At 51.3% G+C, this 70,887-nt stretch overlaps 2 protein-coding genes across 2 annotated transcripts; both read right to left on the reverse strand.

Annotated features, from left to right (window-relative positions):
• Positions 1-16,812: 16,812 nt before the first annotated feature.
• Positions 16,813-29,699, reverse strand: LOC135875193 (uncharacterized). Its single transcript, XM_065400187.1, has 9 exons — positions 29,615-29,699; positions 28,897-29,197; positions 23,684-23,844; positions 22,732-23,032; positions 21,910-22,070; positions 21,155-21,455; positions 17,912-18,072; positions 17,230-17,530; positions 16,813-16,972 (listed from the first exon to the last, which is right to left on the reverse strand). The coding sequence occupies exons 1-9, from the start codon at positions 29,697-29,699 to the stop codon at positions 16,813-16,815; spliced, it is 1,932 nt and encodes a 643-aa protein (XP_065256259.1).
• Positions 29,700-54,288: 24,589 nt separating this feature from the next.
• Positions 54,289-60,861, reverse strand: LOC135873611 (fucolectin-like). The gene is made up of 3 exons (XM_065398244.1): positions 60,777-60,861; positions 60,051-60,336; positions 54,289-54,448 (listed from the first exon to the last, which is right to left on the reverse strand). Exons 1-3 carry the CDS (start codon positions 60,859-60,861, stop codon positions 54,289-54,291), a joined length of 531 nt encoding a protein of 176 aa, XP_065254316.1.
• Between the last annotated feature and the right edge of the window lie 10,026 nt (positions 60,862-70,887).

Consider the following 70,887-nt stretch of genomic DNA (forward strand, 5'->3'; position numbering starts at 1 on the left):
CAGAATGGAGAGGGGTAACTAGTGGTGTTCCCCAAGGGTCAGTCCTAGGACCTATCCTATTCAACTTATTCATAAAAGATCTGGAGAAAGGGATAAAAAGTGAGGTTGCAAAGTTTGCAGATGATACTAAACTGCTCAAGATAGTTCAGACCAAAGCTCACTGTGAAGAACTTAAAAAAGGTCTCACAAAACTAAGGGTATGTCTACACTACGAGGGTAGTTCGATTTCTCTTAAATCGAATTTGTGGAATCGATATTGCAAAGTCGAACGTGTGTGTCCACACTAAGGACAGTAATTCGACTTTGTGAGTCCACACTAACGGGGAAAGCATCGACATTGGAAGCGGTGCACTGTGGGCAGCTATCCCACAGTTCCCGCAGTCCCCGCTGCCCATTGGAATTCTGGGTCGAGCCCCCAATGCCTTCTGGGTAAAAAAAAAGGGTCGAGGGTGCTTTTGGGTAATTGTCGTCATCCGTCCGTCACTACCGCCCTCCCTGAAAGCGCCGGCGGGAAATCAGTTCGCGCACTTTTCCGGTCAGTGACAGCGCGGACGCCACAGCACTGCGAGCATGGATCCCGCTGCGACCATCGCTGCAGTTGTGGCCGTTGTCAACACCTCGCAGCTTATCATCCACCTTTCCCAGAGGCAGATGCAGATGAACCAGGCGAGGAGGCTACGGCACCGCGGTGAGGGCCTGAAGTCTGAGACTGGCACAGACCTGTCACAAAGCACGGGACCCAGCGCCGAGGACATCACGGTGACAATGGGTCATGTGGATGTTGTGGAACGGCGATTCTGGGCACGGGAAACAAGCACGGACTGGTGGGACCGCATAGTGCTGCAGGTCTGGGATGAATCCCAGTGGCTGCGAAACTTTCGCATGCGGAAGGGGACTTTCATGGAACTTTGTGAGTTGCTGTCCCCTGCCCTGAAGCGCAATGACACCTGGATGCGAGCAGCCCTGACTGTCCAGAAGCGAGTGGCCATAGCCCTCTGGAAGCTTGCAACGCCAGACAGCTACCGGTCTGTCGCGAACCACTTTGGCGTGGGCAAATCTACCGTGGGGGTTGTTGTGATGCAAGTAGCCAACGCAATCGTTAAGGTACTGCTCTCAAAGGTAGTGACCCTGGGAAACGTGGAGGTCATCATAGATGGCTTCGCCGCGATGGGATTCCCAAACTGCGGTGGGGCTATAGATGGAACTCACATCCCTATCCTGGGACCGGACCACCAGGCCAGCCAGTACATCAACCGAAAGGGCTACTTTTCAATGGTGCTGCAAGCACTGGTGGACCACAGGGGACGTTTTACCAACATCAACGTCGGATGGCCGGGCAAGGTTCATGACGCTCGCGTCTTCAGGAACTCTGGTCTGTTTAGACGGCTGCAGGAAGGTATTTACTTCCCGGACCACAAAATAACTCTTGGGGATGTGGAGATGCCTACAGTGATCCTTGGGGACCCAGCCTACCCGCTAATGCCCTGGCTCATGAAGCCCTACACTGGCGCCCTGGACACTGAAAAAGAGCTGTTCAACTACCGCCTGAGCAAGTGCAGAATGGTTGTGGAGTGTGCTTTTGGCCGTCTCAAGGGGAGATGGAGAAGCTTACTGACTCGCTGTGATCTCAGCGAAACCAATATCCCCATTGTTATAGCAGCTTGCTGTGTGCTCCACAATCTCTGTGAGAGCAAGGGGGAGACCTTTATGGCGGGGTGGGAGGTTGAGGCAAATAGCCTGGCATCTGATTACGCCCAGCCAGACAGCCGGGCAATTAGAAGAGCCCAGCGGGACGCGCTGTGCATCCGGGAGGCTTTGACAGCTAGGTTCCACAGTGAGCAGGGTAACCAGTGACTTTTAAGTTTCTGTACAGAGAAGCTGAACCTGCCCCCGTTTCTTTACCCAGTTACTGTTGACTATCCTCTCCAGTTACAGACCCCCTCCACCCCCTTCCAAAAAAATAAAATCAGTTTTATTTTGTTAATGAACACCGTTGTCTTTATTACTGTTTTCGCGGGAATGTTTTAAACCTGGGACGCAGACTGTGGTGGGGAGCGGGTGTAGTGTACTGATGCAAATGATCCTTCTAAACTCCAGGAATGACAGGATTCGCAGTGGCGGACTGGTTGTTTCAACGGAGCCTGCCAGCCCTCCGGAGCGGGACTGCGTGTATGTGGGGGCTATGTGACTTTATGGCAGGGGGAGGAGGGTTACAGATCCCCTGCTGCATGGCTCTGTGATCTAGGACAAGGACCGCTGCATAAGATCTGTAACTGCCCTCCCCCACCACAAAGTCACAGAGCAACCCACCCCCCCACGCACAGAACATGAAAACCACCTCCCAGACTGACCAGGGTAACTACTCACTGCACTGTGTGTGTGCCCTGCTGCTGGACCTGCCCCCGCCTGTGTACCCTGCTAAAGGTGACTGTCCTGTCCAATTACCAAGCCCCTTCCCCCCCTTCAGACAGACTGTCCCACAAAAGAACATGATTGAAACACTAATGAACAGAAACGTGTTTTTTATTAACAACCACACATGAAACTGGGGGGTGAAACTTGGATGGGGGCTTGGGTGAGGCGGGCAGGAAAGGACTTTTCAAATTTTGGGGAATGACAGCCTTCTGGTGCTTGAGCAGTCTGCAGGGGTCGAGTGAGAGTTTTCACGGACTCTGCCGCCCCTCCTTCTTTGGACTTTGGGCGAGGGGGGTATGGGACTTGGTGGCGGGGGAGTGCGGTTGCTGATAGACTGCAGCAGGGCTCTGTCCTCCTGCCTCCGTTCCTGCAGAACATCAACAAGGCGCCGGAGCGTGTCCGTTTGCTCCCTCAGAAGTCCAAGCAGCGTTTGAGTCGCCTGCTGGTCTTCCTGCCGCCACCTCTCCTCACGTTCCATGTGTGTCCGGTGCATTTGGGACAAATTCTCCCTCCAATGGTTCTGCTGTGCTGCCTGGGCTCGGGAGCAGCCCATTAGTTCTGAGAACATGTCCTCTCGCGTCTTCTTCTTCCTCCGCCTAATGTGCGTTAGCCTCTGGGAGTGTGATGCCAGGCTGGGTTGGGAGACAGTCGCAGATGTGGCTGTGGGAATGAGGGAAAGGTAGTGAATTCCTCCGAAACATAAATGTAGTTGTGAACAAAGAACATAGTCTTTCTCTGTGAACAAGACCATGCACCGCACCTATCACATGCGCACTCAGGACAAGGTCGAATTTTCGGACCTCGCCTTCAGTGCCTGGGGTTTTGCACTGCAGATCTGGGAAGCGGGGCAGGACACCGTAATCTCTGTAGCAGGCAAAGATGGTAAGCCGTAGACTTGTGGCTGCTTAAAACTTTAATAGTACCACTGGCCTCCTTTCACATTGAAAGCAATGCCAGTCTCTGCTGCCAGCAATCGGCCAAGCATGAACTCTGGCCCTGTCCCACCCCCTCGCGTATGTCCCAGGGAAAGATCCCTGTATGCTGCCCCTCTCCCGCATCCACCGCGTGGCTGCAAACCAGCGGTTACAGTTCTGTAAAGGAACTTGCAAGCAGTCCCAATACTAACAGTCCCCTACCTAATTCAAAGCAGGTCATCATGAGCGACATAACTATCCTGAGGATCTCGGACACCGAGAAGGAAAGGATGTTTCGAGAAAGCCTGCAAAGACCAGGGCCCTATGCCGCCATGCTGTGCAAGGCAATGATACCGGAGTACTTGCTTGTCTCCTGGCGCGGGAATGTCTCCTACTTCGGAGGACCCAGTAAGGCCGCTCTCCCCAGGAACCTGATGAACAGGCTTTCCCATTACCTGCAGGAGAGCTTTGTTGAGATGTCAGTGGAGGACTATTGCTCTATCCCCGGACATATAGACCGGATTTTCATATAGCTGCAGTTGCAGGGACTATAGAGTGGAGCAGCTTGGGCAGCAGAATCATGCACAACCGGACACTGTTTGATTTTTTTTAAATAGTTGGAACTGATTACTTAAGCGCCCAGGGTAAAGAAATCATGAAGCACACCTTGTTCTTATTGTTAATATTCCAGTTTTGTAAAAAATAAATGTTTAGATGTTTAAAGCACTTACCGCTTGATCCTTCCCCTGAATCTGTGTCCGGGTTACATGCTGGGGAGGGTTGGTAGGGGATCTCTGTAAGGGTGATGAAGAGCTCCTGGCTGTCGGGGAAATCAGCTTGGTAAGCGCTGTCGACTGCCTCATCCTCCTCATCTCCTTCCTCATCTTCCCCGTCCGCTAACATGTCCGAGGAACCGGCCGTGGACAATATCCCATCCTCAGAGTCCACGGTCAGTGGTGGGGTAGTGGTGGCAGCCGCACCTAGGATGGAATGCAGTGCCTCGTAGAAACGGGATGTGTGGGGCTGGGATCCGGAGCGTCCGTTTGCCTCTTTGGTCTTCTGGTAGCCTTGTCTCAGGTCCTTGATTTTCACGCGGCACTGCGTTGCATCCCGGCTGTATCCTCTCTCTGCCATGGCTTTAGAGATCTTCTCATAGATCTTTGCGTTCCGTCTTTTGGAGCGCAGCTCGGAAAGCACGGACTCATCGCCCCACACAGCGATGAGATCCAAGACTTCCCGATCAGTCCATGTTGGGGCCCTCTTTCTATTCTGGGATTGCACGGCCATCTCGGCTGGAGAGCTCTGCATCGTTGCCAGTGCTGCTGAGCTCGCCACGCTGTCCAAACAGGAAATGAGATTCAAACTGCCCAGACAGGAAAAGGAATTCAAATTTTCCCGGGGCTTTTCCTGTGTGGCTGGTCAGAGCATCCGAGCTCGGACTGCTGTCCAGAGCGTCAACAGAGTGGTGCACTGTGGGATAGCTCCCGGAGCTATTAGCGTCGATTTCCATCCACACCAAGCCTAATTCGATATGGCCATGTCGAATTTAGCGCTACTCCCCTCGTTGGGGAGTAGTACAGAAGTCGAATTTAAGAGACCTCTATGTCGAACTAAATAGCCTCGTGGTGTGGACGGGTGCAGGGTTAATTCGATGTAACGGCGCTAAATTCGACATAAACGCCTAGTGTAGACCAGGCCTAAGTGATTGGGCAACAAAATGGCAAATGAAATTTAATGTAGATAAATGTAAAGTAATGCACATTGGGAAAAATAACTCCAACTATACATACAATATGATGGGGGCTAATTTAGCTACAACGAATCAGGAAAAAGATCTTGGAGTCATTGTGGATAGTTCTCTGAAGACGTCCACGCAGTGTGCAGTGGCAGTCAAAAAAGCAAACCAGATGTTAGGAATCATTTAAAAAGGGATAGAGAATAAGACGGAGAATATATTATTGCCCTTATATAAATCGATGGTACGCCCATTCTTGAATACTGCGTACAGATGTGGTCTCATCTCAAAAAAGATATACTGGCACTAGAAAAGGTTCAAAGAAGGGCAACTAAAATGATTAGGGGTTTGGAACGGGTCCCATATGAGGAGAGATTAAAGAGGCTAGGACTTTTCAGCTTGGAAAAGAGGAGACTAAGGGGGGATATGATAGAGGTATATAAAATCATGATTGGTGTGGAGAAAGTAGATAAGGAAAAGTTATTTACTTGTTCCCATAATACAATAACTAGGGGCCACCAAATGAAATTAATGGGCAGCAGGTTTAAAACAAATACAAGGAAGTTCTTCTTCACACAGCGCAGTCAACTTGTGTTGTGAAGGCTAGGACTATAACAGGGTTTAAAAGAGAACTGGATAAATTCATGGAGGTTAAGTCCATTAATGGCTATTAGCCAGGATGGGTAAGGAATGGTGTCCCTAGCCTTTGTTTGTCAGAGGGTGGAGATGGATGGCAGGAGAGAGATCACTTGATCATTACCTGTTAGGTTCACTCCCTCTGGGGCACCTGGCATTGGCCACTGTCGGTAGACGGGATACTGGGCTAGATGGACCTTTGGTCTGACCCAGTACAGCCGTTCTTATTTCATAGATTCTAAGACTGGAAGGGACCTCGAGAGGTCATCGAGTCCAGTCCCCTGCCCTTATGTTCAACCTACCCTCACATAGGCCATAGAATCTCACCCAAAAGCTGGATTAAAGCCAATCTTTTTGAAAGATTACTAACCTCATCTTCAAGACTCTAAGTGAGGGTAAGTCTATCACCTCCCCTGCTGCTGCTGCTGTCATGTGCATTGCATCATCTCTTGCCAGGAAGTCTTCAGTCTGTGTTGTCTCTCGCCCCAGAGTGTCCAGCAAAGAGAAACAAAGGCCCTGAGCAAAATCTCAGCTACTGGGAAATAAGCTTTTCCCCTCTCTCTCTCTCTGAGCTTTTCTGGGAGCCCACTAGCCCCCAAAATCGAAGTTCATAGGAGTTATGGTGACTTCCCAAGTGTCACTAGTGGAACTGTGGGTATGTAGCCTATGCAAATGAAGCTCCATATGGCAGCACTTTTCCCTTTTCACCAACAGAGGGAGTAGAGAGCTCGTTCCACTCTGGAACTTCTGGCCATAGGACTCACTTCCTCCTGCCAGCTAAGAATGTCATCCCGGCAAGTCACATTCACCTTATTCCCCCCACCTTTTTATGATGTCTTAGGATTCCTACTAGAGCCACCATAAACCAGTGGACTATATGTGCCGCTCCTTCACTGCTGACCCCTGGCTCGTTGTAAGTGAAGTGCTAACCAGCTGGAAGACCCTATCACATGCATTTAGTGTAGACAGGGCCTGTATTTGTTCAATTGCTCTCTGGCCTAGAGCTTGTGATGGCGTCCCTCAGGGCCACTCAGCTATTGACACCCTCTTTGTCCTGTCCCAGTGACAAAGGTTCCAGGGAACCTGGAAAACCTTCCTCAGGTAATTCTAAGTTATCCAACAAAGGAGCATCGTCAGAGCCTCCCCTTCTTCAAAGAGATCTGAAATTGTTTGCAGGCCTGACTCTGCTCATAGCTAGCTTTGTTGGAGAGGTTGGCAAGTGATCATAGGGCATAATCCCTTGGGAAGAGCAGCAGGAGCTGGGCTTTCCTTACCTCGCTCAGGTTTTGGCAACTAAGACTGGCAGCAGGGATATGTATTTGGGGTCCGGTAGTGCTGAAGCCCCCAGTCTAATTCCAAGACACACCCTGCCCATGGTATATCTCCATAATTTAATTTATTAGACTGGCCATACTAGGGTGACCAGATGTCCTGATTTTATAGGGACAGTCCCGATTTTGGGGTCTCTTTCTTATATAGGCACCTATTACCCCACACCCCCGTCCCGATTTTTCACACTTGCTGTCTGGTCACCCTAGGTCAGATCAAAGGTCCATCAAGCCCAGTATCCTGTCTACTGACAGTGGCCAATGCCAGGTGCCCCAGAGGGAATGAACAGACAGGTTATCATCAAGTGATCCATGCCCTGTCACCCCATCCCAGCTTCTGGCAAACAGAGGCTAGAGACACCATTCCTGCCCATCCTGGCTAATAGCCATTGATGGAGCTATCCTCCATGAATCTATCTAGCTCCCTTTTGAACCCCAGTGAGTCAATACATGTAGTATCCCTCTTGACAAACAAGTAAACCCACTCAAGACCCCACCCAGAATGCTGTGGAAATGAAACACAACCTCCCTCAGTGCCCTGAACATACAGAACTTCGCCACTTACAGCTGCCTGAGACTTTGTGCAAACAAAGAACTCTTTATCAGGGGAAGGAGAACAGTCCAATGTGAAATAACAGTCACAGGATAGATACACAAATAAAGAGTAAAATGCTTGCCCTGCTCTCCTTTGGTAGTCGTTCATCTAACTCCCTTCCCACATGCCCGTGAGAAGGTCTCCCAGGTGAGAGCCCCTTGGCCACACCACCTTGCTCATCCACCAAGCCCTGCTCATGGTTGGCATCAGGGAGTTGCAGTCATCCAAATGTCTGTTTGCAGCCCTGTCTCCAGTCCCAAGGCAGCTGCTTGTCCAGAGGCGCCACCATCTAACCCAGCTTAGTGATTCAGCTTTATTAAGATGCTGGCTGGGTAGGGAGGGCCTCACCAGAGTCCACCCGCTTCTCTGCAGCGGCTGTGCTCTGTGTTCTTTCTTGCCACAAAGTCCCCGCAACAGCTATTGCAACAAACTCCTCCCTCTTTGTTATCTCTCATCACAAAATCTCCAGAGACAGGAAGAAAAGAGCACATGGGACTTTTCAGCAGAATCCCAGCTGCTTGTAATTGAGCTTATTCCCCCTTGTGAGCCTCTCCGGGGGGGGGGGGGCTTACAAACCCCCAAAATCCAAATTCCTAGATAGTTATGGTGACCACCCAAGAGCCACTAGAAGGATTGTGGGTAGGTTTCATATACAAACAACAGAGGGACTAGAGAGCTCTTCCCCTCAGGAGCTCCTGGCCGTAGGGTTTACATGGAGAGGGGATGTGGCCAGTTGGGATACGAGTCGCTGTCTTTTCAGTCTAGTAGTGAAATGTCTCTTGTGGTTTCAGGTTTGTTCACTGTTCAGTGATGCTTTATGGGTTTGTTCCCAACTCAGAGTCCAGAAAACACCTTAGAACATCCCAGATGGTGCTAAACTGCTTTTGGCTCCAGCTCTGACCTGAGAATTAGAGGTGGGCGATTTATTTTTTCAGCTAATAGTAAATTCACTGAAACATGCATTTTGCGGTGAGCCAGAACTAGTCACAAATTTGACATGAATTCACCAAATAGGTTTTTTTGCGGAAAAAAGAAGTTGGTACTGAGGCACCAGTCACAAAATGGAGGAGCTGGGGAAGCACTGGGGAAGTTCTAGAAGACTGGAAGAAAGCTAATGTTGTGCCAGTTTTTTAAAACAGTAAACATGATGACCAGCGTAATTATAGGCCTGTCATCGATGCTGGGCAAGATAATGGAGCACCTGATTAGTCTAAAAAATGTAACTGTAAGTGGGGAATTGTTATTGAGTGGCTCTGTTTCCAGCAGGGTTCCTCAACAATGGTTCTTGGCCCAATGCTATTTAGCATTTTTATCAGTGACCAGGAAGAAAACATAAGATCATGACTGAAGTTTGCAGATGACAAAAACTGGGGGAGAGGTAAATAATGAAGAGGACAGGTCACTGATTCAGAGGGTTCTAGACTGCTTGGCAAACTGGGTGCAAGCAAATAATTTGTGTTTCATTACAGGTACTCCTGGGGGAATTCTGCACCAAAATATTAAAAATTCTGTGCACATTATTTTAAAATTCTGCAAAATTCTGCATATTTTATTTGTCAAAATGATACAGTATTATCACACCGGTTTCAATTATTTTGGTAATTTATTTCAAAATATCTGTCAGAATTATGTCTGTAACAATACAGACAACAAAAAAAGATTCAGGAAATGTTTTTTGAGAAATAGATTCCTTACTATGCATATTAATACAGAACTTTGAGTAATAATTCATTTAAACTACAATACATAAATATATGTCCCGCACCCCTCAGAAGCAGCGCAAAGGCTTTGGGGTGTCAGGAGTATTGGAGTGTGGAGATCAATGGAAGGAGGAGGCACAAGTCAGAGCCCTAGGGGGGCTCATGTTAGGGCCCTAGTGGGGCTCTGGGTGATCACTACTTCCCACCACCCAACACAGATGTAATGAGGTTGAGTAGTGTCCGCAAAAGAGAAACTAAACAACTAATTATTCCTCAAGAAAGGTTTTTAATGACTTACGACTATAAAGGCAACATAGACAGAATAAGAAAAACAGAATTAAAGACCAGCACTGAGTGAGGATTAATACAAATGGCAAGTTATACTGGAGACAAGCACAAGTACAAGTAATATTATGCATTAACTACCTATTTCTATAAGTGCACATATAAAGGGTAAATAATATTGAAAATAGTTACAAGCACATGCAACGCCACTATTACTGATTGCCTAGCAACTTTACATGTACTGCAACCACACCCAACAAATACAATTTTATATGCAATACTAATACATTGATTAACTATATTTTACTAACCTTAACCTACCTATAACCTTATATAACAACTTATAAACTTTTATTGACTTTTCTGATAAACTTGATGGTAACTTATACTGAAGACAGGCACAGCGACTTGCAAAGCCATTATGATTTATAAACTACTAACTTCACCAGCACTGTACCTGCTTCCAGCAAGGCACAAAACATATACAGTTACTATATATTGATTAACTATTGACTACTGCTATTTTTAAACAACTTAAACAATTTACTAATATAATTAAACTATAGTATTAATACAGACTTAAGATTAACTAGCTCAAGAACAACCAGACCTCTTCAGTCCAAAACCTTACCCTGCATTCTTCCAAAGATACATTACCTTCAGTTGACCATTTCCTGCACTGGCCAGGCACAGATAGTCAGTGAAGCGCAAGTCCCTTTGGTTCAGGGGGTGTATGTGAGCCTGACAAAGAGTGATCTCTTCTAGGTCAACACACACACACACACACACAAATACTTGCATCTTTACACCTATTTTATACGGTATTTGCTGGCCGTGTTTCAAAATAGGTCAACCAGTCAAGGTGGCCAAATGTTCTACGGTGGTATTTGCGGTTGTCTTGATCTTATGAACTGTGCGCCTGTGCTCAGCTCATCTCTTCTCTATGCGGCTAATTGTGGTCAATTTGCTAGACTCAAAAATGCTCGAGTCAGCTTAAAGAGGTATTTGGTTACAGAGCATATTAACCACAAGTCTGTATCTATCTTTACAGAGTTTCCTTTTTAATCTATAAAGCTTCCTAGATAGATTATGCTTATGCTTGCAGGATTCAGCTGTACCCGCTTCTTACAACTTCTGGAAGGTTGAGGCCTAACAGTACTTGACAAGACTTATGCACATTAATCACATGTAGGAGCTGAGGGAGAGGGAAGTAATTGCTGGAAAAGAACCTGGGTGTGAATCTGGAGGGTAGTTGGGTGTGGGTAGGAGAAGTATGGAACATTTTGGGGGAGGATGGGGAGGGATTGTTAGAGAGCCTCCCCCATGCAGACCCTGGCTGATCCCTAGCCACTCTCATTCAGTCAGGCACATCTGCCCCTCGCCCCATGGGTCCCTGCACCCCTGTCCCCTATCCCATGTGTCCCTGCACCCCCACTCTAGTCTGTCCCCCCACTAGCCCTTCTGAACCCCAGTCTGTGACTCCCCAGCAGCCCCATATTCCCCATGCTGTCCGTCCCCCCCATATCTCATGCCCGCTGATGTGGCCCCAATGGCAGGGCACTGTAAGGAATGTAATGTCTTCTCTTCCCTATCCTCAGCTGGGGCTGCTCGTGCCCAGGAGTGGCTACTCTCTGTTCTGGCACCACAGAGGCCTCTGGTGGGCAAAAGGCATAATTGCAGCATTTCGGGGCAGAATGTATTTTCTGCTATGAAAAAATAAATCTGTGCAGCACGTGAATTCTGTGCATGTGGAGTGGCACAGAATTCCCCCAGGAGTATACAGGTAAATGTATACATCTGGGAACAAAGAATACAGGCCATCCTTTCAGGATGGGGGACTCTATCCTGGGAAACAGCGACTCTGAAAAAGATTTGGGGGTGGCTGAATATGAGTTCCTGGTGTTATGCCATGGCCAAAAGAGCGAATGCGATCCTGGGATGCAAAAAGAGGAAGTTACTCACCTTGTGCAGTAATGATGGTTCTTCGCGATGTGTGTCCGTCCTTATGGGTGCTCCATTGTAGGTGCACTTGCGTCATTGCGCTGCTGATTGGAGAACTTTGGTAGCTGTGTCCGCTCAGCCTGCACATGCACTGTCTCCCCTCATGCGGTGCCATGAGGATAACCTCCGTGCATGGGCTAACCCACCTCAGTTCTTTCTCTGGCTCCAGGGAGTATGTTTGGACAGTGCCAAGGCACCCACCATGTCAGGAACCATGGGATGAGAAGTTAAATTTCAGTGACAGGAGATGGGGTTGGGGCAGGTGACAGAGGACGGGTGGAGTTTGATTAGGGTGATTGGTTGGGTGAAAGGTCCGGGGGTCGGATTCAGTGATGGGTGATTGGTTGGGTGAAAGGTCCGGGGGTCGGGTTCAGTGATGGGGTGGTGTTTGGTGATGGAGGCGTGGGGATGGGTGAAAAGGTGGGGTTGGGTGATGGGCTCAGGGTCAGTGATGGGTCAGGGGTTGGGTGATGGATGACAGGGTGGGATGGAGCAATGGAGTCAGGGTCAATGACTGTTTGGGGGTTGGGTGATGAGGTGGGGTTTGGTGGTGGGTTATGAATGAGCCCAGGCTGGCCTCACCCCTTGCCTGGTGCCTACAGCCAGGAAAGGGTAAAGACCCCTCATCACACCCAGAACATGATCCTTTTTCAGGGTCACATTCAGGCTCCCCCCATGAATCAGGCCCCTCAGGCCCTGTTCCACAGACTCCTGCAGAGCCGAGCCCTCCTGTATCCCTGCACCGGGCCATGAGAGATGGAGGAGCACCGGCAGCGATATTCCTGAAGAGTGGGTGGATGTGTCTTTGCCCAATGAATGAATGGAGTTAATCACATTACAAGATCAAGCACAGAGGCCTCTGCAGATATGGGGTGGAGATGAAAGATAATCTAGGCATGGCACAACTCCTAAACAAATACTGTGCCTGAGTTTTTAATAATGGTAATGAAGAGCTCACAGGTAGGGGCCGGGCGGCTAAAGGGAATAAGGATACGGAAGTTGAAATGACCACATCTGAGATGGAATTAAAACTCAAACAGTTTAATGGGACTAAATTGGGGACCCGCATAATCTCCTTCCAAGAATATTAAAGTACCTGGCACATGAAATTGCAGGCCCAATAGCAAGGATTTTTAATGAATCTGTAAAGTCACTGGCTTCAACACTGAGCTTGGTAAGTTTATGGAGGGGGTGGTATGATGGGACTGTCTACAATGGCGCGTAGCTGATCTGCGACTGCTGGCAGCAATTATCTCCAATGACACTGCTCTACAGCCAAAATGCTTCTGACATAAATGTAGTCAAACTTTACTAATTCTGGGTCACTGAGAACGAAAATGATGCTTAAAATTGTTGATTGGCTCTAGTTTTCAAGATATGCTATTGGGTCAGTATATACGACCCTTGACTTGGGAATGGCGGAGGATACGTGAGTGATAAAGGGAAGGGATCTCAATTTAAACCAGAAATGACTAAAATACATCTTTGACTGGATCTATGAATAAATCTATGACTGGGTTTGGACAGTACTTGCTTTTTAGGCAAAACAATGAATGATGCAATCTGAAGCTGGTATTGCATCATACATGATATGAATTGCATCATGTTATTCCTAGAAGTAATGGATGATGCAATCATAACGAAGCTTACATCACTCTGCTGAACAAATTGCCCTATATCAGCGCTAGAAATCATACAGTGTCGTGCTCTCTTATTTGTCAGTGTTTGATTTTGCAAAGGGACACCTTTCTGTTTAGCCAAAGTGAGCAGAGATGCCTCGTACTTGTGTGAACAGTGCAGATAACTTCTGCTATGTTTGTGGGGAAGTGACTTTTGCATCACAAAAGCGCAGTATAATCACTATGGTTAAGAAAGCCTATCACCTTTATTTTGGCTGCAAAATTGGAGATCAGGACAAGAGGTGGGCCCCACACATATGCTGCAACACTTGTGCAACAAATCTTCGCCAGTGGTTGAACAGGAAAAGGAAATCTATACCTTTTGCAGTGCCAATGATTTGGAGAGAGCCAACAGATCATACCAGCAATTGTTACTTCTGCATGGTGCCTCCAGTTGGGAAAGGTGTGTCAAAGAAGAAAAAGTGGACTGTGCATTATCCAAACATTCCATCAGCTATACGCCCAGTACCCCACGGAGAAGGACCGCCGGTTCCTGATGCACCAGAATCATTCTCACTTGAGTCAGACGAGGAAGAGGAAGAGGATGAAACTTCTGGTCCTCAACCATCAATGTCACCGGACCCACATTTTCTCCCATCCTCCTCCTCTGAACCACACCTCATAACACAAGGTGAACTGACTGACTTTGTCAGGGATTTGGAACTACCCAAGAGTAAGGCAGAGCTGTTGGGCTCCAGACTACAGCAGTGGAATCTCCTGGCAGGTGATGTTAGAGTTTCCATGTTCCGTGACCATCAAAAGGATCTTGTCCCATTCTTCTTCATGGAAGGTGATCTTGTAGCCTGCAACAACATCGATGGTGTGATGGCAGCCCTCAACATTGTTCACGATCCAGATGAGTGGAGACTGTTCATTGATTCATCGAAGACGAGTCTTAAAGCTGTTTTACTGCATAATGGCAATGTTTTGCCATCAATTCCAGTTGGTCATGCAGTCCATATGAAGGAAACCTATGACAACATGAAACAACTTTTGAGGTGCATAAACTATGACCAACATCAGTGGCAGCTTTGTGGCGATTTGAAAGTTGTTGCTCTCTTGCTTGGTCTGCAGACTGGATACACAAAGTACTGCTGTCTTCTCTGCGAATGGGATAGTCGTGCAAGAGATTCCCACTACATCAAGAAAGATTGGCCACTCCGACAGTCATTGGAGCCTGGGAGGAAATGTGTTCAGCATCCACCACTTGTTGAATCAAGGAAGATTTTGTTACCACCCTTACACATCAAGCTGGGTCTGATGAAGAACTTTGTCAAGGCCATTGACAAAACACAAGCATCTTTCAAGTACCTCCGTGGAAAATTTCCAAGGTTAAGTGAAGCTAAGATAAAGGAAGGTGTCTTTGTTGGTCCTCAGATTCGTGAACTTCTTTGAGATGATGCATTTGACCATGCACTGCGTGGCAAGAAAAAGACGGCATGGAAAGCCTTCCAGTTAGTGGCAATAAATTTTCTCGTAAACAACAAGGCAGACAACTACAGGTTGTTGGTGGAAAACCTCCTCAAGGCATACAAAAGCCTTGGTTGCAACATGTCACTAAAGATACATTTTTTGCACTCTCATCTAGATTTTTTTCCACCGAACTGCGGAGCAGTGAGCGACGAGCCCGGCGAGCGATTTCACCAGGACATTGCAACAATGGAGAAACGCTATCAGGGCAAATGGAGCCCATCAATGCTTGCAGACTGTTGCTGGACAGTGACAAGAGATGCTCCATTTAATGAATACAAGAGACAAGCCAAGAAGCGCCGAGTAGACACTGAATAGGACTAAACTATGTACATAATAGTTTTTTGCCTTTTGTTCCATAATAAATTTTATTTATATACCCCTTTTGCTGATTTTTAAAGTGTTACATAAACAGGACAGGTGAAATATTATCATGTAAAGCAACCATAAACACATGAAAAGACCTAGGTTTACAATTTATGATTAAAACTCTACTATCTACACAATATAAATAGACATAAAATGTAAAAACTTAAATATCTTAGAAACAGTAGCCAATCAGTTGTTTTAATTGTCATATTTGAATTCAGCACATCAAAATACATAATAAATAGCACATTTTATCTCTGAAGCAGACGACTTCTCAAAAATTGTAGACCAGTGTGACCGGTGATGGGACGCTAGGGAGGGAGGGAGGGCTCGGAGTTATTACAGAGAATTCTTTCCCAGGTGTCTGGCTGATGGGTCTTGCCCACATGCTCAGGGTCTAACTGATCACCACATTTAGAGTCAGGAAGGAATTTCCCCCAGGTCAGATTGGCAGAGACGCTGAGGATTTCTCACCTTCTTCTGCAGCATGGGGCACAGGTCACTTGTAGGTGTAACTAGTGTAAACGGTGGATTCTCTGTAACATGTGATGTGAGGACGTCAGTAACTCAGCCAGAGGTCAGGGGTTTGTTCCAGGAGTGGGGGGGTGAGATTCGGTGGCCTGCGATGTGCAGAAGGTCAGACTACATGCTCATGCTGGTCCCTTCTGGGCTTAAAGCCTATGAGTCTATAGAAAGTCAATGTCCCCTTTGGCCATTTGCCCACAGCAGAGTCACAGTACAAAGTGCCCCGAATGTCTGTGTCTGCTCAGCAAACACGGCTCTCTGGGATAGCAGGAGGCTGGGGGCAGGACTGAGGGGCCTCGGCCGAGCTGTGGGGGGGACGCCAGGATGATGACAGCAGACGTACATCAAACTACTACGGGAACTTGGCCGTACTCCTCCACACATTAATAGTCACCTCGTGGCCCAGGCTCGGGGCTGGGCACCGCTCTGTTGCCGCTGCCTGGCTCACGATCACTGTGCACAATATAGGGGTGAAATTCAGAGCGGCTGCAATCCCAGTGCCACCAGTGGAGTTGTGCCCAATTGCACCTGCCTGGAATCTGGCCCCATATCAGCTGTCAGCTCTGCTCTTCCAACCTCCTGGGGCTCCTCAGGGTCAGAGGCATCCCAGAAGGGCCCAAGCAGCTGCAGAGTTCGTGGATGGACAGGCCAAAGCCAGCCCCGCTCTGCTGATGGCCCAGGGCTAGCAGTGACAGCAGGGCAGCTGGAGTTCGGGGGAGGGCTGTGAAGGAGCATTGGGTTGATGGGGGAATGGAGAACAGGCGCCTCAGCCCCAGGTTGGGAGAAGGGGCAGGGGATCCAGAGAGCGGGTTGTACTCAGAGGGGGGAGCAGGCTGGGGAATGGGCAGCGGGCGTTGGGACGAGGGAAGGGCTGGAAGCAGCAGCAGAAGAACTGGATTAACCCAAAGCCCTTCTGGGGTTTGGAACCGAGACCCCTCTGGCTCATGTGGGATCAGAACCACATTGCCTGTAGGGGCAGGGAAGGGGAGGGGAGACATGGCCAGAACGGCGCAGGATGGAGACAAACGACAGGAGAGACGCAGGAAGGGACCAGTGGAGTTTATTAGGGGACAGCGGCTCATTCCTGCAACCTCCCCGCTCCCGCCCCCAGTGCAGGGCGAGGTGCTTCCCTGCACCATGGACTGTGTCACTCCCGCTTCCTAGCACGTATCCCCCAGCTGGGTGCCGTAGACCTCGACCTCACACAGGGTGAGATACTCCGCCCTGCCCGGGATGGTGATGGTGACGTAACGGCCCTTCATCCCATCACAGCAGATGGTGCTGACGGATCCTTGTGTGCTGTCGGTGATGGTCCCGCAGCTGCAAAGAGCAGAAGACAAGAGTGAGAGGCTATGATTAGGGAGCACAGGCGAGTTGGCAGCAGGACTAACGACCCTTTAACTCTGAGCCTGCGGAGGCCAAAGCATGGAGTGAATGACAGACTGTAGGAGACGGGGGGGTGTCCCTGTTCCTGTCACAACCCAACTCCGACTAGAAATAAGGTTCACATTTCATCAGTCAGGGTCATTAACCGAGGGAGCACATAACCGAGGACATGCCCTGAGAAAGCAACTCACATGGGGTTCTGCTTGCCATGGTCAGCCAAGGAGTCTCCCACGCGGATCTGGGCTCCCCTGATTCTCTCCCCACAGCATTCATCTTCCCTGTTCTTCACGATCACCACGGAGACAGACTGACGACTGCCCAAGTCCACGTTCCACCACGACTCTGTGTCAAACTGGGTGTGGCTGCAGGAGCCTTGTACCCACTTCCCATCACGTTTTCCATCCACGGCCTTTCCAGCCACGGCTTTTCCTGTCTCTTTATTCTCGAACGTGGAGGACTGAGTGGCCGGGCGCCCCAGCGCCAAGTTCCGAGCTGGAATCAGAGGGCGAGAAGAGGGGAGGTGGGACGTGCCCATCGCTGGGGGGCTCTAGACACATTTTGTCCCACATGGAGCCAGAGCCGCTTCCCAGCAGTGACACAAACCAGCCACTGCATGAGAGCCAGGTTCATAGTGGGAGCCATGGCCCCCAGGGACAGGAGTGACAGCAGGTCTGTGCTGGGGTCTCACCCAGGCAGAGCCCCTCTCAGTCCCCCCACATCCCATACCCAGCTGGAGCCTCTGCCCAGGTCAGTGGTGGGAAGGGAAGAGTCTCCCAGGGTTTCTGCTGTCTCACTAGGCAGAGGTTGGAGCAGAAGGGAATGGGGTAGAACATAAAAGAACAAGTTTCGATTCATGTTGTGCCAGCTCCTTACCCCCTGGTGGTGGGGTGCAGCCCTGAGCTATGACCTCGACCTCACACAGGGTGAGATACTCCGCCCTGCCCGGGATGATGATGGTGACGTAGCGGCCCTCCAGCCCGTTACAGCAGATGGTGCTGACGGATCCTGGTCTGGTGTCGGTGATGGTCCCGCAGCTAAAAAAGAGCAGAAGCCAAGAGGACAAAACTAGATAGATGTATTCAAATCGACAGGATCTGATGAAATACACCCTAGGGCACTTAAGGAGTAGCTGAAGCAATCTCAGAACCATTAACGATTATTTAGAGAACTCATGGAGGATGGGTGAGGTCCCAGAGGACTGGAGAAGGGTAAACATTATTCCCATCTCTAAAAAGGGGAACAAAGAGGAGGTGGCAAATTCTAGACCAATCAGTCCAACTTTGATACCTCAGAAGGTACTGGAACAAATGATCAAACAATCGCTCTGTAAGCAGCTGGAGGATAATAAGGGGATACGTTAGAGCTAACATGGATTTGTGAAGAACAAATCATGCCAAGCCAATCTAATTTCCTGCTTTGACAGACGAACCAGCCTAATGGATGGGGAGAAATAGTAAATGGGCTATGTCTTGATTTTCGTCAGGCTTTTGATGCAGTCCCACAGGACACTTGCATGAGCAAACCAGGGCAATATTGTCTAGATGAAATTACTATCAGGTGGTTGCACAACTTTGAAAAAAAACATACACAGAGAGTAGTTATCAATAGTTTTATGGTCAAATTGAGGGGACATATCTCAGGGGGTCCTGTAGGGGTCTGTGCTGCGTTGGGTTCTGTTCTATATTTTCATTAATGAATTTGTCGATGAAGCATTGAGTACACTTATAAAATTTACAGGTGATAACAAGCTGGGAGGGGTTGCAAGAACATTGGGGGAAAGGATTAGAATTCAAAATGATCTTGATAACATGGAGAATTGGCCTGAAATCTAGAAGATGAAATTCAATAAACACAAGTGCAGGTACTGCACCTAGGAAAGAAAAGGCCCAACTACAAAATGGGGAGTGACTGGTGAGGCAGCAGCACCGCGGAAAAGGATCTTGGGTTATAGTGGATCACAAATTGAGTCTGAGTCCATAGTGTGAGCTGTTGTGAAAAAAGGCAACTGTCACTCTGGGCTGTATTATCAGATTTATCGTATGTCAGACATGGGAGGTAATTACTTGGCACTGGGGGCCTTCGATGGAGAACTGTGTCCAGCTTTCGACCCCGCACTTTAAGAAAGATGTGGTGGAAAAATTGCAGAGAGTCTAATGGGCAGCAACAAAAATGGCAACCTGACCTCTGAGGAAAGGCTGAAAGAACTGGGTGTGTTAGTCTAGAGAAGAGAAGGCCGATGGGGGACGTGATAACAGTCTTCAGACAGGTCACAGGTTGTGCCATAGGGTAGCAGGCCCCCAAGGAGGTCAGGCACCCAGCCTCCCCGTGACAGGCTCTGCTATGGAAAAGGAGCAAAACCAGATCCAGCTGTGAGCAGGCAATTAACTAAAGAACATCTGGCACTAATAAAGGTCTGCGAGGGCTCAGTCAGGACGCACAGATCACAGAGGAAGCTGCTGAGAATTGCAATTCTCTCTCAGGGGGGCTGGTTACGGAGCTCCCCAGGAAAGGGGACCTAGGAAAAGTGGCCTGGAGGGAAGAGGTTCCAAAAAGGGAGAGCTACAAGTGGCAAGCACCTAGCAGGGAGCTGGTCCCAGTGAAAACCCCGTTCCCAGGCAATGGCAGGTGCTCCAGATCACAGAGTAACCACATGGTGCTCTGGAGACAAGCTGCAGTGCTTTGACCTCTGCGGGGGCCCTGAGCCCAGAGTGGGAACCGTTCCCAGCTCTGGGCAGGAGGCCTGACTCCAAAGGGGGATCGTGAGTCGAGTGGGCCTTACTGGTAAGGAGCCTGATGGAGAAGGTGGATGGACTCTGGTGGGGCAGACACACTAAGATTAACTCGCTTTCCTCCACCCCAAGCTAGGATGCTGAGGTGAAGGCTGGCTTGTGTACCACGATTTGGCCTTTGGTTAAATAAATCAGCCCCTGAAGGGACACTGTACACCATATAACAGCCTCATTGAACTCATGGAAAGCCCACAGTGGGAAACTGAGGCAGGGACACAACCACAGTTCTGCACTGGGCCAGCAAGTGGTGCTCCACAGGTGTGTACCCACCAGAACAAGTTGTTACAAAGAGAACGGTGATCAATTGCTCTCCATGTCCACCCGGTGTAGTACAAGAAGTAATCTCCTTAGTTTGGAGCAAGGAAGATTAGGTTAGATATTAGGAAAAACTTTCTGCTTATGAGGATAGTTCAGAGTTGGAGTAGGTACCAAGGGAGGTTGTGGGATCCCCATCACTGGAGGGTTGTAGGAAGAGGTTAGGCTAACACATGCCAGGGATAGTCTAGATATGCTTAGGGTGACCAGATGTCCCGATTTTATAGGGAAAGTCCGATTTTGAGGTCTTTTTCTTATATAGGCTCCTATTACCCTCCATCCCCGTCCCGATTTTTCACATTTGCTGTCTGGTCACCCTAGATATGCTTGATCCTGCCTTAGTATGGGGGGATAGAATAGATGTCACCTTGAGATCCCTCCCTGCGCTACATCTCTGTATATCTATATGGAAGAGATGGTGCCAGCCCTAATCCCCGTCACAACCCAATTCAGACTAGAAATAAGGTTCATATTTTTATCAAGCAGGGTCATTAACCAAGGAATCAAATTACCAAGGGACACGGTGGATTCTCCTTTCCTTGGAGTCTTTAAATCAAGACTGAATGTCTTTCTAAAAGATACAAGGCAGCTCACAGAGAAATTGTGGGCTCTGTGCAGAATCACTGCATGAGGTTTTCTGGCCTGTGTGATACAGGAGGTCAGACTAGATGATCGGAAAAGCCCCTTCAAGCCTTAGAAATCGATGGATCCCAAGAAAATCAGTTCCTGTTGCCTTGGATAAGATGATTCTACACGAGGAGCAGCTGTGAGTGCAGAGAGAGAACACGCAGGGGCCTGGAGGGATCATCTCTACCCTAGTTTGTCATGCAGGGTCACTGTGCTCAGTGACATGATTCTCTTCCAACCAGGAGCTGAGAGCAGCGCCAGCACCGCATCCCCAGTCGTCAGGAGCTCTGAAGGGAAGAGACCAAGCCCTAGCCCTAGGTGGCAATGAGACCCCTGTGTCTGAGCTGGGAGGAGTCTCACACCAGAGGACAGGAAAGTAACTCACATGGGGTTCTGCTTGCCATGGTCGGCCAGGGAGTCTCCCACATGGATCTGGGCTCCCCTGATTCTCTCCCCACAGCATTCGTCTTCCCTGTTCTTCACGATCACCGCGGAGACAGACTGACGACTGCCCAAGTCCACGTTCCACCACGGCTCTGTGTCGAACTGGGTGTGGCTGCAGGAGCCTTGTGCCCACTTCCCATCGCGTTTTCCATCCACGGCCTTTTCAGCCACGGCTTTTCCTGTCTCTTTATTCTCGAACGTGGAGGACTGAGTGGCCGGGCGCCCCAGTGCCAAGTTCCGAGCTGGAATCAGAGGGCGAGAAGAGGGGAGTTGGGACGTGCCCATCACTGGGGGGCTTTAGACACCCTTTGTCCCACATGGAGCCAGAGCCGCTTCCCAGCAGTGACACACAAACCAGCCACTGCATGAGAGCCAGGTTCATAGCGGGACCCATGGTCCCAGGGGACGGGAATGACAGCGGGTGAGTGCTGGGTTCCCAGCCCAGGCTGAAATCCTCTCAGCCCCCCATGTCCCATACCCAGCTGGAGCTGGTCCCTGAGGCAGGGATGGGGCAGGATGTTCAGATGGAGCCTCTCCCATCTGCTCCCTCCAGCTGGAACCCCTGCCCAGGTCGGTGGTGGGAAGGAAAGAGTCTCCCAGGGTTTCTGCTGTCTCACTAGGCAGAGGTTGGGGCAGAAGGGAATGGGGTAGAACATAAAAGAACAAGTTTCGATTCATGTTGTGCCAGCTCCTTACCCCCTGGTGGTGGGGTGCAGCCCTGAGCTATGACCTCGACCTCACACAGGGTGAGATACTCCGCCCTGCCCGGGATGACGATGGTGACGTAGCGGCCCTCCAGCCCGTTACAGCAGATGGTGCTGACGGATCCCGGTCTGGTGTCGGTGATGGTCCCGCAGCTAAAAAAGAGCAGAAGCCAAGAAAACAAAACTAGATAGATGTATTCTAGTCAACAGGTCCTCATTAAATTCATCCTAGGGTACTTAAGGAGCTAGCTGAAGCAATCTCAGAACCATTAACTATTTGATTGAGAGCTCATGGAGGACAGGTGAGGTCCCAGAGAACTGGAGAAGGCCAAACATTGTACCTATCTTTTAAAAGGGGAACAAAGAGGACGTGGCAAATTCTAAACCAATCAGCCCAACTTCCATACCTCAGAAGATACTGGAACAAATGATCGAACAATCAGTTGGAAAGCAGCTGGAGGGTAATAAGGGGATACGTTAGAGCTAACATGGATTTGTGAAGAACAAATCATGCCAAGCCAATCTAATTTCCTGCTTTGACAGACGAACCAGCCTAATGGATGGGGGGAGGCAGTAGATGTTCTCTGTCTTGATTTTAGTAAGGCTCTACCCTGGATTGCCCTGCAGGGGTCGCTGTGCTCAGTGACATGGGGTTCCCTTCCATCCAGGAGCTGAGAGCACCCCCAGCACCGTGCCCCCAGCCTCAGGCAGCTCCGAGGGCAAGAGACCTCACCCTGGCCCTGGCTGGCAACCATACCGCCGCTTCTGAGCTGGGAGGAGTCGTCTCACTCCAGGGGATGGGAAAGCAACTCACATGGGGTTGTGCTTGCCATTGTCGGCCAAGGAGTCTCCCACACGGATCTGGGCTCCCCTGATTCTCTCCCCACAGCATTCGTCTTCCCTGTTCTTCACGATCACCGCGGAGACACACTGACGACTGCCCAAGTCCACGTTCCACCACGGTTCTGTGTCGAACTGGGTGTGGCTGCAGGAACTTTGTGCCCACTTCCCATCGCGTTTTCCATCCACGGCCTTTCCAGCCACGGCTTTTCCGGTCTCTTTATTCTCGAACGTGGAGGACTGAGTGGCCGGGCGCCCCAGCGCCAAGTTCTGAGCTGGAACAAAGGGCGGGAAGAGGGGAAGTGGGACGTGCCCATCGCTAGGGTACAGGGGCGCCGGAAGAAGGTGGGGGCAGGGGAGCATGGCCCTCCCATTTTTTACTGGCCGTAAGGACAAGCAGCAAGGGGAGGGGGCGGAGTCTAGGTGGGAAAGAGGCGGTGCAGGAACAGAGACTCAGGGGAAGGGATGGCATGAGGATGGGGGTCTCAGTTCAGGCGGTGGTGCCCCCCCCACACTGTTAGGAAGCTTCCGCCGCCTCTGCTGGGGGGCTCTAGACACCCTTTATCCCACGCGGAGCCAGAGCCATGTCCCAACAGTGACACACAAACCAGCCACTGCATGAGAGCCAGGTTCACAGTGGGAGCCATGGTCCCCAGAGACAGGAGTGACAGCGGGTCAGTGATGGGTTCTCAGCCCAGGCTGAGCCCCTCTCAGCCCCCCCATGTCCCATATCCAGCTGGAGCTGCTCCCCAAGGCAGGGAAGGGGCAAGATGTTCAGATGGAGCCCCCCCTGTCTGCCCCTGCCAGCTGGAGCCCCTGCCCAGGTCAGTGGTGGGAAGGGAAGAGTCTCCCAGGGTTTCTACTGTCTCACTAGGCAGAGGTTGGGGCAGAAGGGAATGGGGTATAACGTTGTGCCAGCTCCTTACCTCCTGGTGATAGGGCACAGCCCTGAGCTATGACCTCGACCTCACACAGGGTGAGAAACTCCGCCCTGCCCGGGATGACGATGGTGACGTAGCGGCCCTCCAGCCCGTTGCAGCAGATGGTGCTGACGGATCCCGGTCTGGTGTCGGTGATGGTCCCGCAGCTAAAATCAGAGCAGAAGCCAAGAAGACAAAACAAGATAGATGTATTCAAATCGACAGGGGCTGATGAAATACACCCTCGGTTACTTAAGCAATCTCAGAACTATTAATGATTTGTTCGAGAACTTATGGAGGAAGGGTAAGGTCCCAGAGGAATGAAAAAGGAAAAACATAGAATCTCTTTCTAAAAAGGGGAACAAGGAGAATGTCAGGAATTCTAGATCAATCAGCCCAAATTCCATACCTGGAACGAGACTGGAACAAATTATTGAACAATAAATTTGTTCAAACCTAGAGGATAACAAAGTTATATTTTGTAGCCAGCATGGATTTGTCAGGAGCAGGGCCGGCTCTGGCTTTTTTGCCGCCCCAGGCAAAAAAGCCTCCGGCCGCCCTCCCCCCCCCCCCCCGCGGGGGGGGGGGGGGGGAAGGGCGGCCGGAGCCCCAGGGGGAGGGCGGCGAGCCCCGGTGGGGGCTCTGCTCTCCCCCCGGCGGCCGGGGGGGAGGGCGCCAGGGGGGAGGGCGGCGAGCCCGGCCGTGGCCCCGCTCTCCCCGGCGGCCGGAGCGCCGCGCCGCCCCCCTCCAGGTGCCGCCCCAAGCACAAGCTTGGTGGGCTGGTGCCTGGAGCCGGCCCTGGTCAGGAGCAAATCATGCCAAACAATCTAATTTCCTTCTTTGACATTGGCCTAGTAGATAGGGGAAGTGGCAGATGTGATATATCTGGACTTCAATGAGGCTTTTGACACAGTCCCACATGACATTCTCATACACAAACTAGGGAAATGTGGTCTAGATGAAATCACTAGAAGGTGGGTGCGCAATTGATAGGAAAACTATACTCAAAGAGTATCAGAGGGGTAGCCGTGTTAGTCTGAATCTGTAAAAAGCAACAGAGGGTCCTGTGGCACCTTTAAGACTAACAGAAGTATTGGGAGCATAAGCTTTCGTGGGTAAGAACCTCACTTCTTCAGATGCAAAGAGTAGTTATCAATGGTTCACTGTCAAATTGAGGGGATGTTTCTAGGGGTTTCCAATAAGGGTCTGTCCTGTTTTGAGTGCTGTTCAATATTTTCATTAATGACTTGGCTGATGGAGTGGAGAGTGTGCTTATAAGATTTATGGGTGACACCAAGCTGGGAGGGAGCGCAAGCACTTTGGGGGAAAGGATTCGAATTCAAAATGACCTTGACAAATTTGAGAACTGGTCTGAAATCAACAAGACTAAATTCAATAAAGACAAGTGCAAAGTACTGCACGTAAGAAGGAAAAATCAAATGCACCACCACAAAACGGGGCTTAGCTGTAGTACTGCTGAATAGGATCTGGGTTATCATGGATCTCAAACTGAATATGACTTAAGAGTGTGATTTTATTGCAAAAAAAAAGCAAATGTCATTCTAGGCTGTATCACCAAAAGTGTTGTATGCAAGACTTGGGAGGTAACTGTCCTGCTCTATTCAGGACTGGTGAGGCCTCAGCTGGAATACTGTATCTGGGGCCCTTTGTTTTTGGTTTTTATTTTCTTTAATTTTCCCCAGGAATTTATGTTTATTACAACAACAAAAACAGGTGAAAAATCGATGGAAAAAATGTAATTTCTCTGGATAAATATGGAGGTTTATTTTGGTGGATGGAAGGACTGGGGGAAAAGGATTCAGTAGATTAATGCTTTGATGAACAGAATTCAATGTGGTTTGCTGCAGAACTAAACGAGAACTCAGAATACAATGCCACCTCTGAGTTTAAGAAAACAATACCTCTCTAATCCCCACATAAAACTTTGCATTTGAAAACACAGTTTACTGCTGTAGACTTAGAACTCTTACCCTAGAAATATTGACATTTAATAATTGGGCCACACCATTTGCAGTACATACACTCAACTTCGTCCTTTTCGACTACTTTTTTTTTAACTTTTGAATATTTCCTTGTGTTCTGAAACGTGTTCCGATACAGATTTTCGTTTTCTTCCCATTTTAGTGTCAAATCTTTAAGCCGTTATCTGCTAATAGCTGGAAATGTGTATGTGGCGGGTGTGAGATTCATCGGTACGTTCAGATGCGCAGGCACTTCAGAGCTTGCGTGCGAGCCTGTTTGTTTATTATGTGTATCTTCTAGACTAATACAGAACCTTACTTCAACAGGCAGCTTTGTGTTATTGTAATACATAGAGCTCACGCAATGGATTGCATTTTCCGAATGAAACAAGTTATTTTTTATATATTTGAATGATACAAAAGTAGGGAGAAAAATCGGATACAAATGGATAATGCTTTTTATAAAACCTGAGATTTTTTCAGTAAAAATCAGTTTAAACTAAAAACAAAGGGGCTTAACTGTATCAAATTCTAGGCACAGCACTTTAAGAAATTGGAGAAAGTCCAGTGGACAGTAACAAAAATGATGAGAGATTTAGACAACCTGACCTCTGAGAGAAGGCTGAAAGAATGGGATGTGTTTAGTCTAGAGAAGAGAAGGCTGATGGGGGATGTGATAACTGTCTTCAGACAGGTCACAGGTTGTGCCACAGGGTAGCAGGCCCCTGAGGAGGTCAGGCACCCAGCCTCCCTGTGACAAGCTCAGCTAAGGAGAAGGAGCCAACCCAGATCCACCTGTGAGCAGTTAATTCCCTAGGTGGCTGGGCGTCCGCCAATTAGCTAAGGATATCCTGGGCCTAACAAAGGGTTATGAGGGCTCAGTCAGGACACACAGATCACAGAGGAAGCTCCTGAGGAGAGGGGCTTCTCAGGGGAGCTGGTTAGGGAGCTCCCCAGGAAAGGGAACCTAGGAAAGGTGTCCTGGATGGAAGAGCTGCTAAAAGTGGGGAGATGCCAAGTCCAGAGGGAGAGCTGGGCATAGAGAAAGGATCTTTCCAGACAATGGCAGGGGCTCCAGACTGCAGCGGAACTACACGTCCTGCGGAGAAGAGCTGCAGTGGTTTGACCCCGGGGGGGGGGGGGGAGGCGCTGAATCCAGAGAGGGAACCCTTCCAAGGTAATGGCAGGAGGGCAGACTCCGGAGCGGGGCACCAGGTTGAGTGGACCTTACAGACAGGGCCAGATTTCCAATTATGCACAGTAGACACGTGCCTAGGGGCGCCGGCATTCTAGGGGTGCCCAAGGTTGCCAAGTTTGCAATTTTCTACCCAATTGGGCTATTTTTAGCTCTCAGTTTCCGGGTTTTTTTAGCAGTTGCGAGTTGTGGTATTTTGGACTATTTTGCTGCCATGCTGACACTGGCCGCACTGCTCAGGAGTTCTCGGGAGGGAGGGAGCCTCTGGAGCTGCCCCATCCCCTACCGAGATGCCCCACACACTGCTTGTCTCATGTCGTGCCCTCTCCCCTTAGGTGACATTTGCAGCATGCGCAGAATTCTTGCCCGAGAGAAGTCGAATTGATTTTTTCTGCAGAAAATGTGCTGCAGTTCCACCATTCACCCTCCAGAGGTCGCTGGGGCTCCAGAGCAGCCTGAGGTGGCGGAGGCTGACTGGTCTGGCGGGTGGCAGCAAACAGCTGGCAGGCGGGTGACGGGGCCATTTTGTCCGCAGGTGACAAGTCACAGCAGCCTTCTTGGAGCCAGGCGAGGAGGCAGAGGGGCCACACAGGGCTGCTGGAGTGTCCCAGGGCCACATGGGCAGGGAGGAGGGGCGCTGAAGATGCTGTGCTAGGGGCGCGTAAGGTGTACATCTTGCCCTGCTTACAGGTAAGGAGCCTGGATGAAGGAGACGGAAGGAGCCAAGCGGGACAGACAGACGAAGGTTAACTCCCCTCCTCCCTCGTCTAGGATTCGTGGGGATGAACGTTGGCTTGTGTACCACGTTTTGGCCTTTGGTTACATAAATTAGACCCCTGATGGGGAACTAACGTTCACTACATCCAACCCTCATTGAATTCCCTGAAAACCCACGAGGGGAAACAGAGGCAAGGACACAACCACAGTTCTGCACTCGGACGGGAAGTGGCGCTCCAGGGGCACATAACCAGCAGACCAGGTTGTTACAAAGAGATCGGTGATCAATTGCTCTCCATGCCCTACCAACAGTAGGACAAGAAGTCATCTCCTCAATTTGGAGCAAGGAAGACTTAGATTAAATATTAGGAAAACCTTTCTGGCTCTAAGGATAGTTCAGTATTGGGATAGGTCACTGAGGGTGGGTGTGGGATCCCTGTCACTGGAGGGGATTAAGAAGAGGTTAGACTAACCCCTGCCAGGGATGTTGTAGGTTGGGGGAGTCAATAGGCCGACCGCAGGGCAAATCTGGACCACCAGACACTTTTGAACACACCCCAGAAATCTTTTTATTACCTTATTATCATTATTTGTTTATTATTTTCTTTGGAGTTTGTACTTTGACCAGGAACTTTGGAGCTTGAAAAAAAATAATTGACTCCCCCTGGTCTAGGTATATTTGGCCCTGCCTCAGCATTGGGGGATTCACTAGATGTCCCCTTGATATCCCTTCCTGCCCTACATCTCTGTGTATCTATATGGAGTGAAGGGAACACTGTAAGAGATGCTGCCTACCCCAGTCCCCATCACAACCCAATTCAGATTAGAAAGAAGGTATTCATTTTTATCAGCAGGGCTGTTTACCACTGGAGCAGATTACTGCGGGACACGGTGGATTCTCCGTCCCTTAGAGTCTTTAAATCAAAACCGGACATCAGTCTAAAAGATACACTGCACCTCACAGAGAAATTGTGGGCTCAGTGCAGAATCACTGCAAGAGATTTTCTGGCCCGTGAGATACAGGAGGTCAGACTAGATGATCAGAAAGGTCACGTCTGGCCTCAGAAATCTGTGGATCCCAGAAAAATCAGTTCCTGTTCCGTTTGATGTGATGATCCTACTTGGGCAGGAGCTGTGAGGGTAGAGAGAGAACACACAGGGGCCTGGAGAGAGATCGGCTCTACCCTGGATTGCCCTGCAGGGGTCGCTGTGCTCAGTGACATGCGGTTCCCTTCCATCCAGGAGCTGAGAGCACCATCAGCACAGCGCTCCCAGCCCCAGGTAGCTCCGAGGGGAAGAGACCATGCCCTGGGAAAGCAACTCACATGGGGTTCTGCTTGCCATGGTCGGCCAAGGAGTCTCCCACGCGGATCTGGGCTCCCCTGATTCTCTCCCCACAGCATTCGTCTTCCCTGTTCTTCACGATCACCGCGGAGACAGACTGACGACTGCCCAAGTCCACGTTCCACCACGGCTCTGTGTCGAGCTGCGTGTGGCTGCAGGAGCCTTGTGCCCACTTCCCATCGCGTTTTCCATCCACGGCCTTTCCAGCCACGGCTTTTCCTGTCTCTTTATTCTCGAACATGGAGGACTGAGTGGCCGGGCGCCCCAGCGCCAAGTTCCGAGCTGGAATCAGAGGGCGAGAAGAGGGGAGGTGGGACGTGCCCATCACTGGGGGGCTCCAGACGCCCTTTGTCCCACACGTACCCAGAGCCACTTCCCGGCAGTGACACAAACCAGCCACTGCATGAGAGCCAGGTTCATAGTCGGTGCTGGGGTGTCAGCCCAGACGGATACTCTCTCACGCCACCCCACGTCCCATACCCAGCTGGAGCTGCTCCCCAAAGCAGGGATGTGGCATGATGTTCAGATGGCACCTCTCCTGTCTGCCTCTACCAGCTGGAGCCCCTGCCCAATTACTGGTGCAAAAGGAAGAGTCTCCCAGGGTTTCTGCTGTCTCACTAGACAGAGGTTGGGGCCGAAGGGAATGGGGTATTACATAAAAAATAACAAGTTTCCATTCAAGTTGTGCCAGCTCCTTACCCCCTGGTGGTGGGGTGCAGCCCTGAGACACCCCAGTCCCTGCAAGGATCCCAATCGCCATTAGTAGATGCCAGAGAAACTCCATCCTTGCACTGTCAACATAGATCACATGAATATTTTATTCAGAATAAGCTACAGCCATAGCAAGTTTCAGATGAGCAGCTCACATATGCCGGATGGTCCTCATTTTACAGAGGGGGAAACTGAGGCACAGAGAGCCAGCAACTTAAGATCCTGAAGCAGGTAAGGGGCAGACCTGTCAATAGAATCAGGGTCCCTTAAAGTCTATTCCCTCCTCTGCCCACTAGACCATTCTACTGTATTTATGACAATGTCTTCTGATTAGCTTCCACTGGCCTTTTGGGGACAAAACGTGGCTTATCCAGAGAACCTGTCTTGGGGTGGGTAGATTCTATAATAGAGGTACTTACCCATCTGCCAATCAGGCTTTGTATGCCAATCTAATTATGGGATCGTCAGTGACAGCTCAGCCAAAGATCATTCGAAAGTTAGAGTTGAGAAACTTTATCAAACTATTTCTAGTTTCTCTGGAAATTCACCTGTTAGTAGAATCACGGGTACCCAAGTTAAGGTTGAGAGCACATATCGGTCATTTAGGTAAAGTACATTACAGAGCTGTTGTAATGATCCAAAAAACAAACCTTAAAACCCAGGAAATTCACAGCTAGGGTTAAATATAAAAAAGATCCAAACACGTTAAAGTATGAAAATGCAGTTAAGGCACCCAAACAACCTTAACTGTAGCCTGCAGTTGTCCCGTGAGGAAAAAAAAATAAGAAAAAAAACCGAATGAGTCTTTAACAATCAGTTTAATATCAGAGGGGTAGCTGTGTTAGTCTGAATCTGTAAAAAGCAACAGAGGGTCCTCTGGCACCTTTAAGACTAACAGAAGTATTGGGAGCATAAGCTTTCGTGGGTAAGAACCTCACTTCTTCAGATGCAATCAGTTTAATGTTATCTTGGTTCTCATCCACTAAAATGCCTTAATCATAAGGGTGTGGGGTTTGCATGGTGCCGTGGGAGGGCAGAATGAAGATGTCTACTGACAAAGAACATTTCTGCGATGAAAAATAACAGGGAAAGCTATAATCAATCATATAGTAGACTATTCAAATGTTTCCCAGGCACAAGATTGCAGTGAATTTTAACTATATGGGAAGTTGGTAGAGTTTGTGGCAGGACGGAATTAAGGTTGTTTGGGTGCCCTAATGTGACCTTAACATATTTAGATTTCGTTTCAGTTTAGTTTAACCTTAACTGTGAATTTCCTGAGTTTATGACACTTTGTTTCCAGATAATAGCATTGTGTTTTACCCCGTATTACTGATACGCTCTCTCAACTGCAACGCCAATGTAGTTTCTAGTGGGAATTTTCCTTGTTTTTTTTTTTTTTTTTTTAAATAAAAAGTGTCGTACATGAAGTGACGAAGAGGGAATTGTCTGTAATATTTCTATGAATGAGATGCGGGGCAGTGACTGACTCGACTAGGGACTGTTACCCAGTGGGCACAAAAGGGTTAAAAAGCTGCTCTTGGGGCAAAGCAGGAGACGTGAGGTGCTGGGTCACTAGCTGGCTGGGGTGGTGTGAATGGGTCATTGAGGGACTGGCTGAAACCCACCCAGATCAATGGAGGATCTGGAAAGACAATGGAAACCCCCAGGGACTGAACAGTTGACACCTATCCACAGGGCCCTCCAGCAGGTGGAACTTGCGGACTCAGCCTGAGTCTGCAGGAAGAGTACAATGGACCAGGAGGTGGCAGGTGGCTAGGATAAGACCTGGTCTTGGGAGAATCAGGAGCCCTCACCTGGGACTGAGACACAAAGGAACTGAGACAGAGAGAAGATCCCAGGATGGTTCCTTTAGCAGCATGGCTCAAGGGAGCCCTGACTTGGCCAGCAAGGGCTATGTCTTTGCCTCTGCTTCTCTCTGCTAACGTAAGGACTTCCCCATGCTATTCTCCAGTTGACTAAGGCTACATCTACACTACGGGGGGGGGGGGTCGATTTAAGATACGCAAATAGCGTAGCTGAATTCGACGTATCAGATCCGACTTACCCTGTTGTGAGGACGGCGGCAAAATCGACTGCCGCGGCTCCCAGTCGACGGCGCTTACTCCCACCTCCGCTGGTGGAGTAAGCGCGTCGATTTGGGGATCGATTGTCGCGTCCTGACGAGACGCGATAAGTCGATCCCCAAGAGATCGATTTCTACCCGCCGATTCAGGCGGGTAGTGTAGACCTAGCCTAATAAAGCCTGCTCTGTGCTGAAATGCTGCCTGGTGTCACTGCAAGTGCCTGCTGAGTTGCACTGATCCCTGGAGAGGGCAAAAGTCTCTGACCCGGAGTCTATTTCAGTTGGACTCGCAGGGCAGAGCTCACAGTGGGAAACAGAAGTGCTGGAGCCCAGAGGCTCAGTCTCAGAGGCACTGAGGCGCGTGGCCCACGCTTAAGGAAGAGTGGGACCCCTTGGGATCTGGCACACCAGGGACATTTAGAAGCTGGGGCAAAGCACAGATCCTGAGGGTCCCTGACAGCTAATGGCAGGGGTGGGGCACTGAATGCACCAGGAGTATTGTGCAGTGAGTGACTTGCAGCAGTACAAACAAGTCAAAGGAAACAAGCAAGAAAATTCTGTGTACCTGCCTCCCTGCGGAGAGCATCACAGAGCTGTGCAGGGAGAGAAGATAACTGTTGGGAAATTCAACCAGGTACAGCTGATTGCACGGCTGGAGAAGGCAAGTTCCCCACAGAGTCCGGGGATGACAGAGGCAGCAGCCGTAGCAGCAGCATGGCTCCCTCACAGCCCAGTTTCCCACCCCAGAGTTGGGGCAGTGAGAGTTGGAAGCGAGGAAGCTGGAGGAACAGAGACTGGAAGGCGGCGATCGATACAAACAGTGAACGCATGAGGAGGAGCAGCGACGGCACCAGGTGGAACAGCAGAAACACCAGGACAAGCAGGGAGAGCGTGAACTAGATATGGAGAAGAGGAGAGCAAGAGGTCCCATCGAGGAGTAAGTGTGGAGAGACCATGGGAAGCCAATTCCACAGGGAGCCTAGATACCAAATTGCTGCCCCAGTTTAAGTGGGGGTGATATAAATACTTCCCTGCCTTGGGGGAGGCTTGTGGTTTGAACCACGTTGACCCTGTGGACCGGCTCTGCTGTCTCACCCCCTTACTGGATCCCAAAGCGACAGAGACGTACAGCCAGATGGGCAGAGTTGTGTGGGGGGTACAGACAGTTCAAAAAGGCTCTACTGCTTAAGTCTGAATTGACAAGTCAGGCTTCGAGGGAAAGGTTTTGGGGTGTGCAGAAGACCCAACGTTTGACGTGTATGGAAGCCACCACCCTGCTGGGAGAACATCTCCACAAATGGGGTAAAGGTGCAGGTGTCACTATATGACCTGGTAGGATTGGAGCTATGGGGTATGTCCCCATGAGCTTAAACTGTGGCTAGTGGACAGGGAGCCTAAGGTTCTTCATAGCACAGGCCACCTGGCAGATGAAACTGTGGACAGTGCGTCCGCTGGTGAGAACAAAACAAAGGGTGACTGGCCCAGGTTGGGGCCCCAAGGGGGGGCACCTGGGGGGCACCATGAAGTGGGATTCAAATAAATCCATCCCAGGGGTGATAGTCAATGTGGATAGACCATCTCCAAGGGATCCCAAAAACCTTAGCTGTAGTATTTGTAACCAGACAAGGCACAAGTGGGTATACTGCCCGAGGCTTGATGATACAAGCTTGCTCAGGAAGGATAGACAGGGGGAAAAGGGAGGAGGTGTTGCCTTATACATTAAAAATGTACACACTTGGACTGAGGTGGAGATGGACATAGGAGACAGAAGTGTTGAGAGTCTCTGGGTTAGGCTAAAAGGGGTAAAAAACAAGGGTGATGTCATGCTAGGAGTCTACTACAGGCCACCTAACCAGGTGGAAGAGGTGGATGAGGCTTTTTTTAAACAACTAACAAAATCATCCGAAGCCCAAGTTTTGGTGGTGATGGGGGACTTCAACTATCCAGATATATGTTGGGAAAATAACACAGCGGGGCACAGACTATCCAACAAATTCTTGGACTGCATTGCAGACAACTTTTTATTTCAGAAGGTTGAAAAAGCTACTGGGGGGAAGCTGTTCTAGACTTGATTTTAACAAATAGGGAGGAACTCGTTGAGAATTTGAAAGTAGAAGGCAGCTTGGGTGAAAGTGGTCACGAAATCATAGAGTTTGCAATTCTAAGGAAGGGTAGAAGGGAGAACAGCAAAATAGAGACAATGGATTTCAGGAAGGCGGATTTTGGTAAGCTCAGAGAGCTGATAGGTAAGGTCCCATGGGAATCAAGACTGAGGGGAAAAACAACTGAGGAGAGTTGGCAGTTTTTCAAAGGGACACTATTAAGGGCCCAAAAGCAAGCTATTCCGCTGGTTAGGAAAGATAGAAAATGTGGCAAAAGACCACCTTGGCTTAACCACGAGATCTTGCATGATCTAAAAAATAAAAAGGAGTCCTATACAAAATGGAAACTAGGACAGATTACAAAGGATGAATATAGGCAAATAACACAGGAATGCAGGGGCAAGATTAGAAAGGCAAAGGCACAAAATGAGCTCAAACTAGCTAGGGGAATAAAGGGAAACAAGAAGACTTTTTATCAATACATTAGAAGCAAGAGGAAGACCAAAGACAGGGTAGGCCCACTGCTCAGTGAGGAGGGAGAAACAGTAACAGGAAACTTGGAAATGGCAGAGATGCTTAATGACTTCTTTGTTTCGATCTTCACCGAGAAGTGTGAAGGAATGCCTAACATAGTGAATGCTAATGGGAAGGGGGTAGGTTTAGAAGATAAAATAAAAAAAGAACAAGTTAAAAATCACTTAGAAAAGTTAGATGCCTGCAAGTCACCAGGGCCTGGTGAAATGCATCCTAGAATACTCAAGGAGCTAATAGAGGAGGTATCCGAGCCTCTAGCTATTATCTTTGGAAAATCATGGGAGACGGGAGAGATTCCAGAAGACTGGAAAAGGGCAAATATAGTGCCCATCGATAAAAAGGGAAATAAAAACAACCCAGGAAACTACAGACCAGTTAGTTTAACTTCTGTGCCAGGGAAGATAATGGAGCAAGTAATTAAGGAAATCATCTGCAAACACTTGGAAGGTGGTAAGGTGACAGGGAATAGCCAGCATGGATTTGTAAAGAACAAACCAGTGTCAAAACAATCTGATAGCTTTCTTTGATAGGATAACGAGTCTTGTGGATAAGGGAGAAGCTGTGGATGTGGTATACCTAGACTTTAGTAAGGCATTTGATACGGTCTCGCATGATATTCTTATTGATAAATTAGGCAAATACAATTTAGATGGGGCTACTATAAGGTGGGTGCATAACTGGCTGGATAACCGTACTCAGAGAGTAGTTATTAATGGTTCCCAATCCTGCTGGAAAGGTATAATGAGTGGGGTTCCGCAGGGGTCTGTTTTGGGACTGGCTCTGTTCAATATCTTCATCAACGACTTAGATATTGGCTTAGAAAGTACACTTATTAAGTTTGCAGATGATACCAAACTGGGAGGGATTGCAACTGCTTTGGAGGACAGGGTCATAATTCAAAATGATCTGGACAAATTGGAGAAATGGTCTGAGGTAAACAAGATGAAGTTTAACAAAGACAAATGCAAAGTGCTCCACTTAGGAAGGAAAAATCAGTTTCACACATACAGAATGGGAAGAGACTGTCTAGGAAGGAGTACGGCAGAAAGGGATCTAGGGGTTATAGTGGACCACAAGCTAAATATGAGTCAACAGTGTGATGCTGTTGCAAAAAAAGCAAACATGATTCTGGGATGTATTAACAGGTGTGTTGTGAGCAAGACACGAGAAATCATTCTTCCACTCTACTCTGCGCTGGTTAGGCCTCAACTGGAGTATTGTGTCCAGTTCTGGGCACCACAGTTCAAGAAAGATGTGGAGAAATTGGAGAGAGTCCAGAGAAGAGCAACAAGAATGATTAAAGGTCTAGAGAACATGACCTATGAAGGAAGGCTGAAAGAATTGGGTTTGTTTAGTTTGGAAAAGAGAAGACTGAGAGGGGACATGATAGCAGTTTTCAGGTATCTAAAAGGGTGTCATAAGGAGGAGGGAGAAAACTTGTTCACCTTAGCCTCTAAGGATACAACAAGAAGCAATGGACTTAAACTGCAGCAAGGGAGGTTTAGGTTGGACATTAGGAAAAAGTTCCTAACTGTCAGGGTGGTTAAACACTGGAATAAATTGCCTAGGGAGGTTGTGGAATCTCCATCTCTGGAGATATTTAAGAGTAGGTTAGATAAATGTCTATCAGGGATGGTCTAGACAGAATTTGGTCCTGCCATGAGGGCAGGAGACTGGACTCGATGACCTCTTGAGGTCCCTTCCAGTCCTAGAATCTATGAATCTATGAATAAAAATGGAGTTTAAACAGGACCATCGAAGGGTTAGCTCGGTGAACACCCAGCTGGAGGAAAGCGGTCACACAGCCAGCTTCTTGCCTTGTCTTCTGACTGGCTTGAGCACTGGCCAAACATGTGAGAGTTGACTCACAATCCTTCCTAGACAACGGGGGTTAACCTGTCAGAAAATCCTGCCTGTTCCTTGTGCATCTACATCACTTAGAGAGAAATTCATAAGAACATAAGAATGGCCGTACTGGGTCAGACCAAAGGTTCATCCAGCCCAGTATCCTGTCTAGTGACAGTGGCCAATGCCCAGTGCCCCATAGGGAGTGAACCTAACAGGTGATGATCAAGTGTTCTCTCTCCTGCCATCCATCTCCACACTCTGACAAACAGAGGCTAGGGACACCATTCCTTACCCATCCTGGCTAATAGCCATTAATGGACTTAACCTCCATGAATTTATCTAGTTCTCTTTTAAACCCTGTTATACTCCTAGCCTTTGCAACCTCCTCAGGCAAGGAGATCCACAGGTTGACTGTGCACTGTGTGAAGAAGAACTTCCTTTCATTTGTTTTAAACCTGCTGCCCATTAATTTCATTTGGTGGCCCCTAGTTCTTATATTATGGGAGCAAGTAAATAACTTTTCCTTATTCACTTTCTCCACACCACTCATGATTTTATATACCTCTATCATATCCCACCTTAGTCTCCTCTTTTCCAAGCTGAAAAGTCCTAGCCTCTTTAATCTCTCCTCATATGGGACCCGTTCCAAACCCCTAATCATTTTAGTTGCCCTTCTCTGAACTTTTTCTAATGCCAGTATATCTTTTCTGAGATGAAGAGACCACATCTGTACACAGTATTCAAGATGTGGGCATACCATGGATTTATATAAGGGAATAAGATATTCTCCGTCTTATTCTCTATCCCTTTTTTAATGATTCCTAACATCCTGTTTGCTTTTTTGACTGCCACTGCACACTGCGTGGACGTCTTCAGAGAACTATCCACGATGACTCCAAGATCTCTTTCCTGATTAGTTGTAGCTAAATTAGCCCCCATCATATTGTATGTATAGTTGGGGTTATTTTTCCCAATGTTCATTACTTTACATTTATCCACATTACATTTCATTTGCCATTTTGTTGCCCAATCACTTAGTTTTGTGAGATCTTTTTGAAGTTCTTCACAGTCTGCTTTGGTCTTAACTATCTTGAGCAGTTTAGTATCATCTGCAAACTTCACTGTTTACCCCTTTCTCCAGATCATTTATGAATAAGTTGAATAGGATTGGACCTAGGACTGACCCTTGGGGAACACCACTAGTTACCCCTCTCCAATCTGAAAATTTACCATTTATTGCTACCCTTTGTTACCTGTCTTTTAACCAGTTCTCAATCCATGAAAGGACCTTCCCTTTTATCCCATGACAACTTAATTTACGTAAGAGCCTTTGGTGAGGGACCTTGTCAAAGGCTTTCTGGAAATCTAAGTACACTATGTCCACTGGATCCCCCTTGGACGCAGACGCCCAATCACCATTGCAGTCCCACTGCCACCCTCGTTTGAGGACTCAGCTGGAGCCCGGCTCTGTTGCTGGCTCATGGCACTGGGGTGAATTGCACCCTCACCGAATTGCTAGCTAGGTGCACGTCCTCTGGGAAGGGTTGACATTAGGAGGATCATGTCCTCGCTTGGCTGAAGGGGAAGGCAGGTACAAAAGCTACTGACCAGCTGGGGAAAAGGTGAAGAGGGACTCTCCAGCTCACCTGGGCAGCTCAGTCACCGATTTTGTGAGATAGGCAGAAACTTCAGTTCGCTTCCAGGTGGTTCAACAGCTACAGCCTTGTTCTCCGATATTGCCACCGTCTGTGGGCGACTGAGCTTGGGAAGCGAAGTCCAGCTGCTTTTTTTCAGTTCCCGATGGGTGGTTCCGCCTCTGGTTATTAGTTTAGAAGCTGACATGGACCAACGAGGGTGTGACCTGTGCTTCTAATGAAGAGTCAAGTTTGTCTAATTTGAATACAAGCTGCCCCCCCTCTGTATGTAACCTTCTACCTTGTAACTAGCAGTACAAGAAGGGCTGGGTTCAAATATACCTAATGCCTTGTATATCTTGCCCAACTAAATCCAGTTGAGACCCCGGAAACCTGGGAAAACTAAACACACTCCCTTGACAAACAACTTAATCTGCTTGATTCCCCCAGACACGTGAGATCAGAGTTCCTAGAAGCTTAGGCTGAGTTCACTTGCGTCTCAGGGCATGTCCACACTACAAACTTATGTTGACCGATGTTAGGCCAACTTACAGCTGTAATTACTGTGGTTTTTCCATGTCCACACAACCCTCCTTCTGTCAGTGGTGCACGGCCTCACCAGGACGCTTCCAGCGATGTAAGAGGGGCAGTGTGGGGGGCTCTCAGCACCGAGTGGAGCTCCCCACTGAGCCCAGCTTCTGCCCGGCCTCCCAGCTCCACTCCCTGCTGGGAACACGGCTACCACTCCACGCGGAGCTCCCTACCACGAGCCTGGCTGCCTCCTGGGCTCCTGCACCCCACATGGATCCTGGCTGTCCCCGGGCTCCCCAGTCCCCACTCCCCACCAGGAGCTTGGCAGCCATCCTCCTGGCTGAGCTCCTGACAGGGAGCGGAGAGTCTGGGAGGTTGGAGCTGGGCTCACAGTGCGGTGTGGGGAGCAGAGAGCCCCGGGGGAGAGTGGGGCTCCCGACAGGGAGCAGCAGCCAGAACCCTGGGCACAGCCGGGCTCCCTGTGAGGAACAGGGAGCATGGAGCCCTATAGGGGCAGCCAGGCTCCTGGTGGGGAGCAGGGAGTCCAGGGGGCAGCAGGAAGCCGGAGGGCAGCTGGATTCCCAGCAGGGAGCCGGGAGCCCGGGGGCAGCAGGGCTCTAGCTGGAACTCCCACCCATCTCGGGGTGACAGTCTGAGCTTTGAGCCCAGCAGGGGTTCTCAGCAGGAAGCCTACCAGCCTGTCTTGTCAATTTCAGGGCTCTAACAGTGAGCTGTGAAATTGACAAGAAGGACAGCAAACAGCAGATATAAGTAACGCAGTGTCTGCACCAGTGGCCCCCAAAGTGTGGGGTGCGTCCCCTAGGGGGTGCAAAGGAACATTCAGAGAGGCATGGTGGGGCCTGGGCAGCCCCCAGGGGTGGGTGCAGAGGGAGCGCCACCCAGCCCCGCTTTGCCCCCAGCTCTGCTCTGGCCCCGCCCGCAGCCCAGCTCGCGGCGCCACTCCTGGCCACAGCCCCAGCCTCAGCCCAGGCCTTGACTCCTGGCCCAGCCTCGGTCGCCGGCTCACAGCTCTGTTTGGCTAAAACCAAACAACAAAGTTTAGAATTAAAATAAAAAGTTAATTTTTCCCTCCCAATTTTCCCTTTCTATAATTAACACTGACCGGACTTCCCTGTTGGAGGGTTACCAATGTCCAGGGGCAGCTCTATGTCTTTTGCCGCCCCAAGCACGGCAGTGAGGCAGCTTTCGGCGACGTGCCTGCGGGAGGTCCGCTGATGCTGCGCCTTCAGCGTCCCCGCCGCCTAATTACCGCCAAATCCGTGGGACCGGCGGACCTCCCGCAGGCACACCACCGAAGGCGGCCTCACTGCTGCCCTCACAGCGACCGAGAGGCCGCCCCCCGTGGCTTGCCGCCCCAGGCACGTGCTTGCTGCGCTGGTGCCTGGAGCCGGCCCTGCCAATATCACTAACCTGCTGCAAAATGCTTCAGAGTTAGGGACAACAGCCTGCTTTCTGCTCCTGGGCTCAGCTTCTCCCAACCCGCACAGGGCACATGGCCTTCTGCAAAGCAGCTGCCCTGACTACTTGCCCTCATGGAGTCAAGTCCAGCAACAGGGAACCTATTGAGCATACCCAGAACTACCACACCCAATTCCAGAAACTTCTGGCTGAGGAGAGCTAATTGTGCACCTGCCTAGAAACCAGGACCCAGACACAACTCAGTGCTATCCCCACACCATAGATCTCTTAAAGAGATATCGCTCTATAGGGCACCTGGGTTACACACCCCTTTGACAAACAACTACATCTGGCTGATCCCCAGAAACCTGAGAAAAATAAATGCACCCTCCCTATCTGCCCTTCACTGGCAGCCCTTCTCCAATTACAAACACGTCTCTCCCGGCCTGAGGGAGTGCAGGCGATCCCCTTTCTCCCCGCCCCCCCAGCTCAGGGGAGCGCTGTCCATCGCCTGCCTGTTTCCCCCCCAGCCTGAGGGGAGCACGGACACTCCACTTTCTGTCTTCCCCATGCCTCAGAGGAGCACGGGTGATCCCCTCACTGCCTCCCCCAGCCTGGGATGTTGCCTATTTTGCCCTTAAAGGGATTTGCTGAACCGCTCTGGGAGAGGGCAGCTGCTCTTGGAAACACGGAGGAGGCCCCCTGTGCCGTGGGGACTTTTCCCACTGTGAGTAACCCCTATTGCAGCTGCAGAGAGGTGCCCTCATCACCCCACTGCACTCAAGCAGCTTCAGGCTTGCAGTGCCTCATCGAGGTACATGGGTTCCTCTGTATTATGGAGCCCACCAGTGGGGGTAAACTGGACTCGTGAATCCAGGGAAATCCACCCCAAGGGTTGTGTTACTTGCCGGTTGTATTTTGTTACTGATGTGCCCACTTCAAATCCCTCTTCCCCTTCCCTTCCTCTGCTTCCTCTCTATTTCCCCTTGATTGTTGGTTCATGCACTACAGAGGTGCCAGAAGAGTGCACAGACAAGGTATCAGGCTAGTCATAGGGGTAAATACCTGGTTGTGGGCAGTTGAAACCACACAGGGAGGCACAGGAGGGTTCCTGACTCCCTTAAACAGTCAGGTGGAGGCACCAGCAGTTAGTGTCTAAGAACCCAGGCCACTGAAACCATCTGTGGCCAAAGCAGACGGACACCAGATAAGGGTTCCTGTTGAATGATGATTAGTTGCATGAGGATACAGGCAAAGGGGTGCGACAGGGATCAGCAGCAGTGCCACATGAAAACGAAGGAACTTCCCCTGGGATACCACAAGGCCAGGGAGTGCAACAATAGATCTGCTGCTTTGTCACAGACCTGCCACTTCTAGAAGGAACTGCATGGTATACTTGGCTTACAGACCTCACAGGAGCCACAGACAGACGCCTGCCATGAACAGCAAGGAGGAGGAGAGGCAGTGGGGGACTCCGGACAGGCCACAAGCCAGGTCCTGTTTGAGTCTCCCCCACGATATAGCCAGTCCCTCCAGAGGAGCGTGGATGAGCCCGATGAAGGGGAAGGGAACTCGGGTGTGCACATGCATTTTTCCTTACAATGTCTATATGTAAAAATGGGACCTAGCCCATTCTCAGGTTAACTACACACAGGTATCGACTTTTCATGGTTTTGCTTGGGTAACCCCCCTCCTGTTCACGGTCCCAGGATGGGGTTGTTCAAGACAGGGGAAGGCTGCTTTCTGGCTTTTTACCCAACTTTTGCCAACTGGGCCTGAGACTTCTCAATATGCTCTGCATTGTGTGTCAGTGTGTGTTCCCCTCAGCCCAGACCCACCCCGACAAGCCACCAGCAAGAAAGTTTTAGTCTGTAAGGAAACAGAGCAGGATTGCAGTCGAGCTGCCCCCTGTCTGCTTGCTTGCCTCATGCTCCCAGCTTCAGTCAGTGCCAAAACTTCCTGCTGGGAGGGCAGGAGGCAGGAGTGCTGGAAGTTCCCTAGAAGTGGGGGGGCCACTGGTGCCCAAACCATAACCCTGCCCTCTACTCCGCCTCTTTCCCCCGAGGCCCTTTCCCCCATCGCTCGCCCTTAAGGCAGGTAAGGCAGGCATGGCACCCTGCCCTCCCCTGTCCAGCGCCCCTGGAGGGGGGCACTTCCTGGCAGGAATGAGGAAGTTCTCCCAATGGTCAGCAGTTTCTAGTCCATAATTTGCTGTTCCCATTGCTGCTTCTGAAGCACACTGGACCTTGTGCTACACGTGGATGAGAAGAGGTCGTGATACAACCAACAGAGGTAGAGTTGGTATCATTTAAGGCCAAAGGGACACATAACACTTTGCCTTCTGCAGCTCCTTGTGCATGGCTATTGCCAGCACTTGAAAACATTCCCTCCCAACCCACCTGCGTGAGATCGTCATCCCCATTTCATAGACGGGGAAAGCGATGCACAAGGCAGTTAAATGTCTTGGTCAGAGTTTGTTTGTTTGTTTCCATTTAAGTAATTACACAAAAGACACCTGGACAAGCCAGGTTTCAGCCGCTCTTACCTGCCATTCGTACTGCAAGAGAAGCCGGCACCAGGGCAAACTCCTGCCAGCCAGCCACCTCCAGCCAGACTCCTTTCCACCCTCACATCAATGTGGGCAGCAAACCCTTGGCCCTCTCCAAAGCCCTGTCTCACAGGTGGTTTTTCAGGGTGTCCAGGTCCCGTAGCCCAGGCTATTTCAGATCAGTGGGGGGAGCGAGTTGCGGGGCTCTCGTGGAGATCCTCCTGCCAGGTCCAGTGCGAAATGGGCTCTTTGATCTAGTCTCAGTAGGTGGCCTGGTCAGTATGTCACTGCTACAGCTGTGAAACCTGGTCAGCAGCCTCACTGAGGGGCCGAGGAAAACATGCGCATGATGAAGCCAGGAGCCTTCTGGGCCCAAGGTGCAAGGAATGGCAACTTCAGCTGGAGCCCTAAGCTCACCCCCAGGCTGAGCATTTCCTGCTGCGTTTAAAGGAGGAGTTTCCTCTCATGGCCCATCTCCTGCGACATCTGCAGTGAAACCAGCCCTCTGGATTGGACGCTGGTCTGGTGCCCGCTGACTGGGCTGGTGCTGATCCCACAGCAGAGAAGCCCAAGGTGAGGGACGGGTGAACTTGGGTAACTGGTGTTAAATGAGGATATTCCTATGACAAGCATCCCAGAAACTTGGCGGAATGAGGATAATCAATGACACATGGTCTTACCAGGGTACAAAATATATCGGAATGACAGAGTAGGCCGTGCTGTTGGGGGAGTGGCACTATATGTGAAAAAGCAGAGTGTTAAATATAGTAAAAATCTTAAATGACTCAAGCTGTGCCACAGAATCTTTCTGGATAGAAATTCCCTGCTTGAATAACAAGAACAGATCAGTAGGAATATCCTACCGATCACCTGACCAGGATGGTGATTGCAAAACGCTTCTGGAGATTAGAGAGGCTAGAAAAATAGAAAACTCGCTAATAATGGGGGATTTCAACTAACCCCGTGCTGACTGCGTATATGTCACTGCAGCCCCACAACCCATTTGCGGCTTTCTGCCCCCACTCCCCCCCGCATGGAGCCCCGAGACCGGAGAAGCTCTGTTCCCCCGCCACAGCAGGGAGCGAGACCTTCGCCAGATCCAGAGCCTAAGCGAGGGTCCAGGCACTGGGGCTTCCCGAGCCCCACCCGCCTGGCATTTCTGTCAGGCCTCTGGGCTTCTGCTGCCCCACGGCGGATTTCTACTGGGGGCGGGGTGCCCATTTTTCCACAGCCCCCCAATTGGCCAAGGCCCCTAGGGGGTATAGGCCTCGCAGGCCCATTGGCTAATCCGCCACTGGGCACAGCTGGAGCGCCTGGCACATTTCAGCATCTAATGGAGAAAGTTGTGGGACACATGAACTTGTTGCAGGTATTGGTCTATCTGGTGACCTGATTCTATATGGGAGATGTCTGAAGGAGCATGAAGAAAGTCTCCTGGAAGTGTTAGACCAGCTTGGAGCCCACGGACTAAAGCCGTCAGCTGAGATACAGCAGTTCTGCAGAATGTCCATCATGTAGTTGGGACATAGTCTCACAGGAGGGTGTAAGTACAACCCCTGATCAAGCAGAGGCTCTTGCTACACGGCCCTGCCTGCCAAATGACCGAGAGCTCAAGCCCTTGCTAGGATTTAATGGCTACTACCTCAGATTCGTGAAGAATGACGCTGCTATTACACGCCCATGGAATGACCTCAGCAGCGGATACCAGTCCAGCAACGAGAAAAGGAAATACAAGACAAATCTTAAAAAGTCCACAAAGTACGGAACAGAAACGTCCTCATCCCTTGCAGGCTTTTGGGAACTGATGGGCTGAGAGGCATGTATCTGTATGGAGCTCAGTTCCAGGTGTGGACAGACAACGACCCATTAGTTTATGTGTTGACAAGTGCCGAGCTAGATGTTATGGGCGGACATGGATGGCTGCATTGGCTAGCTATGAGTTCAGCATCCAGCGTGGACTGGAGAGAAGCCATATCGATGCTGATGCACGATCCCGTCATCCAGGAGCTCCAGAGCTGGCTGTAATTCTGGCTCACGGAATAAGAACGAACTCCCTAATTTGAATACAAGTTCGACTCCAATCCTCTGTCCCCCTTCTGCCAGGTGGCTAACACAGCAATAAGTGGGTGAATACATGTAGTGTCCCTCTTGACAATCAACTAAACCCACTCAAGGTCCCACCCAGAATTCTGGGGAAATGAAACAGCCTCCCTCAGTGCCCTGAACATACAGAACTTCACCACTGACAAGCTGCCTGAGACTTTGTGCAAACAACGAATTCTTTACCATGGGAAGGAAAACAGTCCAACGTGAAATAACACAGTCACAGGATATATATGCAAATAAAGAGTAAAATGCCTGCCCTGCCCTCCAGTAATTTTGGCAGCCGTCTCTCTTACTCCCTTCCCATGTGCCCGTGAGAAGGTCTCCCAGGTGATAGCCCCTTGGCCACCTCACTCATCCACCAAGCCCTGCTCATGGTTGGCATCAGGGAGTAGCAGTCATCCAAATGTCTGTTTGCAGCCCTGTCTCCTGTCCCAAGGCAGCTGCTTGTCCAGAGGTGCCACCATCTAACCCAGATTAGTGATTCAGCTTTATTAAAGATTCAACTTTATTAAGACGCTGGCTGGGTAGGGACGGCCTCACCAGAGTCCACCTGCTTCTCCTGCAGCGGCTGTCCTCTAGATTCTTTCTTGCCACAAAGTCCCTGCAACAGCTATTGCAGCAAAGTCCTCACTCTTTGTTATCTCTCACAGCAAAATCTCCAGAAACAGGAAGACAAGAGCACATGGGACTTTTCAGCAGAATCCTAGCTGCTTATAAATGAGTTCATTCCCCCCTGTGAGCCTCTTTGGGGGGGGGCTCACTACCCCCAAAATCCAAGTTCCTAGATAGCTATGGTGACCACCCATGAGCCACTAGAAGAATTGTGGGTAGGTTTCCTATACAAATGAAGCTCTGTGACAACACTTTTCAGCAACAGAGGGACTAGAGAGCTCTCCCCCCTCAGGAGCTCCTGGCCGTAGGGTTTACATGGAGAGGGGATGTGGCCAGTTGGGATACGAGTCGCTGTCTTTCACAGTCTAGTAGTGAAATGTCTCTTGTGGTTTCAGGTTTGTTCACTGTTCAGTGACGCTTTATGGGTTTGTTCTCAACTCAGAGTCCAGAAAACACCTTAGAACATCCCAGATGGTGCTAAACTGCTTTTGGCTCCAGCTCTGACCTGAGAATTAGAGGTGGGCGATTAATTTATTCCGCTAATAGGAAATTCACTGAAACATGCATGTTGCGGTGAGCCAGAACTAGTCACAAATTTGACATGAATTCACCAAATAGTTTTTTTTTGGGGAAAAAAGAAGTTTGTACTGAGGCACCATTCACAAAATGAATGGAGGAGCTGACAGCCCTGGCCCCTGTCTTATAATCTTTAGGCCAGTGGTTAGGGTTAGCATTGTCCTAACAGAAGGGAACTGATCACAGAAGTAAAAGTGAATGGTTCTGTATTTTGGGAGGGGGAACAAATGATACACTCTTGTCACACGGTGACGATAACATTCTTTCTGTTCCACTAGTATCTCTCTGGAGCATATTAAACAGAAACTAATAAAGTCAGACATTTTTAAATCAGCAGATCCAGATAACTTGCCCCCAAGAGTTTTAAAAGAGCTGGCTGAGGAGCTTGCTGGATTGCTAGTGTTGATTTTCATAAGACTTGGAGCACTGGGGAAGTTCCAGAAGACTGGAAGAAAGCTAAAGTTGTGCCAGTTTTTTAAAATGGTAAACAGGATGACCAGGGTAATTATAGGCCTGTCATCGATCCTGGGCAAGATAATGGAGCAGCTGATTGGTCTCAAAAATGTAACTGTAAATGGGGACTTGTTATTGAGTGGCTCTGTTTCCAGCAGGGTTCCTCAAGATTGGTTGTTGACCCAATGCTATTTAGCATTTTTATCAGTGACCAGGAAGAAAACATAATATCATGACTGATGAAATTTCCAGATGACAAAAACTGGGGGAGAGGTAAATAATGAAGAGGACAGGTCACTGATTCAGAGCGTTCTAGACTGCTTGGCAAACTGGGTGCAAGCAAATAATTTGTGTTTCAGTACAGGTACTCCTGGGTGTTAGGGGCAAAATCCTAAAGTCTGTGTTTGTATTATCATTGTTTATTGTATTTGGGTGGCATCCATGTTATAATCTAAAATGGAGTATTGGTCATGTGACCTGAGGGTTAGCTAGAATGCTTCCCGCCCTTTTCAACGGTCAGCAGTGGTACAGTGGTAAACAAGAACCAGCTCAAACCGGTTTTGCACGAGGATTCTACGGGGTTTCCCGCCTTAGAATCTTTAGAAGGCCGGCAGTGAGCTCAGTTAGGGGCTGCTGCCCATCCCAGAGGCTGGTGCGCGTCTTGCTCCAACAGGCTGTCTAGACGCCGGACCAGTTACCCGTCACAGTCACAGCCGTTATCATCCGCCTTCAGACGCCCGCTGTCATCGCGGAAACCTGCCTTGGTGTCATCGAGGAAGAACAGACCAACGAGGGATCGCCCCAGTGTTCCTCTCTCGAGGCTCGATACGAGCTAAGGGATAGAGGTCCTGAGCGACCGACGGAAGCGTGATCTATGTATGTCACACTGACCTTGTACCCCCTCTGGTATTGATTTGGGTCCTGGCTTCATGCCCCGCGTTCACGAGGTTACTGTACCTGTAGAAGAATACGTTTCAGTTCATGTCTCCTCGCTGCCCTTGTCCCCACTTTGTATACATCTCCCCAAACAACACTTTCTGTTTGGTTTACATAGGCCTGTCTTCACTCGTATCATTATCCATCATAGGAAGGGGGAGAAAAATTACATGGTAGAGGGTGATGGCCAATCAGATGACAGATGCTGGTCTCACAGTAAAGGACTGAGAGCTCATTAATTGTTAGGGGCTCCCTGCTGCCTTATCCATTCTGGTTCTTGTACCTAACAAGTGGCGACTGCGGCAGGACTTCTGTGATTGGCTGTTACCATCCGGGAGTCCGACTCGTTTATTTTTATTTGGTACAGTAACCAGTAAGGCCCAGCGGCTCTGGGAGGGATTGTTATGGGGTTTGTCCCTGATGCAGAGGGCAAGCAGAGGTATGGAGCCTCTGACTTGCTGGCTTAGATAAGGGAAGCCCCCTAACCTGTTCTCCCCACTTGGTTTTGCCCAGAGAGATAATTTTGTCTCGAGAACGGCCGGAGCGATTCCAGGCGCTCAAGAAATCATTCCGATTGGAGTGATTAGGGGATGGCTCGGGTGTCCCCAGAGTCAAGTGGCTTGGCTGTCTCTCAGTAAGGGGCTGGGGTCAGCAAGCATAAACACTTGACTAAACAGGAGAGGTTTGCAGAGCGTAGCTGTTGTGGGAAGCAGCAACGCAGGGTTGCCCGTGGCTGTCGCTACCACATAAGGGTATTCCGGAAAACCCTTAGGCAGACCAGTAAAGGTGGGAACCAACCTCTGACCTCGGTGGTCAGACCTGAAACCTTCCTTTATTTTCTCTGTGGGACAAATTTTATAGAGGGTAAAGGTAAGGCCCTTAGGATTTTTCGTCGAGATGGACTGGGTCTTCTCGCTGAAAGGATGGGAGACGGAGTCAAATAAAAATGTATTGGATTTCGCAGTTGAATTATTTGGCAAGGGCAGAAATCCATGGAAAGAGGGGGTAATATCTGGCCACGATGCCCTGAATACCTTTAACACACACACCCCTTGCAGCTGTCTGTCCTGAGTTTATCACAGCATCTTAATACAGAACTTTGAGTAATAATTCATTTAAACTACAATACAGAAATGTATTTCCCAACCCCTCAGAAGCAGTGCAAAGGCTTTGGGGAGTCAGGAGTAACGGAGGAGCTGAGGAAGAGGGAAGTAATTGCTGGGAAAGAGCCTGGGTGTGAACTTAAAGGGTTGTTGGGTGGGAGAAGTATAGAACTTTTTGGGGGGGGATGGGGAGGAATTGTTAGAGAGTCTCCCCCATGCAGACACTGGCTGATCCCTAGCCACTCTCATTCAGTCAGGCACATCTGCCCGTCTCCCAATGTGTCCCTGCACACACGCCCCTCTTCCCCCTTGTGTCCCTGCACCCCCACTCCAGTCTGTCCCCCCACTAGCCCTTCTGAACCCCAGTCTGTGACTCCCCAGCAGCCCCATATGCCCCATGCTGTCCGTCCCCCCATATCTCATGCCCCCTGGTGTGGCCCCAAGGGCAGGGCACTGTAAGGAATGTAATGTCTTCTCTTCCCTATCCTCAGCTGGGGCTGCTCATGCCCAGGAGTGACTACTCTCTCTTCTGGTGCCATGGTGGGCAAAAGGCATAACTGTAGAACTTCGGGGCAGAATGTATTTTCTGCTATGAAAAAAGTATCTGTGCAGCACATGAATTCTGTGCATGTGCAGTGGTGCAGAATTCCCCGAGGAGTGTACAGGTAAATGTATACATCTGGGAACAAAGAATATAGGCCATCCTTACAGGATGGGGGACTCTATCCTGAGAAGCAGCGACTCTGAAAAAGATTTGGGGGTGGCTGAATATGAGTTCCTGGTGTTATGCCATGGCCAAAAGAGCGAATGCGATCCTGGGATGCAAAAAGAGGAAGGTACTCACCTTGTGCAGTAATGATGATTCTTCGCAATGTGTGTCCGTCCTTATGGGTGCTCCATTGTAGGTGCACTTGCGTCCTTGTGCTGCTGATTGGAGAAAACTTTGGTAGCAGTGTCCACTCAGCCTGCACATGTGCTGTCTCCCTTCATGCCCTGCCATGAGGATAACCTCCGTGCGTGGGTGATGGGGTGGGATTGAATGACGGGGTTGGGTTCAGTGACGGGTGACGTTTGGTGATGGAGGCGTGGGGATGGGTGAGAATGTGGGGTTGGGTGATGGGGTCAGGGTCAGTGACGGTTTGAAGGTTGGATGATGGGGTAGGCTTTGGTGATGGGTTATGAATGAGCTCAGGCTGGCCTCATCCCTTGCCTGGTGCCTACAGCCAGGAAAGGGTAAAGACCCCTCATCACACCCAGAACATGATCCTTTTTCAGGGTCAGATTCAGGCTTCCCCCATGAATCAGGCCGCTCTGGGCAGGGCCAGCTCCAGTGTTTTTGCCACCCCAAGCGGCCGGGGGGGGGGGGGGCGCGATTGGCAGCACTTCGGCGGCAGCTCTACCGCCACCGCTTCAATCTTCGGCTGCAATTCGGCGGCAGGTCCTTCCCACGGAGAGGGACTGAGGGACCCACCGCCGAATTGCCGCCGAAGAGCCGGACGTGCCGCCCCTTCCCATTGGCTGCCCCAAGCACCTGCTTACTGCGCTGGTGCCTGGAGCCGGCCCTGGCTCTGGGCCTGTTCCACAGACTCCTGCAGAGCCGAGCCCTCCTGTATCCCTGCACCAGGGCCATTAGAGATGGAGGAGTACCGGCAGGGACCAGCCAACCCTTCTGCATCTGCAATGCCTCCTACAGCAGAGTCCCAGGGCTCTGCCAGCTGAGGGTTCAGTGGGCTCAGGGCTGAGGCTCTCAACCCTTCTCTTCAGAGGGTTGCTCAGGGAAGAACCCCCAGCCCAGGCAGGAGCGAGGGATCAGCCCAGCATCTTCTCCCCAGTTGCCTTCCCTTCCCTTCCTCCAGGGTGACGCCACTGCCCCCAGTGGAGACGCTGAGGATTGTCTTATAAACCATCACAGACTTCCACTCCCAGTTCCTGCAGCGATATTCCTGAAGAGTGTGTGGAAGTGTTTTTGCCCAGTGAATAAATGGAGTTAATCACATTACAAGATCAAGCAGCAGAAGCCTCTGCAGATATGGGGTGGAGATGAAAGATAATCTAGGCATGGCACAACTCCTAAACAAATACTGTGCCTGAGTTTTTAATAATGGTAATGAAGAGCTTACAGGTAGGGGCCGGGTGGCTAAAGGGAATAAGGATACGGAAATCAAAATGACCAAATTTGAGATGGAATTAAAACTCAAACAGTTTAATGGGACTAAACTGGGTGCCTGCATAATCTCCGTCCAAGTATATTAAAGGAGCTGGCTCATGAAATTACGGCCCAATAGCAAGGATTTTTAATGAATCTGCAAACTCAGAGGTTTTATCCTACAACTGGAGAATTGCTAATATAGTACCTAGTTTTAAGAAAGGGAAGAAAAATTATCCAGGAAACTACAGGCCTGTTAGTTTGACCTCAATAGTATGCAAGGTCTTGGAACAAATTTTGAAAGAGAAAGTAGTTAAGGACATAGAGGTAAATGGTAATTGGGATTAAATACAACACGTTTTTACAAAAGGTAGATCATGCCAGACCAACCTGATCTCCTTCTTTGAGAAGATAACTGATTTTTTTAGACAAAGGAAATGCAGTAGATCTAATCTACCTGGATTTCCATAAGGCATTTGATACAGTTCCACATGGGAAATTATTAGTTACATTGGAGAAGATGGGGATTAATTTGAGAATTGAAAGGTGGATAAAGGGGAGACTACCGTAGGCCATACTGATAGGTGATCTGTCAGGTTGGAGGACGACTACAACTGGAGTTCTTCAGAGATCGGCCTTAGGACCAATCATATTTCACATCTTTATTAATGACCTTGGCACAAAAAGTGGGAGTTTGCTAATAAAATTTGCGGATGACACAAAGTTGGGAGGTATTGTCAGCATGGAGGAGGACCAGAGTATCATGCAAGAAGGTCTGAACGAACTGGAATAATAGCAATAGGATGAAATTTAATACTGCAACGTGCAAGGTCAGGCACTCAGGTACTAACAACAAAAAATTTTGCTATAAGCTTATCAGTTGGAAGTGACAGAGAAGGAGAAAGACCTGGGTGTGTTGGTTGATCACAGGACGACTCTGAGCCGCCAATGTGAGGCGACCATGAAAAAGGCTAATGCAGTCCTAGGATGTATCAGGCGAGGTGTTTCCAGTAGAGACAGGGAAGTGTTAGTGTCTTATACAAGGCACTGGTGAGACCTCACCTGGAACACTGTGTGCAGCTCTGGTCTCCCACATTTAAGAAAGATGAATTCAAACTGGAACAGGTGCAGAGAAGGGCTACTAGGATGATCCGAGGAATGGCAAACCTACCTTATGAGAGGAGACTCAGAGCTTGGCTTGTTTAGCCTAACCAAAAGAAGGCCGAGGGGAGATCTGATTGCTCTCTGTAAATACATCAGATGGATAAATACCAGGGAGGGAGAGGAGTTATTTAAGTTAAGTATTAATGTTGACACAAGAACAAATGGATATAAACTGGCCAACAAGTGATTATTCCCCTCTATTTGGCACTGGTGAGGCCACATCTGGAGTATTGTGTCCAGTTTTGGGGCCCCCACTACAGAAAGCATGTGGCCAAATTGGAGAGAGTCCAGCAGAGGGCAGCGGAAATGATTAGGGGGTGGGGCACATGACTGATGAGGAGAGGCTGAGGGAACTGGGGTTATTTAGTCTGCAGAAGAGAAGAGTGAGGGAGGATTTGATAGCCTTCAACTACCTGAAGGGGGGTTCCAAAGAGGATGGAGCTCAGCTGTTCTCAGTAGTGGCAGATGACAGAACAAGGAGCAATGGTCTCAAGTTGCAGTGGGGGAGGTCTAGGTTGGATATTAGGAAAAACTATTTCACTAGGAGGATGGTGAAGCACTGGAATGGGTTACCTACGGAGGTGGTGGAATCTCCATCCTTACAAGTTTTTAAAGCCCAGCTTGACAAAGCCCTGGCTGGGATGATTTAGTTGGGGTTGGTCGTGCTTTGAGCAGGGGGTTGGACTAGATGACCTCCTGAGGTCTGTTCCAACCCTAATCTTCTATGATTCTAACAATAAGTTTAGGCTTGAAATTAGGTGAAGGTTTCCAACCATCAGAGCAGTGAAGTTGTGGAACAGCCTTCCAAGGGGAGCAGTGGGGCTAAAAAAACCTAACTGGCTTCAAGACTGAGCTTGATAAGTTTATGGAGGGGATGGTATGATGGGACTGCCTACAATGGCGTGTAGCCGATCTGTGACTGCTAACAGCAAATATGTTCAATGACCGGTGACGGGACGCTAGATGGGGTGGGCTCTGAGTTACTACAGAGAATTCTTCCCCAGGAGTCTGGCTGGTGGGTCTTGTCCACATGCTCAGGGTCTAACTGATCACCACATTTGGAGTCGGGAAGGATTTTCCCCCAGGTCAGATTGGCAGAGACCCTGAGGATTTTTCACCTTCTTCTGCAGCATGGGGCACAGGTCACTTGTAGGTAGGGTGTTCAGACAGCAAATGTGAAAAATCGGGATGGGGGTGGGGGGTAATAGAAGCCTATATAAGAAAAAGACCCCAAAATCGGGACTGTCCCTATAAAATCAGGACATCTGGTCACCCTACTTGTAGGTGTAACTAGCGTAAACAGTGGATTCTCTGTAACATGTGATGTAAGGACGTCAGTAACTCAGCCAGAGGTTAGGGGGTTGTTCCAGGAGTAGGTGGGTGAGGGTCTGTGGCCTGCAATGTGCAGAAGGTCAGACTAGATGATCATGATAGTCCCTTCTGACCTTAAAGCCTATGAGTCTATAGCAGGGGTAGGCAACCTATGGCACGCGTGCCGAAGGCGGCACGTGAGCTGATTTTCAGTGGCACTGACACTGCCTGGTTCCTGGCCACCGGTCCGGGGGGCTCTGCATTTTAATTTAATTTTAAATGAAGCTTCTTAAACATTTTAAAAACCTTATTTACTTTACATACAACAATAGTTTAGTTATATATTATAGACTTATAGAAAGAGACCTTCTAAAAACGTTAAAATGTATGACTGGCACGCGAAACCTTAAATCAGAGTGAATAAATGAAGACTCGGCACACCGCTTCTGAAAGGTTGCCAACCCCTGGTCTATAGAAAGTCAATGTTTCCTTTGGCCATTTGCCCACAGCAGAGTCACAATACAAAGTGCCACAAATGGCTGGGATGATTTAGTTGGGAATTGGTCCTGCTTTGAGCAGGGGGTTGGACTAGCTGACCTCCTGAGGTCCCTTCCAACCCTGATATTCTATGATTCTATGAAATGTCTGTTTGCTCAGCAAACATGGCTCTCTGGGGATAGCAGGAGGCTGGGGGCAGGACTGAGGGGCCTCGGCCGAGCTGTGGGGGGGACACCAGGATGATGACAGCAGACGTACATCAAACTACTACGGGAACTTGGCCGTACTCCTCCACACATTAATAGTCACCTCGCGGCCCAGGCTCGGGGCTGGGCACCGCTTTGTTGCCGCTGCCTGGCTCATGATCACTGTGCACAATATAGGGGTGAAATTCAGAGCGGCTGCAATCCCAATGCCACCAGTGGAGTTGTGCCCAATTGCACCCGCCTGGAATCTGGCCCCATATCAGCTGTCAGCTCTGCTCTTCCACCCTCCTGGGGCTCCTCAGGGTCAGAGGCATCCCAGAAGGGCCCAAGCAGCTGCAGAGTTCATGGATGGACAGGCCAAAGCCAGCCCCGCTCTGCTGATGGCCCAGGGCTAGCAGTGACAGCAGGGCAGCTGGAGTTCGGGGGAGGGCTGTGAAGGAGCATTGGGTTGATGGGGGAATGGAGAACAGGTGCCTCAGCCCCAGGTTGGGAGAAGGGGCAGGGGATCCAGAGAGTGGGTTGTATTCAGAGGGGGGAGCAGGCTGGGGAATGGGCAGTGGGCGTTGGGATGAAGGAAGGGCTGGAAGCAGCAGCAGCAGCAGAACTACTGGATTAAAAGCCATCTGGCTCATGTGGGATCAGAACCACGTGGCCTGAAGGGGCAGGGAAGCCTAGGGGACACATGGCCAGAACGGTGCAGGATGGAGACAAACGACAGGAGAGACGCAGGAAGGGACCAGTGGAGTTTATTAGGGGACAGTGGCACATTCCTGCACCAACCTCCCCGCTCCCACCCCCAGTGCAGGGCGAGGTGCTTCCCCGCACCATGGACTGTGTCACTCCTGCTTCCTAGCACTCATCCCCCGGCTGGGTGCCGTAGACCTCGACCTCACACAGGGTGAGATACTCCGCCCTGCCCGGGATGGTGACGGTGACGTAACGGCCCTCCAGCCCGTTGCAGCAGATGGTGCTGACGGATCCTGGTGCGGTGTCGGTGATGGTCCCGCAGCTGCAAAGAGCAGAAGACAAGAGCGAGAGGCTGCGATTAGGGAGCACAGGCGAGTTGGCAGCAGGACTGACGACCCTTTAACTCTGAGCCTGCGGAGGCCAAAGCACGGAGTGAATGACAGACTGTAGGAGACGGGGGGGTGTCCCTGTTCCCGTCACAACCCAACTCCGACTAGAAATAAGGTTCACATTTCATCAGTCAAGGTCATTAACCGAGGGGGCAGATAACCGAGGGACATGGTGGATTCTTCTTCCCTTGGAGTCTTGATATCAAGACCGGACGTCAGTCTAAGGGCTTGTCTACACTGGCAAGTTTTGTCACCAAAAACTACCTTTTGGCGACAAAACAGCGATAGCGTACACACTGCAATGTGACTTGAAAAAAACAACAAAAAACGCCCAGTTTTGGCGACAAAAAACTTCCACCCCTGTGAGATACTTTTGTCTTTTCCCCTCCCTTTATTGTCAACAAACAGCCAGTGTAGACACCACGCCTTTTTTTTTTTTTTATTGGCCTCCAGAAAGTGTCCCACAATTCCCATGCTGCCGCTCTGGTCAGCGGTTTGAACTCTGCTGTCCTGCAACCAACCCGCCCCTCCCCCTTGCAAGCCCCGGGAATTTAAAATCTCATTTCCTCCTTGCTGGCTTCCCAGATGAGCTTCCCAGGTGGCTTCCCAGGTGAGCGTGGCTGGCTATCGCACCAAACGCGCTCCCGCTTGGACCACCGCGGAGCTGTTGGATCTGATCAGTATATGGGGAGAGGAGTCTGTTCAGTCGCAGCTGCGGGTGACCCGTAGGAATCAGGACACATATGGGCAAATTTCTCGAGGCTTGTGCGAAAAGGGCTATGATCGGGACACGCAGCAGAAGATAAAGGAGCTGAGGCAGGTGTATCACAAGGCGTGGGAGGCGGACCATTGCTCTGGTGCTGCACCTAAGACCTGCCGCTTCTATAAGGAGCTGAATGCTATCCTCGGTGGTGACCCCACCTCCATCACCGATAGCCCCGTGGATACTTCGGAGGTAGCAGAAAGAGGGGGTAACCTGGAGGCTGAAATTCTGGATGAAGAAGAGGATGTGGTGCTCCCAGCGGGGTCGCCCAGTGGGGCAGGCAACCAGGAACTTTTCTCCACTTCAGAAGTGCTCAACGGGGAGCAGGAAACAGATGAGACGCTGGGTAAGTTGCTGTGGCTTGTGTAGGGAATTGAAAAGTGGGAGGCAGGTAGTGTTTTTTGTGAGCTGGACATTGCCCTGTGTAGCTAATCTGCATGGCCAAGCAGGGTGTCGATGGACATCGAGACCTGCAGGGAATCCTCCAGAGAGAGGCTCTGGAAAGTTTCCAAGAGTTACTTGTTAATCCTCTGCCGCCGATTCCAAGGGATTGTAGCCTTGTTAGTTCCCCCATTGTAGGAAACTGTCCCCTGCCATTTAGCAACTGCTGGAGCTGGGACCAAAGCGGCACATAGTGAGCTGCATATAGACTGGGGTGAAAGCCGCAAGCATGCAATAGTTGTGCCCTGGTTTCCCTGGTTACCCGCAGCAGTGAGATGTCAGCCAGCAGTGACAAAGTGAAAAAATGTGGGATAATTTTAGAATGCGTTCCCTGCAAAGCTGCCCTGCAAGCCGTGACCGTTTTGTCTGTACGCACAAACGCCTCCCCCCCCACTCCCGACACTCACCATGACTGGGGTGCTCGTGGACAGGGCCGGCTTCAGCTTTTTTGCCATCCCAAGCGGCAAAGCGGGAAAAAAAAAAAAAAAAAAAGAAAGCCGTGATCGGCGGCACTTCGGTGGTAGCTCTACCGCTGCCGTTTCATTCTTCGGCGGCAATTCGGCGGCGGGTCCTTCCCACGGAGAGGGACTGAGAGACCCACCGCCGAATTGCCGCCGAAGACCCGGACGTGCCGCCCCTTTCCATTGGCCGCCCCAAGCACCTGCTTGCTGGGCTGGTGCCTGGAGCCGGCCCTGCTCGTGGAGCTGTGTGCCTGCCTAGAGTCTCCGAGAGAAAGTGATTTCTACTAGCAAAAGGCCCTTGTTACTGAAAAGTTTCAATCGTCTGCTGGAATGTAACAATCCCTCTTCTGTTCAGCACAGACCTTGAGGAACACACCACGCACCCCGCGGACCGGCTTCGGCAGATAAGGAAGAACCCTAAGTGCTGGGAAGCCAAAAGGCAGGACAGAAAAGAGAATGCTGCATTTGCTAGGCAAGCGACAGAGTGGATAATAAAAGTTATGGAGGATCAGACAGAGATGCTCAAGTCTCTGATAGAGCTGCAGACTGAGCAGATCCGTGGTCGACCTCCACTGCAGCACATGCACATGCACAATTCTGTGCCAACCCCACCCCCCTCCATGCCCACACATTCCTTTGCACTTCACAGCACTCCTGAGTTTCCCCATCACTCCACCCCCTCTCACAGCTTGCACAATGATAGCTGGAGCTACACACAGTTGTGAGGTTTTACCATTTTTAACAATAACTAAAGGCTAAGGTATTTAATGGTACAGTGTTTTTATTCTGTGTTCTACAAAAGCGTATAGCAACCAATTCATTCTCGGGTACAGGCTTCTAAAGCATTTTGTTGCGTGGATCTTGGGCCCCAAAATTGTACATGGATGCACCAGGGAAGCAATTTCAAAGCAGACATGTGTTACTGCCCCTCATTGTCCAAGTGGTTCCTCAAGGCCTCTCTGATGTTAATAGCAGCCCTCTGGGCTCCTCTGACAGCCCTAGCATCTGGCTGTTCAAAGTGTGCAGCCAAGCGCTCTGCCTCAGTGCACCACACCTGAGCAAACATTTCACCCTTAGATTCACACAGATTATGCAACGTGCAGCACGTGGCTATGACCACGGGAATATTATCCTCGGTAAGGTCTAGCCTGCCTTGAGACACCTCCAGCGAGCTTTCAAATGGCCAAAGGCACATTCAACTACCATGCGGCACCTGCTCAGCCTGTTGTTAAAACGCTCCTTGCTGCTGTCCAGGTGCCCTGTGTAAGGTTTCATGAGCCAGGGCTGTAAGGGGTAAGCCAGGTCTCCCAGGATTACTATGGGCATTTCCACATCCCCCACTGTGATCTTGTGGTCTGGAAAGAAAGTCCCCGCCGGCAGCTTTCTGTACAGGCCACTGTTCCTGAAGATGTGTGCGTCATGCACCTTTCCAGACCAGCCTGTACTGAGGTCCGTGAAACGCCCCCGGTGATCCACAAGCGCCTGCAACACCATGGAGAAGTATCCCTTCCTATTGATGTACTCAGAGGCAAGGTGGTCTGGCGCTAAAATTGGAATGTGTGCGCCATCAATCGCCCCGCCACAGTTAGGGAAACCCATCCCTGCAAAGCCATCCACTATTTCATGCACATTTCCCAGAGTGACGGTCCTCCGCAGCAGGATGCGATTTATTGCCCTGCACACTTGGAGTAATACAGCTCCAACAGTGGACTTTCCTACTCCAAATTGATTTGCAACTGACTGGTAGCAGTCTGGATTCGCCAGCTTCCACACAGCGATTGCAACACGCTTCTCTACCGAAAGGGCAGCTCTCAATCTGGTGTCCTTGCGCCGCAGGTCGGGGGACAGCTCAGCACATAGCTCCAGGAACGTTGCTTTACACATCCTAAAGTTCTGTACCCACTGGTCTTCATCCCACAGTTGCATGACAATGCGATTCCAGCAATCAGGGCTTGTTTCCCTAGCCCAAAAGCGACGGTCCACCGTATGCAGCTGCTCTGTGAATGCACAAAGCACTGCTAAGTAGCTGCTGTCCGTATCCCACTCGGGTGCCTGCAATTCATTCTCTGTCAGTAACTTTGCGAGTAACTCTGCGAGTAACTGTGCTGCCATGCGCGATGTCCTCACGACAGCTAACAGCGCATAGGAGAGAAGTGCGGGATCCATCTTCTCTCACTGCAGATGCTGGTGCGCACTACAAAACAATGACAGTTGGAAAAACGGCGCGAAAGGAAGCCAGAAACCATTGGAGGGCTGGACACAAAGCGGTGCATGACGGTACATTTTGCATGTCCCAGGATGCGCCGCGCTCTGTTTCCGCATTCCCACAACACCTAGCGACAGATGGTGTCGCCAGGCACTGTGGGATATATACCCACAGTCCATTGCTCTCGCTGTCGACAATGGTGCCCTGAATGTGGACATGATCTGTTGACAGAGGGAGCAAATGGAGACACACTTTGGCAACTTTGTTTTTGTCAATTTTTCCTTGTCGACATTGGTTTCATCCACAAAACCTGCCAGTGTAGACAAGCCCTAAAAGATACACTGCAGCTCACAGAGAAATTGTGGGCTCAATGCAGAATCACTGCGTGAGGTGTTCTGGCCTATGTGATACTGCAGGTCCCTTCAGGCCTTAGAAATCGATGGATCCTAGGAAAATCAGTTCCTGTTGCCTTGGATAAGATGATTCTACACGAGGAGCAGCTGCAAGGGCAGAGAGAACATGCAGGGGCCTGGAGAGAGATTGACTCTACCCTGGATTGCCCTGCAGGGGTCGCTGTGCTCAGTGACATGCGGTTCCCGTCCATCCAGGAACTCAGACCACCACTGGCACAGCACCCGCAGCCTCAGGCAGCTCCCAGGTTAAGACAGAGGTGAAAGTAAGCTGGTATGCCCCGGTACGGCGTATCAGCAAGAGCCAGTGCACCATACCGGGGTGGATCGGCTTCTCCTGGTGGCAATTTAAAGGGCCTGGGGCTCCCAGCAGCGGCTGGAGCCCCGGGCCCTTTAAATTACCGCCAGAACCCTGCTGCCGGAGCCCTGGGGAAGCGGTGGCGGGGCTCGGGCGGCAATTTAAAGGATCCGGGGCTGCGGCAGCCACTACCGCCCCAGCCCTTTAAATCGTCCCCGGACCCCTGGGGTAGCGGCGGCGGGGCTCCGGCGGCTATTTAAAGGATCCGGGGCTGCGGCAGCCACTACCGCCCCGGCCCTTAAAATAGCCACTGGAGCCCCGCCGTCGCTACCTCAGGGCTCCGGCAACAGGGCTCTGGGGACGATTTAAAGGGCCCGGGACGGTAGCAGCAGCTGGAGCCCCAGGCCCTTTAAATCACAGCCCGAGCTCCCCGGCTGCCGCTGCTACCCCGGGGCTCCGGCAGCGGGGCTCGGGTGGCGATTTAAAGGGCCAGGGGCTCCCACTGCCGCTACCCTTTAAAGCTCCGCCAGAGCCCAGGGTAGCGGCAGCAGCCGGGAGCCCCCTCCCATGGTGATTTAAAGGGCCCAGGGCTCCACTGCAGTAGCGGCAGCTGGAGCCCCAGGCCCTTTAAATCACCCCCGGGGCTCCCAGCTGCCTCTGCAGCTGGTAGCTCTGGGGGTGATTTAAAGGGCCTGGGGCTCCCAGCTACTGCTACCACAGCCCCAGGCCCAGGCCTTTAAATCCTGATTTAAAGCTCCCAGGAATTTAAAGGCCCCGCCTCTTCTGGTAGAGACCACGCCCCCTCCTAAGGACTCTGGAGTATGGGTAAATCCTTTAAATTACTTGCACCCCTGGGTTAAGAGACCACGCCCTGGCCTCAGCTGGCAATGAGACCCAACCCCCGTGTCTGAGCTGGGAGGAGTCATTTCACTCCAGAGAAAGGGGAAGCAACTCACATGGGGTTCTGCTTGCCATGGTCGGCCAGGGAGTCTCCCACGCGGATCTGGGCTCCCCTGATTCTCTCCCCACAGCATTCGTCTTCCCTGTTCTTCACGATCACCGCGGAGACAGACTGAGGACTGCCCAAGTCCACGTTCCACCACGGCTCTGTGTCGAACTGGGTGTGGCTGCAGGAGCCTTGTGCCCACTTCCCATCGCGTTTTCCATCCACGGCGTTCTCAGCCATGCCAGATGGGAGCGTGGAGGACTGAGTGGCCGGGCGCTCCAGCGCCAAGTTCCGAGCTGGAATCAGAGGGCGAGAAGAGGGGAGGTGGGACGTGCCCATCACTGGGGGGCTCTAGATGCCCTTTGTCCCACACGGCGCCAGAGCCGCTTCCCAGAAGTGACACACAAACCAGCCACTGCATGCGGGCCAGGTTCATAGTGGGAGCCATGGCCCCAGGGGATGGGAGTGACAGCAGGTCTGTGCTGGGATCTCAGCCCAGACAGAACCGCTTTCAGCCCCTCTCGTCCCATATCCAGCTGGAGCTACTCCTCAAGGCAGGGATGGGGCAGGATGTTCAGATGGAGCCTCCCCTGTCTGCTCCTGCCAGCTGGAGCCCCTGTCCAGGTCAGTGGTGAGAAGGGAAGAGTCTCCCAGGGTTTTTGCTGTCTCACTAGGCAAAGGTTGGGGCAGAAGGGAATGGGGTATAAAATAAAAGAACATTGTGCCAGCTCCTTACCCCCTGGTGGTGGGGTGCAGCCCTGAGACACCCCAGTCCCTGCAAGGATCCCGATCATCATCAACAGACGCCAGAGAAACTCCATCCTTGCACTGTCAGCATAGGAGATCACATGAATGTTTTATTCAGAATAAACTACAGCCATAGCAAGTTTCAGATGAGCACCTCACACACGCCGGATGGTCCTCATTTTAGAGAGGGAAACTGAGGCACAGGGAGCCAGCAACTTGTAGCAAGTAAGGGGCTGACTTGTGACTAGAACCATGGTTCATTGGTCTATTCCCCTCCTCTGCCCACTAGACCATCCTACTGTGTTTATGACAATGTCTTCTGATTAGTTTCCACTGGTCTTTTGGGGACAAAAGGTGGCTTTATCCAGTGAACCTGTCTCAGGGTGGCTAGATCCTTTAATATAGGTCCTTATCCATCCATCAATCAGGCTTTGAATGCCAATCTAATTATGGCATGGTCCGTTACAGCTCATCCAAAAATCATTAAAAGTTAGAGTTGAGAAATTTTATCAAATTATTTCTAGTTTCTCTGGAAATTCACCTGTTAGTAGAATCACGGGTACCCAAGTTAAGGTTGAGAGCACATATCAGTCATTTAGGTAAAGTACATTACAGAGCTGTTGTAATGATCCAAAAAACAAACCTTAAAAACCAAAGAAATTCACAGCCAGGGTTAAATATAAAAAAGATACAAACACGTTAAGGTGTGAAAATACACAGTTAAGGCACCCAAACAACCTTAACTCTACCCGGTAGTTGTCCCGGGAGGAAAAAAAAATCTAATGCGTCTTTAACAAATCAGTTTAATGTTATCTGAGTTCCTCCCCACTAAAATGCCTTAATCATAAGGGTGTGGGGTTTGCATGGTGCCACGGCAGGGAAGAATTAAGATGTCTGCTGACAAAGAACATTTCTGTAATAAAGAATAACAGGAAAAAGGTATAATAATCATATACTAGACTATTCAAATGTAACCCAGGCACAAGATTGTAGTGAGTTTTAACTGTATGGAAGTTACGACAGGGCAAAGTTAAAGTTGTGTGGGTAACCTTAACATATCTGGATTTCTTTTAAGTTTAATCGTAATTGTGAATTTCCTGAGTTTATGATGCTTGATTTCCGGATAATAGCATCGTCCCTATAATGTGTTTTACCCTGCATTACTGATACGCTCTCCCAGCTGCAACTCTAATGTAGTTTCTGGCTGGAATTTTTCTTGTTTTTTTAAATAAAAAGTGTCATACATGAAGTGACGAAGAGGGAATTGTCTGTAATATTTCTATGAATGAGATGCGGGGCAGTGACTGACTCGACTAGGGACTGTTACCCAGTGGGCACAAAAGGGTTAAAAAGCTGCTCTTGGGGCAGAGCAGGAGACGTGAGGTGCTGGGTCACTAGCTGGCTGGGGTGGTGTGAATGGGTCATTGAGGGACTGGCTGAAACCCACCCAGATCAATGGAGGATCTGGAAAGACAATGGAAACCCCCAAGGACTGAACAGTTGACACCTATCCACAGGGCCCTCCAGCAGGTGGAACTTGCGGACTCAGCCTGAGTCTGCAGGAAGAGTACAATGCACCAGGAGGTGGCAGGCAGCTAGGATAAGACCTGGTCTTGGGAGAATCAAGAGCCCTCACCTGGGACTGAGACACAAAGGAACTGAGACAGAGAGAGGATCCCAGGATGGTTTCTTTAGCAGCATGGCTCAAGGGAGCCCTGACTTGGCCAGCAAGGACTGTGTGTTCACCTTTGCTTCTCTCTGCTAACGTAAGGACTTCCCCATGCTATCCTCTAGATGACTAATAAAGCCTAATCTCTGCTGAAATGCTGCCTGGTGTCACTGCAAGTACTTGCTGAGTTGCACTGATCCCTGAAGAAGACAAAAGTCTCTGACCAGGAGTCTATCTCAGTTGGACTCGCTGGGCAGAGCTCACACTGTGAAACAGAAGTGCTGGAGCCCAGAGGCTCAGTCTCAGAGGCACTAAAGTGCATAGCCTACCCAGGGCCATCCCTACCCATACGCAAAGTACGCAGCTGCATAGGGCACCAGGAAATTTGGGTGCCCTGCACAGCTGCGTGCTACTCCAGCTCCTGCCCACCTCCTTCCCATGGCCCCCGTCCCTCCTCCGCCCCACCCCCACCCCCCTGAGGACTGCAACATGGCCAGGCCTGCACTCACTGGCGGCAGGAAGTGCAGCGACCCGGCCCCAGCCGCCCAGCCGGTGAATGCTGGGGCACGGTTCCCCCCTGCCCCCCAAGCCAGCCCCCCCCCCCATGAAGGCCTGGGGTCCCACACACACACACACACACACACCACATGGGGGGGGGGCTGCATAGGGCCCCAGAATAGCTAAGGATGGCCCTGGGCCTAACCTTAAAGAAGAGTGGGACCCCTTGGGGTCTGGCACACCAGGGACATTTAGAAGTTGGGGCAAAGCACAGATCCTGTGGGTCCCTGACAGCTGGTGGCAGGGGTGGGACACTGAATGCACCAGGAGTATTGTACAGTGAGTGACTTGCAGCAGTACAAACAAGGCTAGTTAAAGGAAACAAGCAAGAAAATTGCAGGTACCTGCCTCCCTGCGGAGAGCATCACAGAGCTGTGCAGGGAGAGAAGATAAGTGTTGGGAAATTCAAACAGGTGCAGCTCGGGGGGGGGGGGGGGCGGAGCAGCGAAGCAAAAAAAAAAAAACCACCTGCGGGATGGCCAGAGCAGCAAAGCACACACACACACACACACACACACACACACAAAACACCTGCAGGGCGGCCGGAGCGGCAAGGCAAAGCAAAGCAAAGCAAAAAAAAACAAAAAACCCTGCAGGGCGGCCGGAGCCAGGGTGCAGGGGGAATCCCTGTGCTGCAGACATGCAGCGGAGTGCGCAGCCGGTCTAGCGGGGGGAAGGGGGAGGGAGCAGGGGGAGAGAGAGAAGTGGGGCGGCCAGGGCTTCAGCGGGGCACTCGCCACGCGGCCCCTCCTGCCGCGCCGCCTGCCGGGAGGGCTCCGTGCCGCTCCGGTCGGCAGGGAGGGAAGGACGCGGGCTGCCCTGCCGAGTTTGCTGCAGGGCACTCCCCTCCTCCGCGCCGCTGCCCCCTACTGGGCGGCCAGAGCAGCAAACCAAAAAGAAAAAGAAAAAAAAAGGGCGGCCAGAATGCCGCCCCTTGGAATCTGCCGCCCCAAGCACGAGCTTGCTCGGCTGGTGCCTGGAGCCAGCCCTGGGCAGGAGGGTGGGGGAGGTGCACAGCCGCAGCATGCTCACCTGGGGAGAGGAGGCAGAGAAGAGGCGGGGGTGGGGTCTTGGGGAGGGGGGTGGAATGAACAGACCTACTCTGACGGCAGAGCTGCACAGCCAGGCTGAAAAAAGAAGGTGCTGCTCATCTCCTGGGACTTTGCAGCTGGACACCACCTTCTGGGTCCTCGTGCTGGTTGAGCTCCCTTCTGTGTGCTGGGAACCATCCTTCATCTTGTACAACAGTGAGTGTCCATGGTGGGGCAGGCAGGGCAGGGGGACAGAGGCAGTGGGGAAGGAAGGGGGTGGGATGGGGAGGAGATGGAGTGGTGGGGAAGGGGCATGGGATGGGAAAGAGAAGGGGATAGGGCAGGGATCAGCAACCTTCGGCACGCCAGGGTAAGCCCCCTGGTGGGCCGGGCCAGTTTGTTTACCTGCCGCATCCGCAGGTTCGGCCGATCGCGGCTCCAGGCAAATGGGGGGCTGCAGGACGAGGGATGTGCTGGCCACGGCTTCTCGCAGCCCCGATTGGCCTGGAGCGGCAAACCGCGGCCAGTGGGAGCCGCAGTCGGCCAAACCTGCGGACGCGGCAAGTAAACAAACCGGCCCAGCCCGCCAGGGGGCTTACCCTGGTGGGCCACGTGCCGAAGGTTACCGATCCCTGGGATAGGGGAAACGGGGGCCCAGCATGCGGATCCCCTTGGCAGCAGCTGGGGCTCCCCTGTTAAGCAGGCCCATCAAACCCTCACCCTGACAAGCCCCACCTCCCCTGCATCTGTACCACCCCGATGAGCCCCCCAGACACCCTCCCCACTGAGCCCCAACCACCTACACCTAGACCCCCACCCAAATGAACCCTGTAGATAAATCTCTGTATTAAGCATCTTCACATAACTTTCATATGACTTTGTATTATGCCTCTCTATATAACCTTGTATTAAGCCTATCCATATATAACCTCTAACTTTCATATGACTTTGTATTATGCCTCTTCATATAACCCTGTATTAAGCTATTTTCATACAACTTTGTATCAAGTCCTTTGATATAGGAACTTTGTATCAGACCCCATGTAGAAAAACTTATAGAAAACTTTGTGTTAAGCCTTGGTATAACGTTATAGCCCCTAAGGATAGTTCAAGTAGAAGAAAAATGTCTTTTTGCTAGGAGTAGAATAAGATACCCCTTCCCCACACTCCCTTAATCAATTGGCATGTTGAATGAATGAGGTGTGAATGAGCAAGGCTTGGAAGGCAGCACCTCCAGACAGCTAGTTGGAGAGGGGATGGAAGCCAGATCCAAGGACAATCAAACTTGTCAAGTGGGCTCACTAAAGAAGAGCAGACATATTGAGGGCCTTGGGGAGGTGGGGGGGGGGGTTAGAATCAAGCACCTTCTTTTGGAAACACCCTCTTTGAACAGTATTGGGACAACACCCAGAAGGAAGCAGCACAAAGGACCAACGGACACAGATTTTGAAGCTGGTATAGATTTGCATGAGAGGGAAGCTGCTATAAATGTGAGGTGTCTTGCAGAGGACCCTGGGTCTTGTCAACATCGGAGCATTGATCCAGATCGGCAGAAGCCCGGCTCCACCCCTCCCCTATCTAACTCACCTGGCCAGTGAAGTTAAGGGGAGCAACTAGTTGGTAACAATAACAAGACGTAGTGTGTTTGTGTGTGTGTGTGTGAGTGCATGAGTGTAATATAGATCATATGCATATGATACAGTGTGGATTGGTACATGTATTACCAATGGATGTGGCATTTGCCTTATTCCCCCGAAAAGATCCTGTGCAGTACTTTAAGTACAACAACCTCACCTACCCTGCACCCAGACTCCCCCCGGCCACTGAGCTCCAACCACTTTCACTTGGTCCCCCCTGCAGACTCCCATTGCCCCTGCACCTGGCACCTCCCTGTGCATCCAGATCCCCCACTGATCTGCCTGCACCCAGACTTCCCCCCACAGAACCCTCTTACCCCCATCTGGATACCCCCACACTAAGTCCCTCTGCACTCGGATCCTGCTGCCGGGCTGAGCCTCCCTGCCCACATCTGGTGTGCCTGGCACAAAAGGGGTAGGGCCCCAGGGTGTTTCTGGGGCTGGCCTGGCCCTTGTGCTGTGTCAGGGTTAGGTTCAGTCTCACTGCCAAGTCCCTGTCCCAGGGGGGTGGGGGAGGCTGCAGGGTATTCTCCCACTCCATGCAGCCAGTGGCCTGTGCTCCCCACTGCCATGGTGGAGCCTCCACATTTATTTATTATTAAAAAAAATCAGAATTTTAAAATATCATGCACAGAATTTGATGCAGAATTCCCTCAGGACTATGGGGCACTGTACAGCTGTGATGGTGGGACTGTGAAGGGGGTGCTGGACAGTCGGGGATCTGTGGGTGGGGGAGCTGGGCAGGGGGTATGGTGTGCAGGGTGCTGTGCAGTTGTGGTGGGAGGTCAGCGGGAGGGGTCTCTAGACAGGGGGTGCTGGGCATAGGGGTCTGTGGGGAAGTCTCTGGGTGAGGGGGCGCTGGCATAAGGGCAGGGCACTGGGCAGGGGGGCAGTGTGGAAGGGGCATGCTGGCAGCGCAGGGCTGGGCGGGCCAGTGTGCGTCTAGCAGTTTGGGGTTTGTAAATAGTGCCCTTGTGCTGCGCTGAGTGGGGCCACTCCTGCTGCGCTGAGTCTCACTGCCCCCAACTGGCCCCTCGCTCTGCGGACCGCTCCCCATCACATGCCCTATTTCCCCAATGGGGGCCCACAAATATGTTTGGTGCCGGGCCCACAAAAAGTTAATCCAGCCCTGAGCATGGCTCCCTCACAGCCCAATTTCCCACCCCAGCGTTGGGGCCGTGAGAGTTGGAGCTGGAAGCTGGAGGAACAGAGACTAGAAGGCCCCGAAAGGGAGAAAGCCGATCGAGAGAAACAGTGAACACATGAGGAGGAGCAGTGACAGCACCAGGTGGAACAGCAGAAAAACCAGGACACGCAGGGACAGTGTGAACTGGATATGGAGAAGAGGAGAACAAGAGGTCCCAACGAGGAGTAAGTGGGGAGAGACCATGGGAAGCCAATTCCACAGGGAGCCTAGATACCAAATTGCTGCCCCAGTTTAAGTGGGGGTGATATAAACGCCTACCTCACTGCCTTGGGGGAGGCTTGTGATTTGAACCACGTTGACCCTGTGGACCGGTTCCGCTGTCTCACCCCCTTACTGGATCCCAAAGCGACAGAGACGTACAGCCAGATGGGCAGAGTTGGTGGGTGGGGGGGTGGTACAGACAGTTCAAAAAGGCTCTACTGCTTAAGTCTGAATTGACAAGTCAGGCTTCGAGGGAAAGGTTTTGGGGTGTGCAGAAGACCCAACGTGTGACGTGTATGGAAGCCACCACCCTGCTGGGAGAACATCTCCACAAATGGGGTAAAGGTGTCAGGACCGACCTTAGAGAAAATGGCACCCTGGGCGAACTTGCATTTTGGTGCCCCTGACCCCCGTGGGCATGGTGACCCCCATTGCCCCTGTCTCCCCAGGGGCTCCCCAGGCTCCCCACCCTCTATTCCCCCCTAGCCCCTGCACTTTGTCCCCTTTGCTACTAATGCCTGCTCCACCTCCTGGGCCCCTAATACCTACACTCCTTCCACTCCCAACCTCTTCCCCCCTGCGCCCCTGACCGCTGCACTGTATGCGCCCCCTTCACCCCAACCCCTGCCCCTCCTGTGCCCCTAACCCCTGCACTGTGTGTGCCACCTTCATCCCAACCCCTGCCCCCTCCTGTGCCCCAACCCTGCACTGTGTGTGCCCCCTTCACCCCAACTCCTACCCCCTCCTGTGCCCCTAACCCCTGCACTGTGCCTCGTTTACCCCAACCCCTGAACCTCCCTCCTGTGCCCCTAACCCCCTGCACTGTGTGTGCCCCATTCACTCCAACCCCTGCTCCCTCCTGTGCCCCTAACCTTTGCACTGTGCCCCCTTCACCCCAAACCCTGCACCTCCCTCCTGTGCCCTTAACCCCCTGCACTGTGTGTGCCCCCTTCGCCCCAAACCTGTCCCCTCTGTGCCACTAACCCCTGCACTGTGTGTGCCCCATTCATCCCAAACCCTGCACCTCCCTCCTGCGCCCCTAACCCCTGCACTGTGTGTGCCCCCTTCATCCCAAACCCTGCACCTCCCTCCTGCGCCCCTAACCCCTGCACTGTGTGTGCCCCCTTCACCTCAACCCCTGCACCTCCCTCCTGCGCCCCTAACCCCTGCACTGTGTGTGCCCCCTTCACCTCAACCCCTGCCCCCTCCTGTGACCCTAACCCCTGCACTGTGTGTGCCCCCTTCACCTCAACCCCTGCCCCCTCCTGTGACCCTAACCCCTGCACTGTGTGTGCCCCCTTCATCTCAACCCCTACCCCCTCCTGTGACCCTAACCCCTGCACTGTGTGTGCCCCCTTCACCTCAACCCCTACCCCCTCCTGTGACCCTAACCCCTGCACTGTGTGTGCCCCCTTCACCCCAACTCCTACCCCCTCCTGTGACCCTAACCCCTGCACTGTGTGTGCCCCCTTCACCCCAACTCCTACCCCCTCCTGTGACCCTAACCCCTGCACTGTGTGTGCCCCCTTCATCCCAAACCCTGCACCTCCCTCCTGCGCCCCTAACCCCTGCACTGTGTGTGCCCCCTTCACCTCAACCCCTGCCCCCTCCTGTGACCCTAACCCCTGCACTGTGTGTGCCCCCTTCACCTCAACCCCTACCCCCTCCTGTGACCCTAACCCCTGCACTGTGTGTGCCCCCTTCACCTCAACCCCTGCCCCCTCCTGTGACCCTAACCCCTGCACTGTGCCCCCTTCACCCCAAACCCTGCACCTCCCTCCTGCGCCCCTAACCCCTGCACTGTGTGTGCCCCCTTCACCTCAACCCCTGCCCCTTCCTGTGACCCTAACCCCTGCACTGTGTGTGCCCCCTTCACCCCAACCCCTGCCCCCTCCTGCACCCCCTAACCCCTGCACTGTGTGTGCCCCCTTCACCCCAACCCCTGCCCCCTCCTGCGCCCCTAACCCCTGCACTGTGTGTGCCCCCTTCACCTCAACCCCTACCCCCTCCTGTGACCCTAACCCCTGCACTGTGTGTGCCCCCTTCACCCCAACTCCTACCCCCTCCTGTGACCCTAACCCCTGCACTGTGTGTGCCCCCTTCACCCCAACTCCTACCCCCTCCTGTGACCCTAACCCCTGCACTGTGTGTGCCCCCTTCACCTCAACCCCTGCACCTCCCTCCTGCGCCCCTAACCCCTGCACTGTGTGTGCCCCCTTCACCTCAACCCCTGCCCCCTCCTGTGACCCTAACCCCTGCACTGTGTGTGCCCCCTTCACTTCAACCCCTGCCCCCTCCTGTGACCCTAACCCCTGCACTGTGTGTGCCCCCTTCATCTCAACTCCTACCCCCTCCTGTGACCCTAACCCCTGCACTGTGTGTGCCCCCTTCACCTCAACCCCTACCCCCTCCTGTGACCCTAACCCATGCACTGTGTGTGCCCCCTTCACCCCAACTCCTACCCCCTCCTGTGACCCTAACCCCTGCACTGTGTGTGCCCCCTTCACCCCAACTCCTACCCCCTCCTGTGACCCTAACCCCTGCACTGTGTGTGCCCCCTTCATCCCAAACCCTGCACCTCCCTCCTGCGCCCCTAACCCCTGCACTGTGTGTGCCCCCTTCACCTCAACCCCTGCCCCCTCCTGTGACCCTAACCCCTGCACTGTGTGTGCCCCCTTCACCTCAACCCCTACCCCCTCCTGTGACCCTAACCCCTGCACTGTGTGTGCCCCCTTCACCTCAACCCCTGCCCCCTCCTGTGACCCTAACCCCTGCACTGTGCCCCCTTCACCCCAAACCCTGCACCTCCCTCCTGCGCCCCTAACCCCTGCACTGTGTGTGCCCCCTTCACCTCAACCCCTGCCCCTTCCTGTGACCCTAACCCCTGCACTGTGTGTGCCCCCTTCACCCCAACCCCTGCCCCCTCCTGCACCCCCTAACCCCTGCACTGTGTGTGCCCCCTTCACCCCAACCCCTGCCCCCTCCTGCGCCCCTAACCCCTGCACTGTGTGTGTCCCCTTCACCTCAACCCCTACCCCCTCCTGTGACCCTAACCCCTGCACTGTGTGTGCCCCCTTCACCCCAACTCCTACCCCCTCCTGTGACCCTAACCCCTGCACTGTGTGTGCCCCCTTCACCCCAACTCCTACCCCCTCCTGTGACCCTAACCCCTGCACTGTGTGTGCCCCCTTCACCCCAACCCCTGCACCTCCCTCCTGCGCCCCTAACCCCTGCACTGTGTGTGCCCCCTTCACCTCAACCCCTGCCCCCTCCTGTGACCCTAACCCCTGCACTGTGCCCCCTTCACCCCAAACCCTGCACCTCCCTCCTGCGCCCCTAATCCCTGCACTGTGTGTGCCCGCTTCACCTCAACCCCTACCCCCTCCTGTGACCCTAACCCCTGCACTGTGTGTGCCCCCTTCACCCCAACCCCTGCCCCCTCCTGCACCCCCTAACCCCTGCACTGTGTGTGCCCCCTTCACCCCAACCCCTGCCCCCTCCTGCACCCCCTAACCCCTGCACTGTGTGTGCCCCCTTCACCCCAACCCCTGCCCCCTCCTGCGCCCCTAACCCCTGCACTGTGTGTGCCCCCTTCACCTCAACCCCTGCCCCCTCCTGTGACCCTAACCCCTGCACTGTGTGTGCCCCCTTCACCCCAACTCCTACCCCCTCCTGTGACCCTAACCCCTGCGCTGTGTGTGCCCCCTTCACCCCAACCCCTGCACCTCCCTCCTGCGCCCCTAACCCCTGCACTGTGTGTGCCCCCTTCACCCCAACCCCTGCCCCCTCCTGTGACC

Source organism: Emys orbicularis, chromosome 2 (assembly GCF_028017835.1).
Source record: "Emys orbicularis isolate rEmyOrb1 chromosome 2, rEmyOrb1.hap1, whole genome shotgun sequence".
Taxonomy (NCBI): Eukaryota; Metazoa; Chordata; order Testudines; family Emydidae; genus Emys; species Emys orbicularis.

Excerpts from the sequence above, each read along its gene's own strand:
- LOC135875193 (XM_065400187.1), bottom strand. The coding sequence starts at position 29,699 with ATGGAGTTTCTCTGGCATCTACTAATGGCGATTGGGATCCTTGCAGGG. Across the intron at positions 29,198-29,614 it reads CTGCACCCCACCACCAGGGG|CTCGGAACTTGGCGCTGGGG; the intron begins GTAAGGAGCTGG and ends CTCTGATTCCAG. Across the intron at positions 18,073-21,154 it reads CATGGCAAGCAGAACCCCAT|CTGCGGGACCATCACCGACA; the intron begins GTGAGTTACTTT and ends GCTCTTTTTTAG.
- LOC135873611 (XM_065398244.1), bottom strand. The coding sequence starts at position 60,861 with ATGGAGTTTCTCTGGCGTCTGTTGATGATGATCGGGATCCTTGCAGGG. Across the intron at positions 60,337-60,776 it reads CTGCACCCCACCACCAGGGG|CTCGGAACTTGGCGCTGGAG; the intron begins GTAAGGAGCTGG and ends CTCTGATTCCAG. Across the intron at positions 54,449-60,050 it reads CATGGCAAGCAGAACCCCAT|CTGCGGGACCATCACCGACA; the intron begins GTGAGTTGCTTC and ends TGCTCTTTGCAG.